The following is a 53,322-nucleotide window of genomic DNA, read 5'->3' as shown; positions in this document are numbered from 1 at the left end:
GGAGCAAATGCAGCATAGTGGGCAGAACATGCAATGAGGTGGACAAAGCCAAGCACGAGCTAGCGAGATCCTATTGGTAGCATGTATTTGTATATTTCCGTTAGGGAACGCCTCCTCTGAAATGCGAACTCAATTCGACGTGTCACTCCTTCTAAACAACGCCCCTTTTAAAACGTTGGCAAAGCATCAAGTCTATAAAAATGTGTGCACTATGCTCGTAACAGATTATAGTTTTGGGAACAGAAATGTATTGAGAGCAGTTTTTTCAAAGATGAAAAAAATGTGCACAACGTCGGCCCAGTTTAACCTAGTCCCATCCTCTCACTACCCGTGACTGTACTTCCTCTCTACCATATTTGTTGGTGAAAAAACGAACGCTTCAGCTTTATAGCCCCTGTGACGCGTCTGAGTTTAACCTTCTGTCTGTGGTACAACCGTTCTTTTTATACGTCAGTGGTACAACACGGAAGAAGGTCTTCGCTGCAATAATTTGACACTTCTGCTTGTTCACTTCGAGTAACTACATGTCTATTCTTCCTCAAGAAGAATTGGTCAAGAAATGGGAAAGGTCAGACACGTTTCTCTTAATTTGACATAATAAAATGGCAATATGTAAACTGTATATCACAGCGAAAAGGAGCACACGCTGCTCCTCCTCACCTGTGTCATATTGTCATTTGATTAGGACATCACAGACAGGTGTGACAGCTAGCTATCTAGCTAGCTCACATAATTTGCTAGCCCCCTGGTAGCTACAAATACAGTGCTCTCTAGTTAGTATCAATCAAGCCAGACATTACAAGAGGCAGAGCAGTTGTCTGGCACATGGAGCAGTGGCAGTCAGTGCCGTTCAAGATGAGGGAGGGCAGATATTCTTTTCATGAGCATGGCCTTGTTTTTCTATTACAGCATATTGGATGAATGTCATTCATATTCCATTCACCCAGTTCGTTGTAACAGCAATATGTTTAGGCTACAACATTATACTCAAATTGTCCCTATACCCATCATGAGGTTGCTACAACCAAGCCTATGAATGAGTTTACAACGTAGGTGCACACAGGTCGAGAGATACATTTCAGGTGACAGACCGTGACATTCAATACCGCCTTGCACACACCTGCCTGTATCAAGCTGATATAGGATGTAATTATTAGTCCAACAGTTGCAAGAGTTTCTATTGGACAAATTCAAGTACGTGTTTCTCCTGTTTAAGAAATGTTTTTCAACAGAATCGGTGGGATGAATACACCACTGATCACGCTGTATTCCTTCTCGCATCCATGCGCTCTCCTCCTCTCACCTCTTCCCTTCGCTTGTGGACTTCAATGCACAACACATCAGCTGTATGTGACCAGGCAGAAAAACCTTTCCAGGCCAAACTGCTTAAACACAGCCTACATCGTTGTCACCATATTAGCTAAAGTAACGTCATAGTCAGCATAGCTAATAGAACTAACGCGTTAGTAAACCCGCTACAATCATGCAGTAACGTTACAGTGTACAGTCAGTAAGCAGTTACACCGGCAGGCCCCGGTGGCAATAAATGAGTAAAACCTTGACTTGGAAGAGTTCCAGTGTTGTGTTGGAGAGTCATAGCCAGCTAGCTAACACAGCATCCCTCTGTTTGAGCAGGGTGTTTCAGTAGGCTAAACTAGCCAGCTGCATTTTCTAGCTAAGTAAGTGAAACTGAAAGTGAAAAAAATGACAATCTCTGTATATATATATATATATATATTTCTTTCTTGCTTCTCCATTTTGGAATAAATCAATTTGTTCAAAACTGTTCAACTACTCTCTTTGAGTAAATATACTCACCACATTTTATGCATTGCAGTGCTCTCTAGCTGTAATTTATGCTTTCAGTACTAGATTCATTTTCTGATCCTTTGATTGGGTGGACAACATGTCAGTTCATGCTGCAAGAGCTCTGATTGGTTGGAGGACATCCTCTGGAAGTTGTCATAATTACTGTGTAAGTTTGTGGAAGGGGGTGCCAACCAGGAGCTTCCTAAGTTTTGTATTGAAGTTAATGTACCCAGAAGAGGAAGGAAGCTAGCTGTTCTCCGGCTACACAATGGTGCTACCCTATAGAGTGCTGTTGAGGCTACTGTTGACCTTCTTTGAAAAATAATGTGTTTTAATCAATTATTTGGAGACATGATTATATTTAGCGTAGTTCTATCTAAAAAGGATAACTTTTTAAATGTCTTACAATTTTTATTTTTATGAAATTCATTGACGAGGATGGTCCTCCCCTTCCAACTCTGAGGTATCTCATAACTTTGAGGGTTGTCAAAATGTGTATGTTTTGTGTTTTTTTTGGGGGGGGGGGGGGGGGGGGGGGCACAGGGCAGGGTAGTGCACAATGGTGTAAAGTACTTAAGTAGTACTTTAAAGTATTTTTACTGAACTATTTTTTGGGGGTATCTGTACTTTACTATTTATATTTTTGACAACTTTTACTTCACTACATTCCTAAAGAAAAGTATGTGCATTTTACCCCATACATTTTCCCTGACACCCAACAGTACTTGTTACATTTTGAATAGCAGGACAGGAATGGTCCAATTCACGCACTTATCAAGAGAACATCCCTGGTCATCTCTACTGCCTCTGATCTGACAGACTCACTAAACACAAATGCTTTGTTTCTGAATGATGTCAGAGTGTTGGAGTGTGCCCCTGGCTATCCGTAAATAATAAAATACACTAACAATTCTGCCATCAGCTTAATATAAGGAATTTGAAATGATTTATACTTTTACTTTTGATACTTAAGTAAAATTTTGCAATTAGGTTTACTTTAGATACTTAAGTATATTTAAAATCAAACACTTTAGACTTTTACTCAAGTAGTATTTTACTGGGTGATTTTCACTTTCACTTGAGTCATTTCCGATTAAGGTATCTTTACTTTTACTCAAGTATGACAACTGGGTACTTTTTCCAGCACTGGTAGTGCATTTTATTCCCTGCTTTACAATCCCATTTTGCAGGCTTTACTATAGAATTTCTTCCATATAGCCACATTTTCTCATCTGCTTCCCCTATCAAGGTGTTTTTGTACTTCCCTTATGCACCACGCTTTTCTGCATGCTTGCTATACTGTCAACTCTATTCTGCCCTCTATCCATAGTGTGTCGTGGCAATTTCCTGTATTACCAAATGAGGAGAGTTACAAACCACACAGCAGTCAGAGTTATACTTAAACTTCATCTTTAATAATAATTCAACTTTCCAATAGCATTTGACTTTCAACAATTCACTATCTCCAATGAATAGTTGAGTGTCAACATAATGGCAACTGAGATCTTTTATAGCAAAGATCCACCCCTCTCAACTTACATGACGAACCACAGATCTCAGGAACTCTTCACAAAGGGCCTTTTACTTGAGAAAGGAGTATCCCTTAGCCAGTTAGCATTAGCTATACATTATCGTTCAGTTTGGTCTCAAAGACGAGGTTCTAATCTCGTTCCTGGTAATTCATAGTACCAAAACATTACCTCATCCAAGGCATAACTCAATTGTCAACTCTATGTACTCCCATCTCAAGTAAACCCCCTCTTCTCCCCACTCCTGGACAAGCTCACTGAGGGGAGTGACTTGCGCACAGACATTGTGGAGCCAAGAGATAATTGGTTCCCCCTTAATCACGCCATCGCTTCACATGGTTTAACAGATACATTCACATATGAAGACAATGTTCCATTCTGACGTCTCCCCTCTCTGGGCCCCAAGTGACTGAGCCCAAGCTGAGAAGGGAAAAGTGCAACTGCCAACAGTATAGTCCAAAGGTATACATTCTAATGACAAGTATCTCACATAAGCATAGTATGTAAATAAAACATCTTATTTATCTATGTTACCCAACTAATTCTGATTAATCCGCCACAAGTGACAATAGTGGTAGCTGGATTGTTTGTCGAGATCTGCAATAGGCTAACTAGCAATCATACCACACATAAAATTATTCAAAGCTGCTAAAAATGTTTTACATAAATCCACAAGAACATAGAGGAATAGCTGATATGCAGCGGAGAGGCCTGGTGCGTCATTGCACATGAGAAAAACCTTAAGACACGTCGCGGCCGGTTACGATAGAGCCTGAGCGTGAACCCAGAGTCTTTGATGGCACAGCTGGCGCTGCAGTACAGCGCCCTTAACCACTACGCCACCCGGGAGGCCCTGATAGCTTGATCATTTGAATCAGTGGGGTGCACATTTGTTTTGAATACTCAGCCATCATATGTGCAGTACAGAAACCTGACAGAAACACTGCTAGCCTAACAAGAAATGTACTGTGACTAAAAACTCGGTTGGGACATGCTTTCAATGGTTCTCTCCAACACCTGGCACTAATATAGTGGATTAGGGGGGGTACCCTAACTGTGACTCAAACCCTGGTCCCTATGACTGTCATTCCAAAAACCATTATACTGTCACAATCCTCGCTATATGAGCCATGATGAGGGTGGCAGGTAGCCTAGCGGTTAAGAGCGTTGGGCTAGTAACTGAAAACTTGCTGGTTCGAATCCCCAAGCCGACTAGGTGAAAAGTCTGTCGATGTGCCCTTGAGCAAGGCACTAAACCCTAATTGCTCTGGATAAGAACATCTGCTAAATGTAATGATACAATTCCTACCAAGTGGATTAGCCCTATTAGCACAATCCATAGGGTGTTTGCCTTTCACGGCAGAGACTCGGTTTAACTTCCTTGTCCTACCATTTGCTACAATGCTGTTTGAAGTGGGATGGTGGCCGTGCCTTCAAGTACAGAGGGGGCAGTGTCGCAAACCTCACTATATGAGCCGCGGTACAATTCCTAGCAACCCTATTGGCACGATGTTTTGTCTTTCACGCCAGCAATCTTAGTTGTATTCCCTGCCTCACTGTTCGCTACAATACCAAAAGGCTAAAGTCTCTTGGTGAGGTTGTTAGGTGTTGTACATAGGTTGTTTAGTATTATTACAAGGGGTACAAGTTTCATTCCATTTTAAAATTAGGATTGTTGTTTTCTGCTGGCTCGCTTTACATTTCAATTTTTTTTATCCGTTTTACAGTTAATTCAATTTGTATGGTCTTAGGGACATTATTGTTTTCAAGTGAGTACAATTCTACTCTAGACTGTAAATTGCAGTGAAAATGTAATTGAAATAATGGTGCAAAAGCCCTGTTATTTGAATGTTCGATTCCATTAATTCCATTTGGATCAGTTGTGGGTCTACTCTCAGATTCTAAAGTCTAGAAAGGCACAGTACAGGACAGTCCGGCTGTATTTTTACTTCTGATGCTGATGCAATGTCTGTTGCTGATCATCATTCTCCCAAGTCTTCCTATATAGTGAAGCCACATAGGCCTATGCTCCCAGCAGGCCTTGTTATTCAGGGAAGCTTAACGCTCGTTCTGCCTTCTTTCCGACCCGAGCAGCTTTTCCTCGATCTAGAACCTAAGGCTTCAATATAGCCTACATATTTGTCATTTAACTTTTAAAATGTATTACCTTTTTTTGTGTGGCAGAAACACAACTAGTCATAATGTTTTAATCTGATTAGGCTACTTCGAAAGTCTCCTGTAACCTACCTTCGCACGTTATCCACTCCACTCAAATATAATCCAGTTTCCCAACTGCACACTGGCCATTCAATCAATGGCAAGAGACATCTGTTACAAAACACCCAAACGTTTATTGACATTCGTAGTTTGTCAAGCCAAGCCTTTGATACGGAGTAGGGAGGGATCTGTTTTCTGTTTGTCGAGATTGACATACTCTATTTGATTGGAGTGTTGAAAACGTAAACCAAGATGAAGTCGGTAATCGGTATGCAGTTATGCATTGCTTATTGGTTGTGTGTTGGCACAGAAACCTGTTGGTGGGGAAAACGTTGCATATGTTTTATATACTTGTAGTAATAAGGTACAAGGGGGTGTGGTATATGGCCAATATAACTCAAACCCCCAAGGTGTCTTATTTCTATTATAAACTGGTTACCAATGTAATTAGAACAGTAAAAAGTGATTTCAGCGAATCAGCGTACAGGTTTCGAACCACCTGCTTTACAATTATAGATATATCATACAAATGTACATCTGATTTCCCCCTGGCTAATGATTATTATCTGCAGCCGTCTCTGATCGTAGTGTAGTGAGGCAGGCAGGGGGATAGAGCTCATCAGTGGTGGTCGGCAAACCCTCAACCTTCTGGCCCGTAGCCCTGCCCGGCATCGACTGTGCAACAAAACCATGCTGAAGTGGTCAATTCGATATCCACGTTGACTCATTTTGCCATGGGGCAAAGACACATTTTTAAAGCTCATTTCCAGCATGACTTATGCCATGTTAATGATATCTGAGTGACTAACAAAATCAAAGGCGGCCCCCTGGAGGTCAGCATCCCTGGGCGACTGACAGAACAAGAACAGAAAAACTGCTGATGCACAACCAAAATTTGAAATTGCAACTTGTGTATTCTACTATTCTAACTCTCAACAGTACGTTGAGACCCAGACTGAGCTTCTGGGTCTCCGATTGTGCTTGGAGCCAGCCCTGCACAATTTGGTATTTTAAACTCAATGAACTGTGCTCATGGAATATCACATATCAACCACAAAACCATGTAAAAGGTCTGAATGTCGGCCTAGTTATTCTTGTTCAATACTGGATAGCCCTTGTGAGGTTCAGGTAGGGTTGTCTTGGGAGAACAGTAGTAAGTTACCCTATGACACCAGCGGAGGGACACAGCATCTGGGCAGGTGAGGTGAGGCCTTTCTGCAAGAGAGAAGTTTCCTGCCAACAGTAACCCTGGAATGCTGCCAGTATCGGCTACCTCTATCAGCCGTTGACTTGTGAATCTATTGTGACCATCACTAATAATGGTATCATGTCCCTTTTCCCAGCGCCGCCTCCTTGTTAGATTTGTGTCTGACGCTGGAGATGTAGAAGCCAAGCAGATGGTGTAGGGGGACCGGTGCTGTAGAATGCCTCATTACTAGTAGAAGTCTTCATCCGCTGTTGGCCAGTCCAAATTTGCACCCTACCTCTCCCCCTTGGCCACTAACCCTTTGCGGTTTTCTCTCCCTCTCCTCTTTCTCTCCTAGTGAACAGGCCAGCCTGAGGCAGCAGGTGGTGGAGGAGGACACAGAGGATTGGCAGAGATGTCCCGACTTCACCGGGCTGGAGAGGGTTGGAGGAGTGGACCTGTCATTCATCAAAGGAGATGACGTCAACGCCTGTGCCCAGCTAGTGGTGCTCAGCTACCCAGACCTAGAGGTAAGGCACTGACTCAGAATATTTCTATGCTAATGCTAACCATAGGCTGAGTCTTAATGCTATAAAGCCCAAACGGACCATTTCTATGCTAATGCTAACCATGGGCTGCGTCTTAATGCTATAAAGTGGTTTCCTTTCCTCCTCTGACTCACAGGCACTGTTTGAGCATACTAGATGAAAGAAAGATGGTGTTCTTTTTCTATTTCACCTGAATAGCTATTCTGTAGTAGTGTGGATCAAAGAAAGGAGACAAGGAAAGGAAGTGACTTGAAGGTATTGACACACAGGCCATGTCTGTTCAGTCATCCTAGCAGTTTGTGACCACGAGTCTTGCCTCAACTTTTCATTGCCTCTATTTTTCATTCTTAACCGTTCCGCTCCCTCTATTGGACCCGACCCTAATTCTCCATCAAGGGCTGTCAACACATTCTGAAACACAACCCATCATAATTAATGATATTTGCCAGCTTGTTTTGTTGATACATGGACCAATTTTGTTGTAATGTTATTATAGTACGGCTAATTAAATGTTCCCCAGTCAGTGCAGACACAATAATTTACCCAGAGTCTCTCCCATTGGATTTTATTGGATTTATTCACAACACAGTGGTTTTTGCATCATAAGCCCAAACAATTTCAGAATAGCCAAGAGCCACAATGAATTTTTACAAATTGGCTACTTGAAGTTTAAAATAGTTTTGAATATCCAAGGATGAATATCTGAGTAATATTCTGAATTATAGTAATTTGTGTGACATTCACATGACAATTAACATAGAAGATACTAAATACAAATTCTGACAATGGCGGGCATTTTAGCAGGAGTACACCAACTTCTCAATCAAATAAAATTGACTTGAAGGAACAATGTGAAATAAATCAACACAATTTATTAAACAAAAAATACACTTGTGTGATACCCATTTCCCAACAAGTTAGTCACAAATACTTGAAGCTCTCAGAAATAATAACTTTTACTTATGAGTACAGTATGATGATACATTTGTATTTTTCAACACAACCTGCAGCAACAGTATTTTACTATAGCTGCATTAGGCAAGAGGAAGAGGAGCACCATTGCCAACAATGTGGTGATGACATCCACTGAGTGGTAGCTGTGTCATGGCATCCTGTGGGACTCTGAGCGCAAGTCAGCAGCCTCTTTGTGTCTCATGACGAACTCGATCCAGTAGACGGCCCTGTCCAGTGGCTTCATGGAATGGTCTGGAGAGCTTCTGCATGTTGAACTTGTTGGCCCCATTGTGGAGAACTTCCTGCAAGCCCTGAAGAAAGATCCCTCTATTGAAACTGCCAATGTCTAAAACCTTGGCTCCTCCTCTCTCTTCCAGCTGGAGAAGATTGTCAAATTGGTCTTGGAACAGTGGCAAACCCAACACCATGGTAAATGGCCTCCTTGACAACATTTGTAAACCCATGTGACACAAATGTTCTGATCTTGTCATGACCAAGGAGGTCAGACTGAGCCAGCCATTTTACCAGGAGGGTATTGTTACCCAAAATGGAGGGCTTGTCACTAACATGTCCCCACATGACTTTCCGAGGCGTTGGGAAAAGGCAAAAGCAATTTCAGTGGATACATCCCTCGTAAGACTGACTGACTAAGGATCCTAACTACATTATAATGACCCCATGTTCTCCAGAGCTCTGAACAAACTCTTCTAGCTCTTTTGAGAGCGGTTGAGCAGGCTTACAGTAGAAGCCATGAATGTGTACGACGTGGAGACCCGAAAACAAAATCAGTGCGAATCAACCATAGGTCAGCTGAACGGAGCAATCTGTAATAATGAATATCTCGGTCAAATTATTTATCACAAAGCTCATCATAGTATAGATTGAACTCTACAATTTCATGGTAAACCATAATACCATAAAACATTATATTTCCGAGCCGCTGTAAGAAATGTATATCCTCCGATAAACTTGATCTAAAAACTGGAACAAATGACTGGCGAGGGAGAAAGAGCAAAATGTGTATACCAGCTGTGGTCCAACGAGCACTGTAAACTAAAGGCAATCTAATATAATGCACCAGCAAGACTCCCCCACCCCATGCAGGTTCTGTGAGCACCTTGTCCTACCTCGCTTCCACAAGGCTTTTCATGTGTTCTTTATCCTCAAACATTGCTCCTACCACACATACTTTCTTGAATCTTTGAAAGTAAACTCAACAAAAAAAGAAACGTCCCTTTTTCAGGACCCTGTCTTTCAATGGTAATTTGTAAAAATCCAAATAACTTCACAGATCTTCATTGTAAAGGGTTTAAACACTGTTTCCCATGCTTGTTCAATGAACCATAAATATTTAATGACATGCACCTGTGGGACGGTCGTTAAGACATTAACAGTTTACAGATGGTAGGCAATTAATGTCACAATTATGAAAAAGTAGGACACTAAAGAGGCCTTTCTACGGACTCTGAAAAACACCAAAAGAAAGATGCCCAGGGTCCCTGCTCATCTGCGTGAACGTGCCTTAGGCATGCTGCAAGGAGGCATGAGGGCTGCAGATGTGGCCAGGGCAATAAATTGCAAAGTCTGTACTGTGAGATGCCTAAGACATTGCTAAAGGGAGACAGGACGAACAGCATGACCACATGTAACAACACCTGCACAGGATCGGTACATCCGAACATCACACCTGCAGGACAGGTACAGGATGACAACAACAACTGCCCGAGTTACACCAGGAACGCACAATTCCTCCATCAGTGCTCAGACTGTCCGCAATAGGCTGAGAAAGGCCGTACGGGAGTTGTAGCGATGGGACTACTACCAATTGGATACCATGAAATTGGAGAGAAAAAATAATAATATTTTTTTTAAACTATGAAATAACACATGTAGTGTAGTAACACATACAAGTGTTAAACCAATCAAAATATATATTTAGATTTTAGTTTCTTCAAAGTATCCACCCCTTGCCTTAATGACAGCTTTGCACACTCTTGGCATTCTCTCAACCAGCTTCATGAGAAATGCTTTTCTAACAGGATTTCCCACATATGCTGAGCACGTGTTCCTTCACTCTTTTCCTTCACTCTGCGGTCCAAATCATCCCAAACCATCTCAACTGGGTTAAGGTTGGGTGATTGTGGAGGCCAGGTCATCTGATGCAGCACTCCATCACTCTCCTTGGTCAAATAGCCCTTACACAGCCTGGAGGTGTGTTTTGGGTCACTGTCTTGTTGAAAAACAAATGATAGTCCCACTAAGCGCAAAGCAGATGGGATGGCTTATCGCTGCAGAATGCTGTGGTAGGCATGCTGGTTAAGTGTGCCTTGAATTCTAAATAAATCACTGACAGTGTCACCAGCAAATCACCATCACACCTCCTCCTGCATGCTTCACGGTGGGAGCCACACATGCAGAGATCATCAAGCACGGTGGTTGGAACCAAAAATATCAGATTTGGATTCATCAGACCAAAGGATAGATTTCCACCGGTCTAATGTCCATTGATCGTGTTTCTTGGCCCCAGCTAGTCTCTTCTTCTTATTTGTGTCCTTTAGTAGTGGTTTCAGCAATTCGACCATGAAGGCCTGATTCACGCAGTCTCCTCTGAACAGTTGATGTTGAGATGTATCTGTTACTTGAACTCTGTGAAGCATTTATTTGGTCTGCAATTTCTGAGGCTGGTGGTAACTGTAATGAACTTATCCTCTGCAGCAGAGGTAACTCTGGGTCTTCCTTTCCTGTGGCGGTCCTCATGAGAGCCAGTTTCATCATAGCGCTTGATGGTTTTTGCCTTGTCTTAAAGTAATGATGGAAAGTTGTTTCTCTTTGCTTATTTGAGCTGTTCTTGCCATTATATGGACTTGGTCTTTTACCAAATAGTGTTATATTCTGTATAGCACCATACCTTGTCACAACAGATCTGATTGTCTCAAACACATTTAAGGAAAGAAATTCCACAAATTAACTTTTAACAAGGCACACCTGTTAATTGAAATGCATTCCAGATGTACCTCATGAAGCTGGTGGTGCTCTTGTTCTCCATAGACTTTACAGTGTCCCATAACTTTTTGGAGTTAGAGCTACAGGATGCAAATTTCTGCTTGTAAAAGCTGGCCTTTGCTTTCCTGACTGACTGTGTGTATTGGTTCCTGACTTCCCTGAACAGTTGCATATCGCGGGGACTATTCGATGCTATTGCAGTCCACCACAGGATGTTTTTGCGCTGGTCGAGGGCAGTCAGGTCTATTTTCAAGCATAGTGGTGGCTGCATCATGTTATGTCTATGCTTGTAATTGTTAAGGACTGGGGAGTTTTTCAGGATACAAAATAAATGGAGTGGAGCCAAACACAGACACAATCCAAGAGGAAAACCTGGTTCAGTCTGCCTTCCACCAGACACTGGGAGATTAATTCATCTGTCAGCAGGACAATAAACCTAAAACACAAGGCCAAATCTACACTGGAGTTGCTTACCAAGGAGGCAATGAATGTTCCTGAGTGACCGAGTTACAGTTTTGACTTAAATCTGCTTGAAAATCTATGGCAAGACCTGCAAATGGTTGTCTAGCAATGATCAACAACCAATTTAACAGAGCTTGAATCCTTTTTTAAAGAGTAATGGGCAAATGTTGCACAATCCAGGTGTGGAAAGCTCTTAGAGACTTACCCAGAAAGACTCACAGCTGTAATTGCTGCCAAAGGTGCTTCTACAAAGTCTTGGGTGTGAATACTTAACGAAATTAGATATTTCTGTACTTCATATTAAATACATTTGCAAACATTTCTAATAACATGTTTTCAATTTGTCATTATGGGGCATTGTGTGTAAATGGGTGATAAAAATATATATTTTGAATTCCGGCTGTAACACCACAAAATGTGGAATGAGTTGAGGAGGATGAATACTTTCTGAAGGCACTGTATTAGATATAACACAGGCATACGTTTATACCGGTGTTCTCTGCTGTCTGTTCCCTGTGTCCACTACCAGCTGCTGTATGAGGACAGTCAGATGGTGACCCTGACCGCCCCCTACATCTCAGGGTTCCTGGCCTTCAGGGAGACCCCCTATCTGCTGGAGGCACTGCAGCGCCTGGAGACGACCCAGCCCAGCCTGCTACCTCAGGTCAGGGTCTGGCCACTTTGGCATTGGAGATGTTACAGTTTAACTGACTTAGTTGCTGTTATACTCAGAGAACCCTAATGTCTCAATTTAGTTGAAAGTAAATGTCACTCTGACATGTATTATACTGTCTGACTTCTGTTGAGACTTAAGGTTAGTACAGTTTCATTGATGTTGTCGGTTTTCTATGTCCAACTGTTTAACTTTTCACCTCAGGGCGATACATCTGTGTGTTAATGCCTTTCTTTTCAGCTATCCAATACCCTCTATCTTCCTCTCCCACTATGTGTGTCCATAAGTCAGCTCTGTATCATCCATACCTTTCCACTCTCCTGTGTTAGTCACAGCCCACACAAATCACTCACTCCCACCTCAAGTCGGGTCCCTGTCCACACCCCTCCCACACAAAACACATCTGCCTAACACATGCACGTTGCCCTCGTGGATTTATCACTGACATTTACCAATGGACACTGACAGACCATTCCCTGCTGCTTTATGTACAGCTCCTCAAATTCTTTCTACATGACTTATGATTCACAGCAGAAGTATGCCTGTACAACCACCTTGGCACTGTAAGAAATCAGTGAAAGGGCTGTTGGCACAGTTCAATACATTCAGTACATCCATCCAACAAAATCTTGTGAAAACTCTTCTTTTGTTAGCCTGTAGAAAGACCTCATGCTGTATAAGTACAAGGGACAGCAGAGAGCTGCTTTGAGACTTGCCCATCTCTCACCCGTTGCCTCTTTCTGTACTTGCCCATCTCTTACCCGTTGCCTCTTTCTGTACTTGCCCATCTCTCACCCGTTGCCTCTTTCTGTACTTGCCCATCTCTCACCCGTTGCCTCTTTCTGTACTTGCCCATCTCTCACCCGTTGCCTCTTTCTGTACTTGCCCATCTCTCACCCGTTGCCTCTTTCTGTACTTGCCCATCTCTCACCCGTTGCCTCTTTCTGTACTTGCCCATCTCTCACCCGTTGCCTTTTTCTGTACTTGCCCATATCTCACCTGTTGCCTCTTTCTGTACTTGCCCATCTCTCACCCGTTGCCTCTTTCTGTACTTGCCCATATCTCACCCGTTGCCTCTTTCTGTACTTGCCCATCTCTCACCCGTTGCCTCTTTCTGTACTTGCCCATCTCTCACCCGTTGCCTCTTTCTGTACTTGCCCATCTCTCACCCGTTGCCTCTTTCTGTACTTGCCCATCTCTTACCCGTTGCCTCTTTCTGTACTTGCCCATCTCTCACCCGTTGCCTTTTTCTGTACTTGCCCATATCTCACCTGTTGCCTCTTTCTGTACTTGCCCATCTCTCACCCGTTGCCTCTTTCTGTACTTGCCCATATCTCACCCGTTGCCTCTTTCTGTACTTGCCCATCTCTCACCCGTTGCCTCTTTCTGTACTTGCCCATCTCTCACCCGTTGCCTCTTTATCTGTCCCCAACAGGTGGTCTTGGTGGATGGGAATGGTCTGTTCCACTACAGAGGTGAGTAGTGAAACAGACGATCTCGGTCTCAAATTAAGACTGATTCGAACTGAGACCGAGACTGGATTCTCAGGCGACATACTGTCTACTAATAGCATTGACTATTTACTACTAACAGTAGCATGTTACATACTTGCATAACAATTCAGACTTCAGCTGGTTGTGACGGTCATGTCCCCTACTATACATATGGGGTTGTCTTTTTTCCAGAGTTTGGCCTGGCGTGTCACCTGGGAGTTCTGTCAGGGCTACCCTGTATAGGTGTGGCCAAGAACCTCCTGCAGGTGCAGGGTGTGGAGAAGAACGAGAAACACCAGTCACAGGTGAGAGCTCCACCGCTCACATTTCACACCGGTAGAGACCAAAATGATGAACAAATAAACACATTTTTTTGGGGGGGGGGGAGATGGCATTGAATCAAATGGCTCATTTCCAATGAGTTAATGCCTGTAAGGGCGGAGTGTCGCTAGTTATATTTAATTTGTTCTTTTGTTTTTACAATAACAACTGGTTAACACATTCTGATGGATAGCACTCAAATGAGATCTCAACTGACATTGGACTACTAAACTGTAGCCTACCTACAGTAGGTCTGCATTTGAGAAAATGTCTGACCTCCAATGTGAAGCTTTTGTCAAGCTTTTCCTCTCCTCTTCTGTTGTTGACAGACTTCACATACTCGGTGGTGTGGTCCCTTTTCTTGTGACTGTATCAAACAACATTTTTGATACATTGATACAAAATAATTATAGGTCTACCTACAGTTTTATAGTGTTAATTTAATATTCATGAATCATTCATGTGGGCTCTTGTCTACCTTTGTGCTCTATTTGTCACACTTAGTCATACTGTAGCTGTGTTGAAATTGGAGTACAGAGAGCACAATGCATTATTCATCATTCTATTGTGATAAATGTTTTACGGTAGTGTGTTTTCTTGCCTGGATCTATTGTAATATTTTATTGTGGGATGTTAGTTTCTCTCCCCAGTGTATCTGTGGCTTGAACTGTATTATACAAGTCGAGCAAAAACAAAAACCTGTTGGTGAAAACCGTAAACCAGCTCTTATTGAAGAGAATACTGGTGGGAGGAGTCTCCAGTAAAATACAGTATATAAACTCAGCAAAAAAAGAAACATCCTCTCACTGTCAACTGAGTTTATTTTCAGCAAACTTAACGTGTGAATATTTGTGTGAACATAGCAAGATTCAACAACTGAGACATAAACTGAACAAGTTCCACAGACATGTGACTAACAGAAATTGAAAAATGTGTCCCTGAACAAATAAAAAGGAACAGTCAGTATCTGGTGTGGCCACCAGCTGCATTAAGTATTGCAGTGCATCTCCTCTTCATGGACTGCAACAGATTTGCCAGTTCTTGCTGTGAGATGTTACCCCACTCTTCCACCAAGGCACCTGCAAGTTCCCGGACACATTCCTGGGGGGAATGGCCCCATCCCTCACCCTCTGATCCAACAGGTCTCCGACATGCTCAATGGGATTAAGTTCCGGGCTCTTCGGTGACGATGGCAGAACACTGACATTCCTGTCTTGCAGGAAATCACGCACAGAACGAGCAGTATGGCTGGTGGCATTGTCACGCATGTCAGGATAAGCCTGCAGGAAGGGTACCACATGAGGGAGGAGGATGTCTTCCCTGTAACGCACAGCATTGAGATTGGCTGCAATGACATCAAGCTCAGTTTGATGATGCTGTGACACACCACCCCAGACCATGACGGACCCTCCACCTCCAAATCGATCCCACTCCAGTGTACAGGCCTTGGTGTAACGCTCATTCCTTTGACAATAAACGTGAATCCGACCATCACCCCTGGTGAGACAAAACCGTGACTTGTCAGTGAAGAGCACTTTTTGCCAGTCCTGTCTGGTCCAGCTATGGTGGGTTTGTGCCCATAGGCGGCGTTGTTGCCGGTGATGTCTGGTGAGGACCTGCCTTACAACAGGCCTACAAGCCCTCAGTCCAGCCTCTCTCAGCCTATTGCGGACAGTCTGAGCACTGATGGAGGGATTGTGTGTTCCTGGTGTAACTCGGGCAGTTATTGTTGCCATCCTGTACCTGTCCCGCAGGTGTGATGTTCGGATGTCTGCCACTGCGAGGACGATCAGCTGTCCATCCTGTCTCCCTGTAGCACTGTCGTAGGCATCTCACAGTACAGACATTGCAATTTATTGCCCTGGCCACATCTGCAGTCCTCATGCCTCCTTGCAGCATGCCTAAGGCACATTCACGCAGATGAGCAGGGACCCTGGGCATCTTTCTTTTGGTGTTTTTCAGAGTCAGTAGAAAGGTTTTTTTAGTGTCCTAAATTTTCATTACTGTGACCTTAATTGCCTACCGTCTGGGAAACCGTGTTCAAACCCTTTACAATGAAGATCTGTGAAGTTATTTGGATTTTTAGAAATCATCTTTGAAAGACAGGGTCCTGAAAAAGCGACGTTTCTTTTTTTGCTGAGTTTATATATATTTTTTAAAGCAATTTGTTTCGTTGTGGAAAATTCCAATCCAAAATTACAAATAATTTAATTTTAAGGAAATGAATTGCATGCTTCAGGCTTGCATCAGAGCAGTGATATAGTGGGATGGTTTGGTGTCTGTAATGACTGATGGAGAGGTGATAGTAATGAGAGAGGTAAGGGATTCACTCTCTTCTGAGTTTGACAGACAGACAGACATACAGACATACATACATACATGCATGCATGCATGCTAACAGATTTCCATCGTAAAAGGCCATGGTAGTTGTGGCCATGGTAGCCAGTACCCTGAACACACGCCACCAAAAATCAACTGCCAAACGGCTCCACAACCTAAAAACTCTATTACCATCCAATAACCGCAGCTCAAACCGTGCCCACGACGCACATCTATGTTAGCGTAGCGCACTAATCTTACACAACACTTTGTGAAAAACAGTTGATGTCCCTCAGCTCTGCTTTAGCTCTAACGGCTGTTATGTTTAGACTCAGATTAGGTTTCCACTGTTTATGACCAGAGAAACCGGTAGCGACTCCCAAGTTAATTAGATCTCTCTCGGGCGACACTTAGCGTCTCACAGACGATAGCGATAGCATAAGCCTCACTAACCGAACTACTGTAGCCACGGTGTGGATTGCATTGGCTGAGATTTCTGAGCAAACTGATACAGTATCTGTCAGTTAGCTACTGTTAGCCAAAGTGTTGGCTCTTAGCTAGTCTTTCATTAAGGTATCAGGTAGCTTTTAGCAGTTCAGATACATTTCCCTCAGGCTTTTAGCTAGCGACGCTCCAGTTATTTTAAATGAAACATTAGAACACCTCTTATCTTGACTTTGGTACTGGCGTCAGGCTCTGTTTTCAAATGATGGCTCACTGCGGATTGTAGAATGATAGATGTGACCTGTCTGACTTCAATATACAAGCGTACCGTTAAACTGCCATGTGTGTAGTTGTTTTTGCTCATTAATCACATCGATGCAACATGAGTCATATTTGTTCCTCCAACTGCTCTCACCCGAAATTAGATTAGGGAAATCTGTGTTCATACGTCCAGAGTGAAGGAGACGTCAAAGATACGCACGGACATCCAATGTGTCGCTGGGGTTTCGTTATGTCCTAGGGTTTCGTAACATTGCGCTGCCGCCCAATTCAAATCCCAGCAAAATGTCAATTTAAACATCGCAATACAATTTACGTGAATTGTTCATGGGATTTAAACATGAAGGCGTTTTTAGAGGTTCCTGTGATCATGGCGCCTCTGTTGTCACGGTGACATCACATTTCTGTGTTCCTGTTGCGCGGGGGGCGTCTTATTATGGGCTAAAGGTTTGTATGGCCATGCCACTGTTCTTCTCCCGTTGTGTGTGCATGTGTACATATGTGTGTGTTATGCGTCACTGCAACAGTGGTTCTATTGTGTGCATTGCCAGGGAGTGACTCACTGAGGCCTGTTGAATGAGATGAGCTCGATGGATGGGGGCAAAATTCCATTCACATGGCAGCTGCTGCCCCTGCTTGCTGCTCTGTGGATGAAATTCCTGTCTCTGTCTCTCTTTTTCGCTTCTCTTTCTATGGCTCCACTCTATTTCCCAGCTCTCTCTCTCGCTTCTTTCACTCCTTCTCTCTCTCCTCTCTCTCCAACTGCCGTCTCTCAATATCCCATCATCATTTTTCCCTCTCCCAGTTCTCTCCCAGACCCCTTCACGCACTCTTTCTCTCCCTCCTCCTCTTCCTCTCTGGCACTGAGTCAAACCACTGTGTTATTGATGGTTGGCCTGTCTCATGTCCTACTGCCCAGGGTGGCTGACTCAGACAGACACACTGCTCTCCCAGATACCACCAGATGGGACCTGGGCCCTACCTGGCCCCTCACCTGGCGTATCCTCCTGTCCTGTATTATAATTAGTTATAGTGAAATGGATAAGACATCAAAGCTTTCGTTAGTTTAAAGCCAAGCCCTCATCTCCAATGAGACACCTGTTACAGCATCAGACTTGGCATCAGGGATGAGGATGGTTCGTTTTGATCTGAATGTATCTCAAGCTGATTGCAGGATCTGAGAGCCTCTCTCAAATAAACACTGCATCATCCAATATGTGAAATATCAGATTTTTTACTTTCAAGTTTAAGGTCGAGTGAAGACGGGATTATGTGGTTTTTCACGTACCGATGACTCACACCATCCTATGCACTTCAAATGAGATTTACACTACATGACCAAAAGTATGTGGACATCTGCTTGTCAAATATCTCATTCCAAAATCAAGGGCATTAATATGGAGTTGGTCCCCCTTTGCTGCTATAACAGCCTCTATAACTATAACACGCTTCAGCGTGTAAAATACTGTGAGCTTGTGTGGCACTTACTATTGACCGGGGCAGCTCTAGCAGGGCAGAAATATGACTAACTGACTTTTTTTATGACAGTGCCATGTTAAAAGTCAATGAACTCTTCAGTAATGCCATTCTACCATATGGAGGTTGCACGGCTGTGTGCTCGATTTTATACACCTGTCAGCAACGGGTGTGGCTGAAATAGGCAAATTCACTAATATGAAGGGGTGTCTACATACTTTTATAAATATAGTACATTACCAGGGAGGAAACAAGACAGCTACTAGCATGTTGCCTTGTGAGAAAGACAGGAACAGGGCTGTGAAGAACATGTCAGGGTCTCATCCTCCCCTCGAAGAAAAGAGAGACGAGGAGATGGAAGAGAGAAAGACTTTGATATTGCAAGAAATATAAACACGCGCACAGACAGAGAGAAAGTCAGACTCGGACGGACAGACGAACAGACTGACAGTAGTAGTGTGCATAAATGATGGTCTGACTCCACTCCTCCTCAGATTGCCTCATTGCAGAAGGGAGGAGAGAGCTTCCCTCTGACTAGCGACTCAGGAAAAGTGCTGGGGAAGGTAAGACTCACGCGCACGTTCACTGCATCGCACACAAACGCGTAATCAGTAGTTCTAAACATACAGTCTCTCCTCTGTCTCTCTGTTTCTCCTCTCTCTCTCTCCATCCATCCCTTTTCGTCCTCCCTTTTCGTCCTCTTTCTTTCTAGGCCCTGCGTAGTTCTGACAGCAGTACCAAACCAGTGTATGTTTCAGTGGGCCACAAGATCAGCCTGGACACGGCCCTGCGCCTCACACACTCCTGCTGCCGCTACCGTGTTCCAGAGCCTATCAGACAGGTACACACACACACACACACACACACACACACACACACACACACACACACACACACACACACACACACAGTCAAACACATACACATATTCCCACATGCATACGAAAAGAGCCACTCAGTCACCAGATTAGAAGTCAGTCTGATCAATGAAAGCCAACTGAGAAAAACCCTGTCAAATGGCTGGGAGGAACAGAGCAAATCAAAATGGCTTGCTGGACACGGGACACCATTTCAAGTTAACCTGTCTGCTAATGCTTCTCTCATAGAGAGGGATAGAGGCCGCACTTTCCACAAATCCTGTTGTAGCATGGGCAGCGCCATTAAAGTTTATAATGGCAAAAAGAGGGTGGGCAGGCTCTCTTTCTAACTTGATGCTCATCTCCACCTGCAGTCTGTTAGTGTTATTCTGCATTCCTGCCACTAGACTGTGCTGTTCCCTTAGAGATAAGTGTGGTGGCATAACTCATCTATCTGCCTTACACACTGGGCTGCTGTCAAAACCAGCCCTGCACTGCACCCAGTCCTCTCTCACACACACACACACATGCACAGAAACACGCTCGCTCGCTCACTCACTTTCTCTCTCGCTTTCTCATTCTCTCTTTCTCACTCTCTACCCCCTCTCTGTCTCTGTGTCTTTTTTTCTCCACTGCAGTCGGCACACACACGCACGCACGCACGTACACACACACACACACACCTCTATTCTCAGTATATTGCCAGGAGAGCTGCAGCAGTAATGTAGTCTTGGCTAACTCATCTCCTCCTGTGTGTGTGTTCATTTCATCAGTGAGTGTGCTAATGTATTTAGTGGGTGCTGGGGGTTCGTCCAATAAGATTGGACCTGGACATCGCTGAGAGCAAGGGGACTGGCAGAGAGATCACCGCTCTGTTCTTTCTCTCTTCATATCTCTCTCTCTCCCTCATCTCTCATTCCCCGCTTTATTTGGTTCACCTCACTTATCTGTCTATCTCCTCTCTCCCTCTACACTTCTCTCTCTCTCTACACCTCACTCTCTCTCCAGACGGTCGTCAACGTTGACCCTTGACAAGCCATATTGCTGCCAGCCAGCACTCAACCACGTACACACACACACACACACACACAAACACACTGATGATAGCACAGAGCCAGCAGCGACAGGTTGCCAAGTTTTCTCGTGCTGTGGAAACAACAATATGCTCCTGCTCAGCGTTTAATTGCGGTTTGCTGTTGGGACGCAAACACAGGAACAGGTGGCGGAGGTTTGCCAAATAAGGGCACAGGCATCGTTTACGCATTCAGGAAGAGGGACAAATTGGAGCGTGTACGTTAATGAGGTGTTTTGGGGCATCGGAAGTAGGGATTTGGGTTGACAGGTTGGGTTAAGAACCTGGGTATGTAGACCGTTCATGTGAGATGGGTTGGGGATCATACTGAAGCAAAATCATTTGAACTAGGTTACAGTGGGCACCTGTTCAGAATGTAATCTTAAACCCCTAGCCTCTTTTTCCATCCCTCTTCTCCTATCTTTTCCTGTCCTTTCCACTTCCCTTCTTTCATCTTCTCCCCTCTTTTCATTCCTCTCCTCTATTCTCCTGCCTTCCTCTCTTTCCTCTCCTCCTCCCCTCCTCACTGTACCTGTTCAACCCGAGAGAAAGAAAATCCCTCAGTCTGTCTGATCTCTACAGTTAAAAGAGCGAGAGCTTGAGATGAAAGAGAAAGACGACGTCGCGGTTGGAGTCTGCAGTGAGGAGTTGATGGTGCAGAGGGCTGAAGGCAGAGTCAAGGCACTGCAGCAGAGTCTGTATGCACAGTGCGTTGAGTGCGGAGGAACGCGCGCTTTTACACTAACGGGATGAGGCTCTCCATCTCACCCACTCACGCTCATGTACACTTTTAAACTCGCATAGACTCCCTCTACAAATACACTCATTCATATCAGTATTATGCGCAGTCACTTGCTCATATACTCAGTCACTCACACATATTCTTCTCGGTCGCTGAGGAAGCCTGAGACAGCGTAGCCCATTGAGGACATTCAACCTTTTCCAGGAGTAAACACTCTTAGAGCCCTCAGAGGAAGATTGACTAGTGTGTGTCAATGACACACACACACACACACACACACACTCCCCTCTTCCTAGCCTTTCTTAATGAGGCCACAAACAAAGCTAATGGACAGTAGGAGTCCTTTTACCTAATGATGAGGGAGGCCAGGCAGGCCTCCGCACCATTCACACACTCCCAGTGGACCCTGTGTGTGTGTCGGCCTTGTGTGTGTATCTACGTCCACGTCCGCTTGGCTGGTAATGATCTCCGGACAGCAGAAATCCATACTGACAGGAAGACGCGATGTTGTTCATGGACAACAAGGAACCAATGCTAGAGCCATAACACCAGTCTACTCTACTACTTTGGTCTCTTTCCTTTAGGGAGGAAGGACTAGGAGGGCTCACCAGTGAAGTTGATTACTGCAGCTCATGAACAGCACCAGTCTTGTGGTACTGACCATTGCCAATCAGTTAGGGCTAGTAGTAGTAATCAATTCAATTTGGTAAAGCTTTATTGTACCCAAAGGGGTGAATTGTTGACCAGACAAAGCACAATGATGTCAGTGTCACACAAAGTCCTGCAGACAGGGTAACAACTTTTAAAAGTCCTGCAGACAGGGTAACAACTTTAAAAGTCCTACAGACAGGATAACAACTTTAAATGTCCTACAGACAGGGTAACAACGTTAAAAGTCCTGCAGACAGGGTAACAACTTTAAAAGTCCTGCAGACAGGGGTAACAACTTTTAAAAGTCCTGCAGACAGGGTAACAACTTTAAAAGTCCTACAGACAGGATAACAACTTTAAATGTCCTACAGACAGGGTAACAACGTTAAAAGTCCTGCAGACAGGGTAACAACTTTAAAAGTCCTGCAGACAGGGGTAACAACTTTTAAAAGTCCTGCAGACAGGGTAACAACTTTAAAAGTCCTACAGACAGGATAACAACTTTAAAAGTCCTGCAGACAGGGTAACAACTTTTAAAAGTCCTGCAGACAGGGTAACAACTTTAAAAGTCCTGCAGACAGGGGTAACAACTTTAAAAGTCCTGCAGACAGGGTAACAACTTTAAAAGTCCTGCAGACAGGGGTAACAACTTTAAAAGTCCTGCAGACAGGGGTAACAACTTTTAAAAGTCCTGCAGACAGGATAACAACTTTAAATGTCCTACAGACAGGGTAACAACGTTAAAAGTCCTGCAGACAGGGGTAACAACTTTAAAAGTCCTACAGACAGGGTAACAACTTTAAAAGTCCTGCAGACAGGGTAACAACGTTAAAAGTCCTGCAGACAGGGTAACAACTTTAAAAGTCCTGCAGACAGGGTAACAACTTTAAAAGTCCTGCAGACAGGGTAACAACTTTAAAAGTCCTGCAGACAGGGTAACAACTTTAAAAGTACTACAGACAGGGTAACAACGTTAAAAGTCCTGCAGACAGGGTAACAACTTTAAAAGTCCTGCAGACAGGGTAACAACTTTAAAAGTCCTGCAGACAGGGTAACAACTTTAAAAGTCCTGCAGACAGGGTAACAACTTTAAAAGTCCTGCAGACAGGGTAACAACTTTAAAAGTACTGCAGACAGGGTAACAACTTTAAAAGTCCTGCAGACAGGGTAACAACTTTAAAAGGATAGACTGGTGAAAAACGCCTAAAACAAACAAATCCTTGCTTCTCTAGTGAAATAGTCGTTCTATTCGAAAGGCAATATTTTTTTATGTAAATCCTGCTTCTGCAGGATAAATGTCATGATTCTGGTAGGAGTCCACAACTACAGTAGGAGCGCCGCTCTAGGTGGCCATTCTAGTTCTACCATAACTCCATGCCTACAGTTGAAAGGAAGTTTACATACACTTAGGTTGGAGTCATTAAAATTAGGTTGGAGTCATTAAAACTTGTTTTTCAACCACTCCACAAATTTCTTGTTTAACACTAAGTATACACTAAGTTGACTGTGCCTTTAAACAGCTTGGAAAATTCCAGAAAATTGTGTCATGGCTTTAGAAGCTTCTGATAAGATAATTGTCATCATTTGAGTCAATTGGAGGTGTACCTGTGGATGTATTTCAATGCCTACCCTCAAACTCAGTGCCTTTTTGCTTGACATCATGGGAAAATCAAAATAATTCAGCCAAGACCTCCACAAGTCTGGTTCATCCTTGGGAGCAATTTCCAAACACCTGAAGGTACCACGTTCATCTGTACAAACAATAGTACGCAAGTATAACACTATGGGACACTATGCAAATCTATCCCAGAACAACAGCAAAGGACCTTGTGAAGATGCTGGAGGAAACGGGTACAAAAGTATCTATATCCACAGTAAAACGAGTCCTATATCGACATAACCTGAAAGGTCGCTCAGCAAGGAAGAAGCCACTGTTCCAAAACCACCATTAAAAAAAGCCAGACTACAGTTTGCAACTGCACATGGGGACAAAGATCGTACTTTTTGGAGAAATGTTCTCTGGTCTGATGAAACAAAAATAGAACTGTTTGGTCGTAATGACCATTGTTATGTTTGGAGGAATAAGGGGGAGGCTTGCAAGCCGAAGAACACCATCCCAGCCGTGAAGCACAGGGGTGGCAGCATCATGTTGTGGGGGTGCTTTGCTGGAGGAGGGACTAGTGCACTTCACAAAATAGATGGCATCATGAGGTAGGAAAATTATGTGGATATATTGAAGCAACATCTCAAGACCTCAGTCAGGAAGTTAAAGCTTGGTCGCAAATCGGTCTTCCAAATGGAGAATGACCCCAATTATAATTCCAAAGTTGTGGCAAAATTGCTTAAGGACAACAAAGTCAATGTATTGGAGTGGCCATCACAAATCCCTGACCTCAATCCTATAAAAAATTTGTGGGCAGAACTGAAAAAGCGTGTACGAGCAAGGAGGCCTACAAACCTGACTCAGTTACACCAGCTCTGTCAGGAGGGATGGGCCAAAATTCACGCAACTTATTGTGGGAAGCTTGTAGAGTGCTACCTGTAACATTTGACCCAAGCTAAGCAATTTAAAGGCAATGCTACCAAATACTAATTGAGTGTATGTAAACTTCTGACCCACTGGGAATGTGATGAAAAAAATTAAAACTGAAATAAATCATCCTCTCTACTATTATTCTGACATTTCACATTCTTAAAATAAAGTGGTGATCCTAACTGTCCTAAAACGAGGCATTTTTACTAGGATTAAATGTCAGGAATTGTGAAAAACTGAATTTAAATGTATTTGGCTAAGGTGTATGTAAACTTCCGACTTCAACTGTATATCTGCTCTGCTCATCACACCTGCCCTGTAACATTGTGTTTCCCGCAGCCCTGAGAGCCCTGAGCTGAGATACTCATCCATTACTCTGCTCTGCATCTGAATCAACAGGAAATGCTAAAGCACTGCTGCTCCCCAGCTGGTTGCCGTAACAAATGGATTTTCAATGTGAGCGATTCTTGGAGGTAGCGTTAGCGGTGGGCCGTGGTGGGTCTTTGTAGACAGAGGTAGGGATGCTGATGGTAGTTTTGTGTGCCGGTGTCCCTGCTGAGACTCTGGCTTCTGTGTTTGTTTAAAGGAAAGGCTTTAATCTGTGTTGTGTGTTTTGTGGGCGTCTCTCTATTCCTGCCGCAGCAGCTACACACACAGACCACTTACAGCATGCCTGTCACATTTCTCAGCATCTGTCTGTCTCTCTCCATTTCTCTCTCTCTCTTTCTCTCCCTCCTCCAATCTCTCGCTGTCCTTTCCTCACTCTCTCTCTCCCACCCCCCATCTCTCCCCTATCCTCTCCTTTGAATAATTCAACCCCACAGAGCTTTGTGTTTCTGTCTGTTGACACTGACACATTAACAACACCGACCCACCCAAAACAAACCCAAACACATTCAGTCTACTGCAGGCCTGGATTCAAACCCATATACATAGTCTACTGGAGACCTGAGTTCAAACCCAAACACATGCAGTACTGCAGACATGGGTTCAAACTCAAATACATTCAGTCTACTGGAGACCTGGGTTCAATCCCAAACATATTCAATCTACTGCAAACCTGTGTTCAAACCCAAATACATTCAGTATACTGGAGACCTGGGTTCAAACTAGAGGTCGATACCGATTATTGGAGGACCAAAAAAAAAGCCGATACCGATTAATCGGCCAATTTAATTTATTTATTTGTAATAATGACAATTACAACAATACTGAATGAACACTTATTTTAACTTAATATAATACATCAATAAAAATTTGCCTCAAATAAATAATGAAACATGTTCAATTTGGTTTAAATAATGCAAAACAAAGTGTTGGAGAAGTAAAAGTGTTGTTCCTTGCTCAGAACATGAGAACATATGAAAGTTGGTGGTTCCTTTTAACATGAGACTTCAATATTCCAAGGTAAGAGGTTTTAGGTTGTAGTTAATATAGTCATGTTCTAGTCATGTCATATAGTCATGTTCGACAAAAGCCACACTCGAAGCAGCGTTACCCATTGCTCCACAAAAGCCGCGGCCCTTGCAGAGCAAGGGGAACAACTACTCTTAAGTCTCAGAGCGAGTTAAACGTTTGAAACACTATTAGCGCGCACCCCGCTAACTAGTTAGCCATTTCACATCGGTTACACCAGCCATTAGGCTGATAGGCTTGAAGTCATAAACAGCGCTGTGCTTGTGAAGAGCTTACCATCGCTCAGTCAGACTGCTCATAGACTTAATTATAACATAACACACAGAAATACGAGCCTTTGGTCATTAATATGGTCGAATCCGGAAACTATCATTACGAAAAACAAAACGTTTATTATTTCAGTGAATTACGGAACGGTTCGGTATTTTATCTAACGGGTGGCATCCCTAAGTCTAAATATTCTTGTTACATTGGACAACCTTCAATGTTATGTCATAATTACGTAAAATTCTGGCAAATTAGTTCGCAATGAGCCAGGCTGCCCAAACTGTTGCATATACCCTAACTCTGCGTGCAATGAACTCAAGAGAAGTGACACAATTTCACCTGGTTATTATTGCCTGCTAACCTGGATTTCTTTTAGCTAAATATGCAGGTTTAAAAATATATATTTCTGTGTATTGATTTTAAGAAAGGCATTGGTGTTTATAGTTAGGTACAGTCGTCCAACGATTGTGCTTTTTTCACAAATGCGCTTTTGTTAAATCATCCCCCAGCGTTGCATCGATTATATGCAAAGCAGGACACGCTAGATAAACTAGTAATATCATCAACCATTTGTAGTTATAACTAGTGATTATGATTGATTGATTGTTTTTTATAAAATAAGTTTAATGCTAGCTAGCAACTTACCTTGGCTTCTACTGCATTCGTGTAACAGGCAGTCTCCTTGTGGAGTGCTACGAGAGGCAGGTGGTTATAGCGTTGAACTAGGGTTGCAAGATTGAATCCCCGAGCTGACAAGGTGAAAATCTGTCGTTCTGCCCCTGAACAAGGCAGTTAACCCACCGTCCCTAGGCCGTCATTGAAAATAAGAATGTGTTCTTAACTGACTTGCCTAGTAAAATAAAGGTATAAAAAGAAGAAAAATCGGCAAATTCGGCGCCCAAAAATACAGATTTACGATTGTTATGAAAACTTGAAATCGGTCCTAATTAATCGGCCATTCCGATAAATCGGTCGACCTCTAGTTCAAACCCAAACACATGCAGACCTGGGTTCAAACCCAAACACATTCAGTCTACTGCAGACCTAGGTTCAAACACATTCAGTCTACTGCAGACCTGGGTTCAAACACTATTTGAAATCTCTCAAATACTTTGAGCGTTTGTTTGAAGCCTGCCTGGAGTGTCAGATGGGCGGGAATTATTTTCTTGGACTAACTATTCTATTGGTCCATTGAGCCAGGCAAGCTCAATCAAGCCCAGTTTTGAAATGATTTCAAATAGTATTTGAACCCAGGTCTTGTATCCAGTACATTTGATCTCCTCTCCTCTATGGAAACACATGACAACACACAATGCAGGAGAGAGGCTAGACACTAATTATGAGAAATTACACCGGCAGAATCATCACACTAACTTCTGTCCTCTTCCTGCTGTGTTATCATGGATGGGGATTGAGTGCGACAAATGCATCTCACTTAAGGTGGTTAGTGTGCTTAGTGCATGCCATGTGTTCTAGTGTAGCAGGTGATCAGGGTATATGGTAAGATTTCTTGACAAAGGCTCGGAGATGTGACTCAAAATGTTGACTATTTACTTGGGTGCATCATGCCCAAGTGCACCGTGTGTCCAGCTACTGTCTTACAAAGATTTGAACTAGCCTACACTCCGCACAACTTGCATTTTATCTCTGAGCAAATATCGCCAGTTATTAATATTTTGTTATATGTGTGAGATATTGCAGAAATAGTTCATATTCATAATATTGCAGAAAAATAAGTTACTTTGAACGATTTCACTCTGTAAGTGTGCTTTCTTCCCGTCGGTGGAGGCGATACTACTGCAACATTAAACGGTGCTGCTCGTTGAAGCCCTCAGGTTTTCTAAATGTTAATCTATTTCTGTTTGACATTTTCAGCTTGAACCAGAAACCCAGTCCAGCTGGAGGAGTAAAGAGAGGGAGAGGGTTGGAGGGAGAGAGATGAAGAGAGGGATAGTGTAGCCAGACAAACTGCTGTAGGGCTGCAGGGGGAGAGCAAAAGCCGTGCCTCAGGCCAGTGGAACGAGGCCAGGGCACAGAGTTAGAGAAAGAGAGTGAGTGTGTGCGTGCCGCGTGTGTGTGCGTGTCGCATGTGTGTGCGTAAACATGTTTGCATGCATGTGAGTGCGTGAAGGCATGCGTATGTACATGTTTGTGTGAAATGGCGCCAATGCCACCTGCCAAGTGCCACAGCTAAGCTGTGACGGCTCAGTTGTCCACCTGTGCACCCACACCCTGCCAGTCCTGTTCCCAGTAAAAGAGCTCCGTGGGTGACAATGGGAGACTGGTGGACAAAGCTTCAATCAGACCCCTTCATTTCTGTTGGCACTACCTTTTCTACCTTCTACCTCTCCTTCTGTCAACCACACACCAATGCATCACCCACATCTCTCTCTCTCTCTCTCTTCTTTTCTTTTGCTCCCTCCTTTCTCTCCCACTCCCATCCAAAGCAATGACAAATCAGCCGAGTGTTGTCTCTTGTGCTTCGCTGAGTGCTATGGGAAGTTGTGATAATGAGTAAGTTGGAACCCACCTGTTATTTATGCTTGCTCCGCGCCACGCCGACAGCTACTGGAGCAGACTCCAGATGTATCTAAGTTTAACACAGGTCTTTTATGGTGTTTTTGTGATGTGAAGTTTTTAAGGGTATTTTAAGATCTGCTGGAGTGCGTGTTCTCCAGGGTTGTGAAGTGTTTTGTGTGTGTGCGCACAGTGTCTGTCTATGTGCCAGCGTGTGTTTACACATGTTTTCATGCGGGTGCTGGGTAATTCAGGGGCTTCAGCTGCAAATGGAGTGACTCACGTCCTTGCTGATTGATAGACAGAGAAGAAAAATCCCCAGTGGAATTCACACTCTGACTGTTCTCATTAAAGTAACTGACACTAGGGCTTTACCAAGGCCACACAGTCATTACCAAACACATTCTAAACCCCCTTTCATTCTAAATCCTCATATCTACCTTATACCATCCATGACTTACAGCTAAGGCACAAACATACACAAACGCACACATACGCATAGAAACACATACACACACACACACACACTCATAGAAACACATATACACACACATACGCATAGAAACACATATACACACGCATACGCTTAGAAACACATACACACACACATACGCATAGAAACACATACACATACGCATAGAAACACATACACACACATACGCATAGAAACACATACACACACATGCGCATAGAAACACATACACACACATGCGCATAGAAACACATACACACACATGCGCATAGAAACGCATATAGGCATAGAAACACACACATACGCATAGAAACACACACACATACGTATAGAAACGCATACACACACATACGCATAGAAACATACACACACACATACGCATAGAAACACACACACACACATACGCATAGAAACACACACACACACATACGCATAGAAACATACACACACATACGCATAGAAACACACACACACACATACGCATAGAAACACACACACACACATACGCATAGAAACACACACACACACATACGCATAGAAACACACACACACACATACGCATAGAAACATACACACACATACGCATAGAAACACACACACACACATACGCATAGAAACACATACACACACATACGCATAGAAACACATACACACACATACGCATAGAAACATACACACACACATACGCATAGAAACACACACACACACACATACGCATAGAAACATACACACACACATACGCATAGAAACACACACACACACACATACGCATAGAAACATACACACACATACATATAGAAACACATACATACACACACACATACGCATAGAAACACACACACACACATACGCATAGAAACACACACACACACATACGTATAGAAACACATACACACACATACGTATAGAAACACATTCACACACATACGCATAGAAACACACACACACACATACGCATAGAAATACACACACACACATACACATAGAAACACACACACACACAAACGTATAGAAACACATACATACACACACACATACGCATAGAAACACACACACACACATACGCATAGAAACACACACACATACGTATAGAAACACATACACACACACACACATACGCATAGAAACACACACATACGCATAGAAACACACACACACACATACGCATAGACACACACACACACACATACGCATAGAAACACACACACATATAGAAACACATACGCATAGAAACACATACACACACACACGTATAGAAACACATACGCATAGAAACACACACACACACACGTATAGAAAAACATACACACACACACGTATAGACACACATACGCATAGAAACACACACACACATATAGAAACACATACGTATAGAAACACATACGTATAGAAACACATACGCATAGAAACACATACACACACACACGTATAGAAACACATACGCATAGAAACACATACACACACACACGTATAGAAACACATACACACACACACGTATAGAAACACATACGCATAGAAACACATACGTATAGAAACACATACGCATAGAAACACATACACACACATACGCATAGAAACACACACGTATAGAAACACATACGCATAGAAACACACACACACACGTATAGAAACACATATGCATAGAAACACACACACACACATACATACACACACACACACGTATAGAAACACACACACACACACATATAGAAACACATACGTATAGAAACACATACGCATAGAAACACATACGCATAGAAACACATACGCATAGAAACACACACACACACATACGCATAGAAACACACACACACACATACGCATAGAAACATACACACACATACATATAGAAACACATACATACACACACACATACGCATAGAAACACACACACACACATACGCATAGAAACACACACACACACATACGTATAGAAACACATACACACACATACGTATAGAAACACATTCACACACATACGCATAGAAACACACACACACACATACGCATAGAAATACACACACACACATACACATAGAAACACACACACACACAAACGTATAGAAACACATACATACACACACACATACGCATAGAAACACACACACACACATACGCATAGAAACACACACACACATACGTATAGAAACACATACACACACACACACATACGCATAGAAACACACACATACGCATAGAAACACACACACACACATACGCATAGACACACACACACACACATACGCATAGAAACACACACACATATAGAAACACATACGCATAGAAACACATACACACACACACGTATAGAAACACATACGCATAGAAACACACACACACACACGTATAGAAAAACATACACACACACACGTATAGACACACATACGCATAGAAACACACACACACATATAGAAACACATACATATAGAAACACATACGTATAGAAACACATACGCATAGAAACACATACACACACACACGTATAGAAACACATACGCATAGAAACACATACACACACACACGTATAGAAACACATACACACACACACGTATAGAAACACATACGCATAGAAACACATACACACACATACGCATAGAAACACACACGTATAGAAACACATACGCATAGAAACACACACACACACGTATAGAAACACACACACACACACACGTATAGAAACACATACGCATAGAAACACATACGTATAGAAACACATACGCATAGAAACACATACACACACACACGTATAGAAACACATACGCATAGAAACACATACACACACACACGTATAGAAACACATACACACACACACGTATAGAAACACATACGCATAGAAACACATACGTATAGAAACACATACGCATAGAAACACATACACACACACACGTATAGAAACACATACACACACATACGTATAGAAACACATACGCATAGAAACACATACACACACACACGTATAGAAACACATACGCATAGAAACACATACGTATAGAAACACATACGCATAGAAACACATACACACACACACGTATAGAAACACATACGCATAGAAACACATACACACACATACGTATAGAAACACATACGCATAGAAACACATACACACACACACGTATAGAAACACATACGCATAGAAACACATACACACACACACGTATAGAAACACATACGCATAGAAACACATACACACACACACGTATAGAAACACATACGCATAGAAACACACACACACACATACGTATAGAAACACATACACACACACACGTATAGAAACACATACGCATAGAAACACACACACACACACGTATAGAAACACATACACACACACACGTATAGAAACACATACGCATAGAAACACACACACACACACGTATAGAAACACATACACACACACACGTATAGACACACATACGCATAGAAACACACACACACATATAGAAACACATACGTATAGAAACACATACGCATAGAAACACATACACACACACACGTATAGAAACACATACACACACACACGTATAGAAACACATACGTATAGAAACACATACGCATAGAAACACATACACACACATACGCATAGAAACACACACGTATAGAAACACATACGCATAGAAACACACACACACACGTATAGAAACACATATGCATAGAAACACACACACACACATACATACACACACACACACGTATAGAAACACACACACACACACATATAGAAACACATACGTATAGAAACACATACGCATAGAAACACATACGCATAGAAACACATACGCATAGAAACACATATACACACACACACACACGTATAGAAACACATACGCATAGAAACACATACACACACACACACACATATAGAAACACATACGTATAGAAACACATACGCATAGAAACACATACACACACACACGTATAGAAACACATACGCATAGAAACACATACACACACACACGTATAGAAACACATACGCATAGAAACACATACACACACACACGTATAGAAACACATACGCATAGAAACACATACACACACATACGTATAGAAACACATACGCATAGAAACACATACACATAGAAACACATACACACACACACACACATATAGAAACACATACGTATAGAAACACATACGCATAGAAACACATACACACACACACGTATAGAAACACATACGCATAGAAACACATACACACACACACGTATAGAAACACATACGCATAGAAACACATACACATAGAAACACATACACACACACACACACATATAGAAACACATACGTATAGAAACACATACGCATAGAAACACATACACACACACACGTATAGAAACACATACGCATAGAAACACATACACACACACACGTATAGAAACACATACGCATAGAAACACATACACACACACACGTATAGAAACACATACGCATAGAAACACATACACACACACACGTATAGAAACACATACGCATAGAAACACATACACACACATACGCATAGAAACACATACACACACACACGTATAGAAACACATACGCATAGAAACACACACATATAGAAACACATACGCATAGAAACACATACGCATAGAAACACATACGCATAGAAACACATACACACACACACACGTATAGAAACACATACGCATAGAAACACATACACACACACACGTATATAAACACACACATACACTTACAGCTGAAGCACAACCACACACGCACAAACAAATCTCATACACACACAATTCACAACTCTTACTGAGTCACGTAGCAAGAACATAGGCAGGTTGGAAATCAAATAAACAGTTCTAGATTAGTTTTAAACAATTTGATGGATGAATGGTTGGCATTGTCATGTCGAGATGAAGCAAGTCTTTGTGATGGGTTCTTGTTGTTTTTTTGTTGCAGGCTGCTTTTATCCAATCCTATGCGGGGGAGGACAGGGGATCCTAAGTTGAGAAGTGTAGTGTCATAACTCAAACATTCACGGAGATCTTGCATTGTCAGTGAGATATTGCAGAATACGTAGGTGTGCAGTTTTATGACAGTGGGAAGACAAGAGGCCTAATTGGTAGTGTTGACAGCAGCAGAAGTTAACCCCTCTGCTATCTTTTTGGGATTGCAGGCGGACATGCGCTCCAGAGAGTACCTCCGTGTCCACTTCCCAACTGCTGCAGACACCTGAGCATAGAGGAGATTGGTAGGTGTTTCAACAGACAGACACGCAGAGGTAAAGCACTCATTGCAGGCATTTGCTGTGGCTTACAAATACTAACACTTGTGCTGTCCCCACTACTGTGGAGGGAGATAAAGCACTGTCCCATTTCAAACAGATATATTGCTGGTAGTGATGTGACTCTCTCTCTTCGCTCTCTCTTTCTCTCTCACTCTCTTCCCCTCTCTCTCTCTCCTGTCTTTCTCTCTCTGTCTCTCGCTCTCTGTCTCTCTCTGCACTCTGGATCTGTGCCAGGCTGCCAGCCCAGTGCTGAGCCCTTAATGTCCTTACAGAGGGTATTCCACGTACTAGTGTGATCCCAGGACAGCCTCTCTGCAGGGGGAGGTGTGGGAGGTGAGCCAGTGGAACCACCTGGGGTTGAGCAACGAAGGATGGAGGAATGGAGGGAGGGAAGAAAAAGGGTTGTGAGGCAGTGGCTGTTTGTGCCGTTCAAGATTAGGGAGAGGATGTTGGTGCACAGGTTGGAGAGACAAATTTGAGTAATTAATGTGGCAGACAGTGACTCATTTAATACCACTGTGCACACTCTTGCCTGCATCTACCTGATAGTCCAAACAGTTTGCAACTTAAACAATAGTTTATTTTGGACTAATGTAGGTAGGTCCCTCCCCACTTCATTCCATTTGCATTCATTTAAGAAACATTTTGCAACAGAATCGGCGGAATAAATACACCCTGATCACCCCCACACACACTTCACTTTCATAGCAGCCACATACAGCATCATCACTTTGCTCATTGTATAATTACTTCTCACATCTACTGTACACACTCTCCTTCTCTCACCTTTTCCCTTCGCTTGTTGACTTCAGTGCACAACACAACAGCTGTTTGTGACCAGGCGCTAAAAAACCTCTCCAAGCCAAACCTTCATACCGCTAACCAATAGACAGCCTACATCATTGTCACCATATTAACGTTATAGTTAACAAACTAGACCTAACGTGTTAATCAACTCACAATCCAATCCATGTGTACAATCACATTGTACAGTGTGACCATGTGGTGCAAGGACAACAACCTCTCCCTCAACGTGATCAAGACAAAGGAGATGATTGTGGACTACAGGAAAAAGAGGACCGAGCACACCCCCATTCTCATCAACGGGGCTGTAATGGAGCAGGTTGAGAGCTTCAAGTTCCTTGGCGTCCACATCAACAACAAACTAACATGGTCCAAGCACACCAAGACAGTCGTGAAGAGGGCACGACAAAGTCTATTCCCCTCAGGAGACTGAAAAGATTTGGCATGGGTCCTCAGATCCTCAATAGATTTTACAGCTGTACCATCGAGAGCATCCTGACGGGTTGCATCACTGCCTGGTATGGCAACTGCTCGGCCTTCAACCGCAAGGCACTACAGAGGGTAGTGCGTACGGCCCAGTACATCACCAGGGCCAAGCTTCCTGCCATCCAGGACCTCTATACAAGGCGGTGTCAGAGGAAGGCCCTAAAAATCGTAAAAGACTCCAGCCACCCTAGTCATAGACTGTTTTCTCTGCTACCGCACGGCAAGCGGTACCGGAGCGCCAAGTCTAGGTCCAAGAGGCTTCTTAACAGCTTCTACCCCCAAGCCATAAGACTCCTGAAGAGCTAATCAAATGGCTACCCAGACTATTTGTAAGGCGCATATGACAAATTTGATTTGATGTACAGCAAGTGGTTTAGCAGTTACACCGGTGAACCCCGGTGGCAATAAATATTCAAAACCGAAAGCTTACCTTGACTTTGGAAGAGTTGCATTGTTGGATAGCCTTAGCCAACTAGCTGACATAAATAGCATTCCACTGTTTGAGTCAGGATGTTGACTAGGCTAAATTAGCTAAGTAAAAGGTAAACTAAGAAGAAAGAAAATACAATAAAATATAGCAAGCACTACCTCTGCTGCTTCTCCTTAATTTTTTAACAAGATAATGTGTTCAAAACTGTTTAACTGTTGTCTTTCTCTCTATTTGAGTCAACTACTCACCCCATTTTATGCACTGCAGTAGTTTATGCTTTCAGTACTAGATTCATTCTCTGATCCTTTGATTGGATGGAGAAGATATTAGTTAGTACTGCAAGAGCTCTGATAGGTTGGAGGACGTCCTCCAGAAGTTGTCATTATTACTGTGCAAGTCTATGGAATGGGTTGAGAACCATGAGCCTCCTAGGTTTTGTATTGAAGTCTGTGTACCCAGCGGAGGACGGAAACTAGCTGTCCTCCGACTATGGTTCTAACATACAGAGTGCTGTTGAGGCTACTGTAGACCTTCATTGCATAACAGTATATTTTAATCAGTTATTTGGTGATGTGAATATATTTAGTATAGTTTTATTTTTTTATGTATGAAATTCACTGAGGAGGATGATCCTCCTCAGTGAGGAGCCACTGGTGTGTGGTGAGAGCTCCTCGGGATGGAGCGAGGGAGGGAGAGGGGAAAAAATAAGGACAAGAAGGCTAAGGCAGCCTTAGATCCAGAGATCATCCTCTCAAACAACAGTCAGTGCCCCATCATCCCCTCCTTTTAGTGAGTCATCAAAGCTCCAGCGCTTCAAGAGTCATATGAGGATGCAAATGATGTTCGCATACCCAGTTACAGTACAGTACGCACGTGCGTGAGCACACACATACAGATGCACATAGAGATGTGCACATCGAGAGGACATTTGCACACTCTTGCTTACTCTCACACGCATACATACACACACACACACACAGATGCATGCATCCACTGCACGGACCCATTTGAAATGCAGCCCATGTTCCGGCATTCCAAAGTTATCCCCGTTTGAACTCCCCCAGGATAGGAGCGATGCTCTCTCTCACCCATCGTCCTCTTTTGATCATTCTCTCAACAAAGGGGAAAGTGACAGGAAGGTTTTTGCCGAGTGAGCAAGGCTGCCCCTCTCAATCTCCAGGCTTTAACTCCCTTATCTCCCTTCCCCTTTAAAACCTCCCCTCACTCCCTTCCACTTAAAAAGCTTTGTGGATGAGCTATGCAGGGCAGATATTCTGGCGATGCTGGTTCTGGTACTGTTCTAATGAGGGCTGGAGTGTGCTCTCAACCCCTCTAACTGTACAGTATGCTACTGTCGCCGACATGGTGGGTAACGGGAAAATGGGGAGGATGGTGCGTCATGAATCAGTAGTGGTTTCTAGTAGTGGCCATATGGCTAGGGTTTCTGTCTTCCTGTTACATTATTTGTCAGTGCGTGCATGAGGTGGCCTCTGTCTTGTTAAGTTTATCCCATGCCATTTCTCTACAAATAGGGGGGGGGGGGTAATCTTACTCTGCAAGTGCCAGTATATGCGCAGGCTTTTAAATACTTGGTTTGGATTGCCTAACCCCGCACTGTAGTCTTATAGAGTTTAGTCAAAGGATCATTGTGCTCGATTTATCTCAATAGGATCTCCAGGTTTGGATAAAAGATCATTAAAGAAAATCTAAAATGGATACTTCTACGATTGCATTCCACTGCTCTACAGGTTTCTTCTAGTGGTTAGGCAGAGAATCGTTGTGCTCCCTTCTCATAACCAGTCTCCCTTGAAGTCCACAGTCTCTATCTCAATGGAATCCCTTTACAGAAAATTGATATCTCTAGTGCTCCTCTGTTAGATACCCAGAGCCTATCATCCCCTGGACCACTGGGTAGAGCTGGAGTATCCATTCCTCTGTTAGCCTCTGGACTGTGAGCCCACCTGTTGTCTCTCACAACCCCCTCATAGCCCCCTGCAGGGCAAAGGGAATGAGCACCTCTCTCACTGACTCATGCTGGAGGGAGAGAAAGCTTGGCAGGAAAGCAATAGGAACCTGACAGAGAAAGAGGACGGGATGAAAGATGGATCAGCAGGGGAGGAGATGAAGGGATCTGAAGGGAAGAGAGGAACAACAGGAATGGAGACGGGGATGAGGAGGCTGAGGAGCGAGGGAGAAATGGAGTACAGGAATCAATGCAGATTGAGAAGAGCTCTTGTAGTGGTTTGAGGTGTGTGTGTGTGTGTGTGTGTGTGTGTGTGTGTGTGTGTGTGTGTGTGTGTGTGTGTGTGTGCATTCATACCTGATATATTTAAACTTTTACGAACAAGGACCGTGAGTATTTTCTGATCATGTGACCATTCGAGGCGAAGAACACCTTTCTCTTGTATTTATCCTCATTGATCACCACGGTAACGTTACAGCTAGTCCATCACAGACCTGTACAGCTCTTCCCTCCCATGACTGATGGATGCTGCCCAATCATTTCCCTCTATCCTCCTCCATTACCCCACCCACCCCTCAATCCTAACCAATAACTGGGGACGCCAGGTGAATTAGGTTCATGCTGATATACACACTGATGCCCTTTCCCACTGATCTCCAAAATGTCAGGGAAATGTTGTGGAGATGAATAGACTCGGCAGGGAGGAGGACAACTAATTAATAAGAAAACTTCTTGGTGAAAGTAGGGATTCTTTTGGATTATTTAAAGGCCTGTGATTGTGATTTTCCTGTGTTTTATATATATTTCCACACTTTGAGGTTGGAATAACACTGTGAAATTGTGAAAATTATGATCATGCCCTTTTAGTGTAAGAGCTGTTTGAAAAGATCGGCAGAAATGTTTGCCTGTTTTGGTGGGATGGAGTGTTGTCCTGCCATGGTGACATCACCAGGTGGTAAAATTGTTAATAGACCAATAAGAAAGGGAGTTCCAAATCTCTCTGCCAATAACAGCTAATTTTCAGTTTCCCACTCAGACCACTCCCAGACAGTTCTAACAACATTTTTGCTTGAGAAATTGCTTTTTGCTTTAAATTGTTATCTAGAAAATGATTTGATATTGAGATACAAACTGCTGCATTGGACCTTTAATGATTAAACACCAGCATAATGGTATATAGGCTGACTTTGAATGTCCCCAGGGATTCAGATGCACAAATAAAATATTGTTCAGTGACAACAAACCTTTTAATTAGACAAGAAAAGTGTGTGCGTGTTTATGCGTGTGTGTGCAAGTGTAGCGGACTTGAGTCAGTCATGGTCATGTGATGGGTAGCCCTGCCTTCGACTTCAAAATCAGTGTCAGCCAGCAGGCCAAAAGGAAATGTCCAAAGGTCAAGATGTTAGCTTCTCCCGTGGGAGAACAGGGTTCAAATCCTGACAGTTACATAAATGTTATTGTGCTTGTTTGATAAGGGCAAAATGTGAGTGTTCCTTTTGATGTTGAAGCTGAAGACATGATGAGGGAGTTTGATCTCAGAAAAGGAATACCCTGAAGGATACTCTCATCCTCTCTCATTTCCTCTCTCTCTCTCATCCTTCTTTTGTTTATCCTGAATCTCTGTGTCTTTTTATCTTACCTGCTGTCCTCACTTACATTTCTCTAATATCTCCTCATTCTTTCTCTTGCCTTTAACTCCTCATCCCCCCCCCCTTCTCTTTCCCACCCCTCCCTCTCTCTGAGGCCCAGTGAGTATAGACTAGAGTAGCACAGTGTGCCAGAGGCAGCAGCAGGCATCTGGGCCTTTTCTGGCAGACAGAGAGAGAGTTGGCAGGATACCCGGTGCCTGCATCCATGCCGCTCTTCCCCCAACACGCACTGGGACTGCGCAATCAAAGACACAAAAAGAGAGAGATGGGGAGGGAGGGGGAGTTGTCCATCTTTCCAACTATCCATCTCTTGCCTTTTTCTACTGCTACTCTGTCATCCATTTCCATCCGTATAGACAGAGGCGAAACACAGTGAATAAAAAGAGAGGGAGGGAGGGAGATGAGCATTTTGTACCGCAACCTGGAGAGGCGGGGAATCAGGGATGAGGGATGGGTGGGGGGTGTAAGGGGAGAGAAGCCCATGCCAGGCAAATCAGCGGGAGGAGACCCCCCAATCTAGTATCTACCTGTTTGTTTGATGCGGCAGAGTGGATCCTCAATCGTTTCATCAAGCTTGGCCTCAGGAACGAAAAACCCTGTCATCCCTTCTTTCCCCCAGAACACCACCGCACTGCGCGAACCTCAATCGTTGATAAATCGTTGCCACCTGCCTCCTTTCTCACAACCCGTCCCACGATAACCAGAACAATCGCTGAGCCCCCAGGAATGAGAGATGGATAGAGAGAGAGTGGAGGAATGTAAGAGAAGAGGAGTGGCAGGTAGTCTAGCAGTTAAAGGGCGTTGGGCCAGTAACCGAAGGACACTGGTTTGAATCCCTGAGCCAACTAGGTGAAAAATCTGCCTGTGCCCTTGAGCAAGGCACTTAACCCCAATTGCTCCTGTAAGTCGCTCTGTATAAGAGTGTCTGCTAAGTGACTAAAATGTCAATGTAAGGTGTGGAACAGTAAGGAGAGACAAGCGTAGAGAAAAAGTGTTTTTGAACAGATGGGAAGGGAACTGAGGGAATCGGTGTGTGCAAAGGAAGTATAGAAGTGAGAGAGAAATAAAAGAAAAGACTAAATGTTGTTGCATTCCTCTGAATTGTTGACAATAGCTGATTTTGTATCAGTTCAAGGTCAACACACTCTCACACACACACACACATCAAAACACAGAAAGCCACTGGCACTGAGCATGAAAAAGTTTACTCAGCAAGTGTAAAATAATCGTGACACCCCACAGCTTGTGTGTTCACTCTTCACACTAAATGTTATCAAGGACTCCAACAGATGTTTTGCCTGTTTCCAGCTAGCTGGTGCACCAACACAACTCAATGCAGCCCAATAGGCATCTGCTTGAATTTGGGTTTAAAAAAAAGAACTTGTTTAAATCTCACAAATGATTTTCCCAGATTGGGGTTGCTTTTCTTCATGTTGAGAGTTAGTGAATGTCCATTGTGTCCTGGCTGGTGTAGAGGTAATGCCATGGTCTCCTGCACACAAGTCTATGGTGTCGGCATGCGTTCCAATTCAGCCTATTGTCCTTTGACACGACCTCCCTCTGTCTTTCCCCACTGTTATCCTCTCCAATGATGTACAGTGCCTTGCAATAGTATTAATCCCATTGGTGGTCTTCCTATTTTGTTGCATTACAACCTGTAATTTAAATACATGAAATCTAAATAAAATCTAATGGACAAACACAAAATATTCAAAGTGAAATGAAAAAAATTACTTGTTTCAAAAAATGTTGTTTTTTTTTATTTTAATTTTTTTTTTTACTGAAAAGTGGTACGTGCATATGTATTCACCCACTTTACTATGAAGCCTCTAAATAAGATCTGGTGCAATCAATTACCTTCAGAAGTCACATAATTAGATTGCACACAGATAGATTTTATTTAACTAAGTGTCACATGATCTCAGTATATACACACATGTTCTGGCCCAAGGCCCAAGTGTCTGCAACACCACTAAGCAAGGGGCACCACCAAGCAACCTGCACCATGAAGACCAAGGAGCTCTCCAAACAGGTAATGGACAAAGTTGTGGAGAAGTACAGATTAAGGTTGAGTTATAAAAAAATCCTGAAACTGAAAGAAAAATGTAATTAAATTAATATGGCACCACAACAAACCTGCCAAGAGAGGGCCGCTCACCAAAACTCACAGACCAGGCAAGGAGGACATTAATTATAGAGGCAACAAAGAGACCAAAGATAACCCCGAATGAGCTGCAAAGCTCCACAGCGGAGATAAAAAAAGCCATACACTCCACAGAGCTGGGCTTTACAGAAGAGTGGCCAGAAAAAAGCCATTGCTTAAAGAAGAAAATAAGCAAACACATTTGGTGTTCGCCAAAAGGCATGTGGGAGACTCCCCAAACATATGGAAGAAGGTACTCTGGTCAGATGAGACTAAAATTAATTTTTTGGGCCATCAAGGAAAACGCTATGTCTGGCTCAAGCCCAACACCTCTCATCACCCCGAGAATACCATCCCCGCAGTGAAGCATGGTGGTGGCAGCATCTTGCTGTGGGGATGTTTTTCATCGGCAGGGACAGGAAAACTGGTTAGAATTGAAGGAATGATGGATGGTGCTAAATACAGGGAAATTCTTAAGGGAAACCTGTTTCAGTCTTCCAGAGATTTGAGACTGGGACGGAGGTTCACCTTCCAGCAGGACAATGACCCTAAGCCTACTGCTAAAGCAACCCTCGAGTGGTTTAAGAGGAAACATTTAAATGTCTTGGAATGGCCTAGTCAAAGCCCAGACCTCAAACCAATTGAGAAACTGTGGTATGACTTAAAGATTGCTGTACAACAGCAGAACCCTCCAACTTGAAGGAGCTGGAGCAGTTTTGAAGAATGGGCAAAAATCCCAGTGGCTAGATGTGCCAAGCTTATAGAGACATACCCCAAGAGATTTGCTGCTATATTTGCTGCAAAAGGTGTCTCCACAAAGTATTGACTTTGGGGGGGGGGGGGTGCATAGTTATGCACGCTCAAGTTTTCTGTTTTTTGTCTTATTTCTTGTTTTGCATCTTCAAAGTGGTAGGCATGTTGTGTAAATCAAATGATACAACCCCCCCCCAAAATATATTTTAATTCTAGGTTGTAAGGCAACAAAATTGGAAAAATGCCAAGGGGGTGAATACTTTTGCAAGCCACTGTACCTTTTAGGAGTTGACCTTTCCTTCTGGTTCTGTCCATTCCAGAGGAGAGAGGAAGAGGCACCTTGGGTCAGAAGCCAGAGAAGGTCAGCCATAGTTTAGAGTTGGCCAAAGTTCCTGTAGGTTTTCACCCAAAAGGTGAAAATCAAGATTCCAGAAGTTCTAACAGAGTTTTATACGCAGCTGTTTGCAGCTGAACTTTCATGCCCTACTGTTCATCTAAAATAAAACAACAGTCAACAGTTCTGATCAGCAGTCCAGAGAGCTGTTATTGATAGATGCCTTGGCAGAGATGAGCTGACACAGGTGAACATCTGAGATGGATGGCCTTATTTGTCTTTTAAGAAAACCGACTTTACCTCCTCCCTTGACTTTACTCTCTGACTCTGTTCGGGTGTGAAGTGCCAACGCCTGCCTCTGCCTCCCCTGCCTCTCCTTCCACTGCGAGCACAAATACCCATACCTTGCTCTAAAATGGAAAATCAATGGTGCTTCTATGGGCAAATCAATACAGACCGATCTGTTGCAATAAGGACGAATCAGCCTTGAGATGGGAGAGGAGATGCATCATGGGATGCGTTTTTAGATTTTACATTAGGCTGAGAGGAACTGACTGTGAGGTCCAGTCATTCCTTTTGATTTCAGTCACTTAGTCTCTTCAGTAAGCTACAGTGCAGGTTTAGTTACTGTATTGGCTCAGCTTGTTCTACCATTAGCGATTATGCTACCATACGGTATGCCTCAGTGTTAGCGATGATGCTACCATACAGTCTGCCTCAGTGTTAGCGATGATGCTACCATACAGTATTGGTCAGTGTTAGTGATTATGTTACCATGAGTGTGCCTCAGTGTTAGCGAGTATGCTACTATGCAGTGTGCCTCAGTGTTAGAGATTATACTATTATACAGTGTGCCTCATTGTTAGCGATTTTGCTACCATACAGTGAGCCTCTGTGTTAGCGATATTGCTGCCATGCAGTGTGCCTCTGTGTTAGCGATGATGCTACCATACAGTGTGCCTCAGTGTTAGCGATGATGCTACCATGCAGTGTGCCTCAGTGTTAGCGATGATGCTACCATACAGTATGATTCCGAATTAGCTGTGTTGTCTTTTCTTCTTTAGTGTTGAACCCTCGTTTGAAATATTCTACTCCATAAAGACACAACAAAACCACGTTCCAAAACAAATTGCAGCTCATCCTTTTTCTGTCTATCGCCAACTCCTACAGGTGCCTGTGTCGCTCCGAATATCGGCACACGTTCCATTAGCATCTCTCGGGCCTTCCTTCCGTCGTCGCAGTTTACACTTTCAGAAATCAAATCCATTTTGCTTGCTGATTTGGGGATTAGAGAGATTTAAATGCTGAGTTGTATCTACTAACTAGCCGTTGAGAATATGTAGCCATTTAGGGTAGAGAGCTCTGAGCTACCAGTAGTGACTGCCCGTCTTCATTGCCCTCAGTATATACTGGCAGAGTGTGTGCTGTACGTGTGTGTGCCTGCGTGCGAGAGAGTGTTTGTCCATGGATATGAATGATTGAGCCAGTTGTGTGTGTGTGTGTGTGTGCGGGGAGGCTGTTAATCAGACTTCCCTGACAACAGATGAATATGGATGTGCCTTGAGAGAGCATCAAATAGTCATTTACACCCTGGCGCTTTACAGTGCCTCGCCACAACCAACCAACCAGAACATCACTCGCAGCTATTATCACAAACACACACAGAAACAGATACCCAAAGGTACGCACTGCACACACACGTTCATAAATCCACTCGCATGCTTATGCATCCACCGGCTTATACGCATTAACTGGCGTGCAACCCCACAGGAAATCACGAGTGCGGACAGTCAGTCATAAAAATCAACGCGATGATCTGCTCACTCTCCTGGTCTCACTCCCCTTGTATGGTGTTGAGTCAGAGGTGTTCGACACCATCCACTGAACTGATGCTGTGAAGAGACAGAGATATCAGTAGGTAGATGACCTCCTCACCCGTGCCCCGTGCCAAATGGTGAGTTACAATCTACTATGATCATGTATGTGTGTGTGCCTTTGCCTCTGTATTCGTGTGTGTGTGTTTTTGACTACACCTGCTTACACCAACACTATGATTCACGGTGCCGGTAACACTCTCTCCCTCCCTCCACCCCTCTTCCGCCCACTGTGAGCCCATCCCTCAGTCTGGCCCAATGGCCATGAGCCTCCATAGAAACACAACCACAATATCTCCTCCCAAACTCATTTACTACAAATAATGGTGGTGAATCTGTGAGCTAAATCATAGTGAATCAGATCTGTTTGGATAGACTGATGGGGTACCACTGGATCCCTCATAATGTGTGCCCACAGACTCGCTTGTAATGTATTAGTGTGTGTATGTCAATGTGAATGTGTGTTGTGGCTAGCCATTGAAGTCTTTTGAAGTCTGTGTTTAGTGCAGTGGGATTCATTGTATCTTTGTTTATTTTTTCTCTCTACCTTTCTTTCTTCCCCTCTCTCTCTCACGCACTCTATCTCTCTCTCTCTTCACCTCTCACTCTCTCTCTCGCTCCCTCTCTTCCCCTCTCTCTCTCTCTCTCTCTTCCACTCTGTCACTCTTCCCCTCTCTATCATTTTATTACACTCTCCCTCTCTCCTGCTGCTGTAATGTAATATGATGCCCTCCAGGGTCACAGAGCCCAGCGCTTTCATGTCAGACAGGCCGCTTCAAACGGCCGCACTGAGCTGAGCTCTCCTTCTCCTCTTGCACATAGCTTTTCTTCATCTCTCTCTGCCCTTTTGTTCCTGCCCTCCTGCCTAGCTCTCTTTCACTCGTCTTTCTGTCCCTGCTGTCTTTCGCCTCCTCCCGACGCTTTCAATCCTTCTCACTATCTCTCTCTCTGTTTTCCCCCTCTCTCTCTCTCTCTGTTTTTCCTCTCTCTCCTCCATGTCTCTCTGTTTTTCCCTCTCTCTCCCCCTCTCTCTCTCTCTCTGTTTTCCCCCTCTCTCTCTCTCTCTCTCTGTTTTTCCCTCTCTCTCCCCCTCTCTCTCTCTATCTCTCTGTTTTCTCTCTCTCTCTCTCTCTCTGTTTTCCCTCTCTCTCTCAGTCTCGTACTCCGCTCACCTTGAACAACTTCATAAGCATCATTCTGAGTGAACAACGCTAAAGCTAAACTCAAACGCATCAATCACTAGAGCTGAACACCTTAACTCCGCTTGTCCCTGTTCAGTGTTATGCATCTAGCATCTCCTCGCTACCCTTGCAACGATAAAAGGACATTAACACACACACACACCCACCCACGCTCTTACACACAGATTCACACACTCAGTGAGAGAGCGTGGTCCCACGGGGACAGCTGGAGGAGGGTGTGTGTGGAGAGCGTGGCAGTACTGTAGTCCGGGGCCGGGTGCAGAGAGCCCAGTTGTTCTTGTCACACCGCCACCTCTTCATCAATCATGTCACAGTTAGCGTCGCACAGCGTCAGACCAGTCCCAGGGCGCACACACATAATGATTATTATATACACACACACACACACACAGTACACACACAGTACACACACAGAAGCGAAGCTGTAAACGGCACACCACCGTATTCACAACACCCGCACGAACACACCACTTCTAGCTATTTTGATGACACTTAGGTGTGCACCCCATTTCCCCTGAGCACTTATTATATTACAATGTGTATCTAGTTGTATGAATGAATCCTTTACCTTGGTCGTGATCAGTCCAGCTAGTTGTTATTGAGCTCAAGTGTTTATTACAGGGACAGCAGGAGAAATGAGGGCGTAGCTTGTTCAATATGTTTACTGGGAAAACATGTACGGTGAAACTCCACTCAAAATATCATTATACAACTCCCTCAGCAAGGAAACGGTCTGTGACCAAAACAAATTATGAAAGTGAAGTGAAATTGAGATCAACAGACCAAGCTGGTTCCTTGTTGCATATTTTCAAAATCACTCCCCGTTTCGGTGTCTGGGACCTTAAGTGTCTCAGGTGTTTTGTATACAAGGTTTTGATTGGATTAAAATGAAAGGACCCAGGTGGTGATGCAATACCATCGGCAATGTTCAACAGTGTTGCATGGACACGTACCACCTTCTGCTCAGTCATCCAATCAATTGCTGACTGTGTGTAAGAGTGTGACGTGTTGTGTGCGTGTACCTGCTTGTGTGTGTGTATGAGGGCATATCCAGTATGTGCCATGGAAATAGAGATCTCTGGGCCATGGCCTTTCCCCCACTCTCCCCTCTTCCTCTCCCCACTCCTCCCCTGCAAAAAGGCCAGCCATCATGTCGTGCATCACCGTATTCCCCCTCACCCCAGCAGGCCCCATACAACATGATTCATCCCCCAAAGAGGTGAGGTGTGACTGGGAGATTATTAATACTGAAGGGCAGAGATGAACCGTCGCCCGCCCTGACTGCCTGACTACCTGCAGAGGAAATGGGAAAATATTGCAAATGTTTATGGGGGGTGTGCGTGTGTGTGGCGTCTCATATTTGTAATGCAGGATGCAGGGCTGGGCCAGCCTGCTGTATAGTCTGGTAATGTCTGAGCATGGATAAACAGCACCTCATTTACTGTGGTGAAAATGTGCTGACTCCAGCAGTATGATACGGTGTGTTTGTGTGGCGGTGTGTGTGTTTATGTGCAGGGGGGATTGTGAGTGTGTCTTGGGGGGGGGGGGGTGTTTGTGTGTGGGAGGGGGATGGGGACAGGAAGGAGGGGAGTTCATGTGTGAATTTATGTGCCCATGCACACATTTTTGAGTTGACAATCCATATGTGTGTGTGCTTATTTTGTCGTTGACATAGTGCGAGTTTTGAGTGCAGCAAGTTGTAAACTCCCATCTGGCAGACGCGAGTGCACTTTAGGCAAATGTGTGTGTGCGCTGTTTGAGTCTGTACGTGTATGTGTGTTCATCAAGTGTGTGTGATTGTGTGTGTGTGTGTGTGTGTGTGTGTACCTGTGTGACGACAGGGCCATCTCATTGTCTCCCTCTCTCCAGTGAGTTATTTGGCCCTGTGACACCTCCGCTCCAAATCAATAACTCCATCTCTGCCTGGTCATGTCTGCCATTGAACCGTGCGTTAAACTGACATTGAAAACTATATCAAAGGGTGCATTTGACGCTTTCAATTCACTTTTGAAAATATTATTTTCTCCAATAGGCCTTTTGAATGTAATTGCTGGCAAAGCAGTTTTCTACTTTCAATGGAAGATGTCAAGGTGCAAGTCATGTGGTTAGCTAATAGATATGTGTACCAGTAAAGACAACTTTAGTATCGTTTTATGATGGGGTTAACAAGCTAAGACCACATTTGAAAGGGGAAGCTAACCTCCGAAATGCGTTTCCACATCTCTAAAGCTGTGTGCCACTGGTAAGGAGGAAGAGTGTGACAAACGACAATCAGAATGATCGGGGGAAGTGCCCAACAGTCTCACAGAGGAGAAGGGGACAGATCAGCGTGACGAACTCTTACACAACTGCCTCAGCAAGTGAGGCAGTGTGGTTGTTCTTGTCAGAATGTCCCTATGTAGGATTCTTTTTGTTATGATTACTCAGTCCCACGCACATCCCATTGAAGCTTTCACAAACGCTACTTCTCCCCTCTTTATCAGAATAGTAACTTATCTTTACCAAAGAGAGTCTTGCTCTGCCACCTCTGATTACCCTCCTGACACTAATCAGTCAGCGCGACACTACGACACCCTCACACAGGAAGTGGCCCTTTAAACCTTGACACTACTCCTGATGCAACTCCAGGTAATGGAAGATAGAGCTGGAGGTGTGGGCTGCATTCAAAATGTCACGCTATTCCCTATAGTGCACTACTTTTCACCAGGTCCCATAGGGCTTTGGTCAAAAGTAGTGCACTATATATGGAATAGGGTGCCACTCGTGGTGAGAGCCTCTATGTGAGGTGTAGTGTGACAGAGAACAGAGAGGACTACTTCCTGTATCCTGTTACTGAAGGAAATGTGTTTTCACACAATGGAGTGAATGGAGGTGAGTCTTGGCCAGCTGAGAGATTCAGATCCGCTCTGCATTCAGACATAACAGCAGCGATTCCACTCACATGTCGTTCACTCCTTGTTCTCTCACGCTGTCCATTGTACAGAGATAATGTGACGGGACAGCAGTGGAGAAGGTGTACATTTTTAAGTTCCTAGACGTACACATCACGGAAAAATGAGGGGGAAAAATCCAGAAAATCACATTGTAGGATTTTTTATGAATTTATTTGCAAATTATGGTGGAAAATAAGTATTTGGTCAATAACAAAAGTTTATCTCAATACTTTGTTATATACCCTTTATTGGCAATGACAGAGGTCAAACGTTTTCTGTAAGTCTTCACAAGGTTTTCACACACTGTTTCTGGTATTTTGGCCTATTCCTCCATGCAGATCTCCTCTAGAGCAGTGATATTTTGGGGCTGTTGCTGGGCAACACGGACTTTCAACTCCCTCCAAATATTTTCTATGGGGTTGAGATCTGGAGACTGGCTAGGCCACTCCAGGACCTTGAAATGCTTCTTACGAAGCCACTCCTTCGTTGCCCGGGCGGTGTGTTTGGGATCATTGTCATGCTGAAAGACCCAGCCACGTTTCATCTTCAATGCTGATGGAAGGTGGTTTTCACTCAAAATCTCACAATACATGGCCCCATTCATTCTTTCCTTTACACGGATCAGTCGTCCTGGTCCCTTTGCAGAAAAACAGCCCCAAAGCATGATGTTTCCACCCCCATGCTTCACAGTAGGTATGGTGTTCTTTGAATGCAACTCAGCATTCTTTGTCCTCCAAACACGACGACTTGAATTTTTACCAAAATGTTATATTTTGGTTTCATCTGACCATATGCCATTTTCCCAATCTTCTTCTGGATCATCCAAATGCTCTCTAGCAAACTTCAGACGGGACTGGACATGTACTGGCTTAAGCAGGGGGACACGTCTGGCACTGCAGGATTTGAGTTCCTGGCGGCGTAGTGTGTTACTGATGGTAGGCTTTGTTACTTTGGTCCCAGCTCTCTGCAGGTCATTCACTAGATCCCCCTGTGTGGTTCTGGGATATTTGCTCACTGTTCTTGTGATCATTTTGACCCCACGGGGTGAGCTCTTGCGTGGAGCCCCAGATCGAGGGAGATTATCAGTGGTCTTGTATGTCTTCCATTTCCTAATAATTCCTCCCACAGTTGATTTCTTCAAACCAAGCTGCTTACCTATTGCAAATTCAGTCTTCCCAGCCTGGTGCAGGTCTACAATTTTGATTCTGGTGTCCTTTGACAGTTCTTTGGTCTTGGCCATAGTGTAGTTTGGAGTGTGACTGTTTGAGGTTGTGGACAGGTGTCTTTTATACTCATAACAACTTCAAACAGGTGCCATTAATACAGGTAACGAGTGGAGGACAGAGGAGCCTCTTAAAGAAGAAGTTACAGGTCTGTGAGAGCCAGAAATCTTGCTTGTTTGTAGGTGACCAAATACTTATTTTCCACCATAATTTGCAAATAAATTCATTCAAAATCCTACAATGTGATTTTCTGGATTTTTTTTCTCATTTTGTCTGTCATAGTTGAAGTGTACCTATGATGAAAATTACAGGCCTCTCTCATCTTTTTAAGTGGGAGAACTTGCACAATTGGTGGCTGACTAAATACTTTTTTGCCCCACTGTATATATTCGATTCCTTTATTTAGATTTGTGTGTATTAGGTAGTTATTGGGGAATTGTTAGATATTGCTGCACTGTCTGAAGTAGAAGCACAAGCATTTTACTACACTCGCATTAAACATCTGATAACCATGTGTATGTGACCAATAAAATTTGATTTGATTTGACACTGTGTGTGTGTCTGACACTGTGTGTGTGTTATACATTAGTCAATCCCCATTGAACCCTCCTTCAGCACCAGCCGAACAAGCACATCCCTTTCTCATCACTGACCATGTCTAATTCTAATAGTTTATGTACCCTTTAGCATGAGTTATAATAGCTAATATGCCTTCTAGTACTCAGGTACCACTTCTTCCACTGATCTGAGTGCTGCTTCTCCCCTCAGGAAACACAGCAAGGTCTCCTCTCCGTCTGTCTACCGCTGACCTGGGGTCAGCTTTCTGTGATGTCTCCTCTCTGTCTCCCATTATAGGTCTATTATCTATAATGCTCTGTCTGTTATCACCTGGTCAGCACATTGACCCCTTACAGTGTCTGATTGTAATGGACAGCAACCCTGATCCCATTCATTTCCCCTTTCTCCTTTTCCATCTTTCTCCTTCTTCATCTCTTTCCCTCCCTTCCTCCCTCACTCTCTCTTCTCTCTCTATCTCTCTCCAGTTTAATGGAAATGTCTTCTCGGGCAATATCAGTGCAAATTGCATATTAGGTCACTGTAAGCCCTGGCGGATACTATTGAAGGTTATAATAGCTGGTATACCAGGCCAGCTCCTGATACTATTGAAGGTTATGATAGCTGGTATACCAGGTCAGCTCCTGATACTATTGAAGGTTATAATAGCTGGTATACCAGGCCAGCTCCTGGTACTATTGAAGGTTATGATAGCTGGTATACCAGGCCAGCTCCTGATACTATTGAAGGTTATGATAGCTGGTATACCAGGTCAGCTCCTGATATTTTTGCTAATGTCTGAAGAGACTTTGGAAATACTTTACTATTTGGGGATGTTGTCTGTTGTAGAATGTGTCGTGTTATGCAAAGCTGACATACCAATCTCAACTCTTTCTCTCTCCTCAGTGCTGGGAAGTGGACACATCATGAAATGCAAAACACAACAGTGATGCCTAACAAGAAGATAGCCGAAGAGCCTTCAACGTGCCTGTTAGTGTGTGAATGTGTTTTTGTGTGTGAGAGAGTGAGTGGGTGCATGAGAGAGATTTACATGAGATTTACAGTGTTTTTATGCATTCTCTTTATATCTACAGTATAGTCTATGGGTATTTTTAAGAATAGAAGAATATATTTATATACTGTACTCATGTTTTGGGCTCTTTTTATACAGAGATGCTTTTTATCCTGTAAATAAATCCCAACTGAGCCCTGAATGTATTCATACTACTTTTTATTAACATTTTGGGGGTCAGAGCCAAAGATGTACAGAATTCAGCTGACTTTTCCCCATGTTAGCAAGCTGAGTTGTACCGTAGTTGTACAGTGAGAGGAGTGATGCAAACACTGACTTTTCCCAATTGATTTACAGTATCTGTGGCTCTGTGTGGTTGAGGTGAGAGGGGTTGTTGTAAGTCATTATAGACTTAGGAGTGACTCACACACTTCTTACATCACATCTCTGTGTGTGTGTGTGTGTGTGTGTGTATGTGCCTGCATTTCTTCCTGTGTGTGTGTGTGTGTGTATGTGTGTGTGTGTGTGTATGTGTGTGTGTGTGTGTGTGTGTGTGTGTGTGTGTGTGTAATGGCGGTGCGGTGCCTGGCTGGGCACAAGGATCGGAGCGGAAGGGCAGAGGGGGGTTGACGCTGCAGGGTTCAGGGACAGGATTAGAGCCTACCACTGGGGGCAGTATTGATCAGCATGGGGTTTCAGAACCATCCGGCCTCAAAGGAACTCAGGATTGAACTGTACACATCGAGACCCATTGATATACACACACACACACGTCAGAGGGCTGCAGCCCCAGGAGTAGGCCACGGGCCAGGTTGAGGAGGAGGGGAACAGACTGTGTGTGTGGGTGTGGTAAGTGTTTATTTTTGTAGTTTGTAGAGGGGGTCATGTGTACATCCGGGTGTCTATTTTTGTTGGTGCTGAGTGTGCGTTTTAGAAGGCGTTGAGTCGGCATATTATGCTTGTCTGTTTCAGATTCCCATAGATGCATTAGGCCTAAACATATAAAGATGAGGCCGTAAACTGACATTAGAATGATTTGTTCCAAGACAGCCTCCACGTGTAGCCATTATTCGTTCACCCTTACATTTAGAACAAGATATAAGCGTGCATTACGTTTTTTGTTTGTTTTGGTATTTAGTATTTTATTAGGATCCCCAATTAGCCGCTGCTACTCTTTTTGGGGTTCAAACCGTAAACAAAACGTAACCAATAAAATACATAATATACATAACAATACATAACAATACATCATAATACACAATATACATAACAATACATAATGCCACTCATAATATACATAACAATACACATCATACATAACAATACACAATATACATACCACTACATCATACTACACAATATACATGACAATACACAATATACATAACAATACACAATATACATAACAATGTGTGATATACATAATAATACACAACATACATACCAATACATGATCATACACAATATAGATAACAATACATACTACACAATATA

The 53,322-nt window shown here is 43.5% G+C and overlaps 1 protein-coding gene and 1 pseudogene across 7 annotated transcripts; one reads left to right on the top strand and one right to left on the bottom strand.

Moving 5' to 3' along the window:
- Positions 1-208: 208 nt before the first annotated feature.
- Positions 209-52,030, top strand: LOC110485939 (endonuclease V). Of its 7 annotated transcripts, none has more exons than XM_021557187.3 (10): positions 215-568; positions 7,100-7,271; positions 12,238-12,372; positions 13,817-13,856; positions 14,067-14,179; positions 19,208-19,276; positions 19,426-19,554; positions 24,968-25,024; positions 34,357-34,431; positions 51,723-52,030. In XM_021557187.3, exons 1-9 carry the CDS (start codon positions 525-527, stop codon positions 34,414-34,416), a joined length of 819 nt encoding a protein of 272 aa, XP_021412862.1. In that variant the 5' UTR covers positions 215-524; the 3' UTR covers positions 34,417-34,431; positions 51,723-52,030. The 7 variants fall into 7 exon arrangements, with proteins under 7 accessions (XP_021412863.1, XP_021412862.1, XP_021412861.1 ...); XM_021557186.3 differs by having other exon boundaries at positions 34,357-34,461; XM_021557188.3 differs by lacking the exon at positions 24,968-25,024 and having other exon boundaries at positions 209-568; positions 34,357-34,461.
- On the bottom strand, positions 8,284-9,414 carry LOC118938483 (UDP-glucuronosyltransferase 2B20 pseudogene; annotated as a pseudogene).
- Positions 52,031-53,322: the final 1,292 nt, after the last annotated feature.

The sequence above is a fragment of the Oncorhynchus mykiss genome, chromosome 13 (genome assembly GCF_057628025.1).
Source record: "Oncorhynchus mykiss isolate SJ-2025 chromosome 13, ASM5762802v1, whole genome shotgun sequence".
In the NCBI taxonomy this organism is placed as follows: Eukaryota; Metazoa; Chordata; class Actinopteri; order Salmoniformes; family Salmonidae; genus Oncorhynchus; species Oncorhynchus mykiss.
The sequence above is the reverse complement of the archived record's forward strand: the minus strand, read 5'-3'. Positions and strand labels throughout refer to the sequence as shown.

Coding starts and splice junctions, on each gene's coding strand:
- LOC110485939 (XM_021557187.3), top strand. CDS start 525: ATGTCTATTCTTCCTCAAGAAGAATTGGTCAAGAAATGGGAAAG. Junction 13,857..14,066: donor TGGTCTGTTCCACTACAGAG/GTGAGTAGTGAA, acceptor TCTTTTTTCCAG/AGTTTGGCCTGGCGTGTCAC. Junction 19,277..19,425: donor CAGGAAAAGTGCTGGGGAAG/GTAAGACTCACG, acceptor CTTTCTTTCTAG/GCCCTGCGTAGTTCTGACAG.